This window comes from Bubalus kerabau, chromosome 13, assembly GCF_029407905.1.
Source record: "Bubalus kerabau isolate K-KA32 ecotype Philippines breed swamp buffalo chromosome 13, PCC_UOA_SB_1v2, whole genome shotgun sequence".
Lineage (NCBI taxonomy): Eukaryota > Metazoa > Chordata > Mammalia > Artiodactyla > Bovidae > Bubalus > Bubalus kerabau.
This window is the reverse complement of record NC_073636.1, coordinates 43,760,736-43,832,824: the sequence shown is the minus strand read 5'-3', so window position 1 is coordinate 43,832,824 and position 72,089 is coordinate 43,760,736. Positions and strand designations below refer to the sequence as shown.

The 72,089-nt window shown below is 40.0% G+C and overlaps 3 pseudogenes; all 3 read right to left on the bottom strand.

Moving 5' to 3' along the window:
- Positions 1–1,440: 1,440 nt before the first annotated feature.
- Positions 1,441–12,054, bottom strand: LOC129625176 (prostaglandin F synthase 1-like; annotated as a pseudogene).
- Positions 12,055–25,635: 13,581 nt separating this feature from the next.
- Positions 25,636–42,505, bottom strand: LOC129624953 (dihydrodiol dehydrogenase 3-like; annotated as a pseudogene).
- Positions 42,506–44,594: 2,089 nt separating this feature from the next.
- LOC129625174 (dihydrodiol dehydrogenase 3-like) lies at positions 44,595–67,515 on the bottom strand (annotated as a pseudogene).
- Positions 67,516–72,089: the final 4,574 nt, after the last annotated feature.

Sequence of the window (72,089 nt, the reverse complement as noted above, 5' to 3'; positions counted from 1 at the left end):
AGCAAAAGAGACACAGATGTATAGAACAGTCTTTTGGACTCTGTGGGAGAGGGAGAGTGTGGGATGATTAGGGAGAATGGCATTGAAACATGTATAATATCATATAAGAAACGAATCGCCAGTCCAGGTTTGATGCAGGATACAGGAAGCTTGGGACTGGTGCACTGGGATGACCCACAGGGATGGTATGGGGAGGGAGGTGGGAAGGGGGTTCAGGACTGGGAACACATGTACACCCGTGGCGGATTCATGTTGATGTATGGCAAAACCAATATAATATTGTAAAGTAAAAAAAAAAAAAAAAAAAAAAGAGTGTTGATTCCATAAAGAGTACAAACAATATAGAAAAATTAAAAAAAAATTTAATAAAAAAAATAAATAAAATTGTACTTTTCAACTCCAAAAAAAAAAAAAAGCATCAATTCTTCAGTGCTCAGCTTTCTTTATAGTTGAACTCTTACATCCATACATGACTACTGGAAAAACCATAACTTTGACTAGATGGACCTTTGTTAGTAATGTCAGCCAACTTGCTGTCCCTTCAATGTTACATAACACTTGTCCTTCTTGAACTTAGTATTTTCTGTTCCAGAGTAATGAATGGAGCCACTGCCTCTATGTTGCAAGGCTGTTTCTTGTACAAATGAAAAGTTGTGTGGGATGAAGGATAGTTGGTGTCTCTGCCTAACAGATGTACAGAAATGAGAAAGATTGTGCAGAATTATCTCCTACAGGCACTTACTCATTTCTAACAGCTAAGTCCTCTTGATTTCATTCACAGTCTTATCCTCTAGTGGGCTATTGACTCAAGAATTTCTCATTTTAATTGATATTTATTGATAATACCATGTGTTACTAAAGAATATTCAATAAAGTTTTGCTGAATTAATGAGTGAATGACAACCAATGAATCAATGGCAAAATATATAAAAATTCATCAAAATGCTAAGCATGGGCAAAAATTAAGAAATTAAATAAAAGAATAAGATATGCTGCTTTATAGTAAGCAAAATATAATACTGGATTTTTAAGTCATATTTTTTTTTTACCAAGATAATTATGCTAAGTTAAAAATAAGTAGAAAACTTGTAATTGAAGATCTTTTCCCTTTGTAAATGAAAACATGCACACATTTCTACAGGAAAATCATAAGGAAAAGGCACCAAATTTAAGTATTAAGAGTTAATCACAGCTTATCTTTATTCTCTATCATTTCTTTTCAACTTTGAAACTTTTTGTATTTTGCATTTTTTCACTATCACAAAATAAGTATTCTTACTTTGAAGTCTTTATTGTTTCATAAAGTGTTTATTTTTTTAAAGGAAAGGCAAACTTTCAAACATTCAGAAACTTCATTTAAACACCTCCACCAAGTACAAAAATCCTTTTCATAGTCCTAGAAGCAAGTAATTCTCAAAGAACCACAGTGAGAGCTGAGAGTCAATATTCTTCAGAAAATGGATAGCCGGGCTAACCAACACCACTGAAAGAGAGGAGGTGGATTAACTTATTAAATCTGTCATGTTGTCAAAAACTGCTGCTCGATAGATGCAGTCAGGATATATTTGTCTAAATATACAAACACGTCCCTCATTCTCCCCCAACAAGCACACATGCAGATGCCTGCTCCATGTGCACACAGCACCTGCATGTCCAGTCCCAACATTCACGTGTGATATCACTCCACAGTGACAGGTAGTTGGATTCAGGTTACAATTTATATGAGCACACAAGACTTAGGGCTAACTGTGGAGGTCATTTCAAACACAGGTAGAACTTCTTCAGTCCCTAGTTGATGAAAAGGTGAATAAATTAGCTGCCCTTTTCCACACATCCATGGATAAGCAAATACTGAGCACTCCAAAAATACAGAGCACCTCCAGTAAGGAACTTGTCATCTATAGGAGAGCTACCATGTGCACCTGAATAAGCATATAGTTCAAAGTGGGATTATTACGTTTTTAATTTAGTCAAACATTGGTTATGTAGTAATTACTATTACTGCTTTTTTCATTTTTCTATGTTTCTACTTTTCTTTCAGAATTTGCCTTTTTCAATTTGATTCATTAAAGAATGCATTCTAAGCGATTCCAAGTACCAGGAGCCTGGCTAATGACCCGAGCCCACAAAGATAAATGAGTCTAGGCACTCACAGCCTAATGAAGGAAAACATACAATTATACTTAAAAAGCCTTTAAGTGCAAAAAAGTAACTCTCCACCTTTATTTCAATTATAATGTCTTTTATCAGAAGCATGGTACAGCTATACAAACAATAGGGAGAGTTTTGAAATCTGTCATTGGAAACAAAATTTCATTTCTCCAATAACTGGTATTCTCTTCTCTCTAAACTCGCTTCCAAATTCTCCCTGTTTGATTAGCCCTCTGTCCCTTCAATCCTGACATCTTCCTGCAGTAATTAGGCAGCTGAAATTCAATGTTAGTCACTAAATAAAAGTCAAGAGGGTAGGAGCTCCCCAGGGGATGAACCCCTGATGGACAAATACAACACTGGTGTGAGTCTTGACTCAAGAAACCAGAGAGACCCAGACGATCTTACCTGAGTGTGTCCTGCTAAGCAGTCACTCACTGGAGGGTCAGTTAAGCTCAAGATCTACTTGTAATTCAGTTTTGTGAGATAACAAGGATGAGGACATGGGAGTTGTAATAGGGAAGAAAGGGCAGTGAAGTGATCGATTTGTAGGAAGCAGATGGTGTCTTGGTGAAGAAGTGTCCATTAGGGAGAATGTCCACCATACACTTAGGGGACAGGGTGGGGCAGGCCCATGTGACATCATAGCACTGATGAATGTTGGCCTTTCTAGGACCCTCCTCCATAAAAAAAACATCTACAGTACATTTTAGAGTTGTGTTGGGGTTAACATGATTGCGGGCTTCCTAGGTGTCTCAGTGGTAAAGGATCCACCTGCAAAGCAGGAGACATGGGTTTGATCCCTGAGTCAGCAAGATCCCCTGAAGAAGGAAATGGCAACTCACTTCAGTATTCTTGCCTGGGAAATCCCAGGGACAGAGAAGCCTGGCGGGCTACAGTCCATGGGATACCAAGGGTTGGAAATGACTGAGTGACTAAAAACAACAAAAAAACTTGAATGCAATTCATGATGGATTCATTATTATACAGTTATTATTAATATAATAATTTTCCACTGATGTAGAAAGAAATAGAGATTAAACATGTTCACAGGACCCTGAAAGAATACAGGTATGCAGGCACTGTGCCCTCTGTGTTTCCTGGGCCCCTCAGCCTTGAGAGGAGGTACACAAGACACAGGGATTAGGGGCACAAAGTAGTGAATTCACCACGATGTCAACTCAGGTGATTTTATCGATGGGCTGGCCTGGGCCCCATCACATTTCTCTTGGTCAGAGACAGAGCCCTGGAAGAAACCTCTGGTCTGAGGTCTGCAGGAAGCCCCTGGTTTACTCCTACTCTAGAAATCAGCACTTTTTCCTGGAATTAAGTTTTTAAAAAGCTAAGCTCTCCTGCTGACCTGCCTGCTACAGAAAACAGTATTTGTGGGAAACATCGGCAAGTCACTTACAGGTGAAATTCGTAATATCTTATATTTCTGTTGAGGCCATCGATTGTTTTCATGTCTTCTGGAGTCAGTTCAAAGTCAAACACCTGGAAGGAAAGAAGAATCACATTGACCTCTCCCCCAAGGAGCTGGCCTCCCCCTGGGGACTGGAGGACTTTCCAGCTGGATGGAGGCAAGAAGAGGGGACAGGGAAGGCATGTCTCTCCTCAGCTTCCAGGTGAACAAGCCAGGGACCTTCTGCTCAGTTCTCACCTCTCCCTTCCCACACCTTCTCCTTCTCTGTCCACCTCACAAACATTACAGCGCATCAGTTGCTTATCTTTCTAAGTGAATTACTTGAGACAAAAAAATCTAAAACCAATTTTTTCCAAACACTCCTGACTTGATACCTGAACCTGAGCTGACATTAGACTGATTGCCTCTCCCCAACATACCCTAAGGGTGACAGTGTTCAGCTGAAGCAGTATGGGAAGGAAGCTCCCCTGAGAAAGCCTGTTCAGGAATCTGATATCAAACTACTCATTATCTATGATTGGATCTAAAAAAAAAACTTTATGTATATACCTTCCTGGGGAGAGTTATGAAAAGTGTTTAAACATTAAGGAACAGCAAATTATTGAAAATTCATGTTATAACAATGAAATGGAAAGCTCAATTTTGTAAAGAAATTCATTTTCTCCAAAGAGTTCTCTTGTTTCAATGCAACATGAACCAAAGACTTAAACACATATTCTGTTGTGGAAGGTGGTATAGTAGTACTGAATTTTAAATAAGAGAAGAGCTAGTCAAAAACAGTCAAAACATCCTTAAAATAGAAGAACATACCATACTGAAAAGCAAAACTTATTTTTTACTTCAATAACACAGTACAGAAATCGTTAAATACAAAAGAGTGGGCAGAAATGCACTTATGGACCCTTGATATGTGACAGAGGTGACAATGAAAATCTGTGGAAAATATGGACAGTTGTTTTTGTTATTCAGTCACTTAGTATGTCCGACTCTTTGTGACCCCAAAGGAAGAGGTTTTTTTCCCCACTCACTGACTGAGAATCATATCACTGTGCTGAAAAGAAGACTAGGTTAGTTGCCTTATTCTAGCCAATAAAAACTATACAGAGAAGTCTTCAGGCTCCTCTAACAAGAGCCACATCCACCTGCTAAAGCAGAACTCCCGAGCTGCTCAGCACTGAACTCCAAATGCACAAAAGAGCCCAGCCTGGAGGACAACAGCTTAGCTGAGCGCAGGCTGATTTTCAAACCACAGATTCAGAGATACATACATGAACTCCGCATTAAATCCTGAAACTGGGGAGAGTTTCCTGTACAGCTAAGGGCACAATAATGGTCCCCTACAAATAAATCAAAAGAGAAACAACCTAGCTAAAGTGGACAAAGTCATTAAGAGGAACCTCACAAAGACAGAAACTCAAGAAGATTAAATGCATGAAGATGAAAACCTATTAGTATTCAGGGAAATATTAAATAAAACCACAATGATTTGGAAGCTAAAGATTGCTGCCATAATTTTTGTGCCCCCAAATTCACATGTTATGGTGTTAAAAATGGAGCCTTTGAGAGAGGAGTAGGTCATGATGGCAGAGCCCTCACAAATGAGATTTCAATAATATCATATTCATGTAAGAGACTTGGGAGAGCTCTGTTGCCCTTCCAACATGTAAAGATACAAGGAGAAGCCTGTGACCTGGAGGAGAGCCCTCACCCAACCACACGGACCCTGATCTCAGATCTACAGCTTCACAACTGTGAGAAACAAATTTAATTTTTTTCACAACCACTCAGCCTGTAGTGTTTTGATAGAGCAGTTCAAATAGTCTAAGAAAAATCACATAATGCAATTTTGTCTATTGAGAACAGAGAAACTACGATATTTTCCTTAGGAAACCTCTGCCCACAGCCCTGCTCATCACCTGCATGTTCTCTTTGATCCACTTCTTGTTGTTATCCTTGGCCAGAACCACAACCCCACGTTGTATCTGGTAGCAAAAGGCAACCAGAGCTGCCATTTTCTTGTGTTTTGGGGCAATGGCAGAGAAAACCGGGTCCTCCAGGAGAACGGGGTGGTTTAGGTTCACCCTAGAAAGAATTTCAGAAATGCTGAGGAGCTAAGACTAAGTACGCAGTTTCCTAGGAGGCTTTTCAAAAAGACCAAGTAGGTCCAATCTAGACCAGTACTTCCCAAAGTGTGGCCCAGGGACCAGCAGCATCAGCATCACTTGGGATCTTATCAGAAATTCAAATTCCATGGCTGAGCTGAGGACAAACTGAATCAGACCCTCAACTGTGTCACTTCCCATTCTGTGTTTTCAGAGCTCTGCAGGTGATTCGGATGTATTATTAAGTTGAGACCAGAATGCCAAATTGTGGATTATTTTCTTTAATTCTCAGGGGTTGTTTTTCTTCTACAATCAAGGGCATGAATAGAGAAACAGTAAGAGGGGCCCAGGAATTCTTTTTAAATTTCACTTTTTAAGGTATTGATAAAAATTGAGTAGTCTCAAAAATAAGAGACATTGAATCAGTTCTAATGAGGTGGATGAAACTGGAGCTTATTATACAGAGTGAAGTAAGCCAGAAAGAAAAACACCAACACAGTATACTAACGCATATATATGGAATTTAGAAAGATGGTAACAATAACCCTGTGTACGAGACAGCGAAAGAGACACTGATGTATAGATCAGTCTTATGGACTTTGTGGGAGAGGGAGAGGGTGGGGAGATTTGGGAGAATGGCATTGAAACATGTAAAATATCATGTATGAAATGAGTCGCCAGTCCAGGTTCGATGCACGATACTAGATGCTTGGGACTGGTGCACTGGGATGACCCAGAGGGAGGGTCTGGGGAGGGAGGAGGGAGGAAGGTTCAGGATGGGGAACACAGGTATACCTGTGGCGGATTCATTTCGATATTTGGCAAAACTAATACAATTATGTAAAGTTTAAAAATAAAATAAAATTAAAAAAAATAAGAGACATTTATTTCATCATTATTTTTCTATAGATGTTCACAGAAATGCTTCAAATTGAATTTTTCTATCATGATAAACCAAGCAGTTACATATTATTATCCCAATTTTAGATATAAGCTAAGTGAGGCTTGTAACATCTATTTTTACAAATGTGTTCATTAGTTAATAAGTAAATCATGACATCAGCCTGTGTCTCTGGTCTCAACTGGGGGATTATATATAGATTTCAATACAGACATTTGTTATTGATGAGTCTACAAGCTAACACAATGTAGAAAAATTGTCTGGGTGATGGGAAGATAAAAGAGAAGGATTCATTTCATCCCATCCTTCTATCCCCTCTGTCTATGAGAGTTATCTGAGTACTGTGTTATTCAAATTATTTCATTAAAAATTGAATTTCAGGGAAACTCCCAGTTGTCTTCATTAGGATTCAATACCATTCTTTTACTCATTGGGATCCCAGAGTAGCATAGGCAACAAGAACAATTTCATGTGACTTGCAGAAATCCAACAGTTTGCTCTGGTTGAGATAAGGGTGACATTCCACCTGTAGAATGCCCAAAGAGAAGAGTGTCAGATTATATGCAAAGGCAATATTAATATGGCAGAGAAAGACTAAAAGTTTTCAAAGGTTAAAGGAAAGACTAGAACATTAAATGAAAACTGGAAATGTCAACATCAACAGAAAAACAGAGAAAAGTGTATTTATACAGTTAATTTTATAATAGACATGGATGGGAGAACCAGTCCAAGACTGAGTAATCAAAAGCTATGCTATACATTTGATTAGTAGTTCCTGAGTAAATATTTCATAAATTACTAGTATCACCTTGAGCCTTTAACTTCATCCTCTAACCTGGATGATTTTCATCACCCCCAACACATTTTTCTGAACTATGCTCCCTGTTTAAGACTCATAAATGCTGAGACAACAAGAACAAGAATTCAGACATCAGAACCCCACACAAACCCTTAAAATCCATCTCAGCTGTTTTGACTCTTTATTAATTTGCTTCTGATTCCATGTTTTCATCATCTTCCTTCTGGATGCAGTTCTCTTCAGGGCACTTTCCCCTCCATCTGCTTATCCTTTCATCTCAGGGAAATGCCTCCTTCCTCTAGTTCTGAGTTCTACCCACAGTTTAGAAGGAAGACATCCTGCCTTTTCCACCCAGACTGTCAAGCAGAGATACTGCTACAGATTCTATTCACACCATCCAGAGAGGCTCTGCTCTCTAGAATCCTCTGACCCACAAAGGTCAGATGAACAGGAGGGGAGGACAGACAGACATCTGGCTCCAAGGCAAGAAAGAGGTTCTGAAGAGCAGGAGGGAGAGGAGCCGAGCTACTCACCTGCTTGTGGTTGAAGTTGGACACCCCGATGGACTTGGTCAGCCCTGCATCCTTACACTTCTCCAGGGCCTGGGAAGGAGGGGTGGTGAACAATTAAATGGAATGTTAGAGCAAAAATAAATGCTTCAAACCATCAGTAATCACACTCACCCATCAAAAATTACCCTTGACTATAAAGAAGAAAAATCAGGAAGAAGGTCATGATATAAAAAGAATTATGGTTCCCTCCTTAGAAAAACCCCCCAAAAGACATATCACATGAAAGGAAAGAGATGTCTGTCTGCACTGTCCCATATTCTCCTCCTCCATTCTTTTCTATGAACATTTCAGCAATGGTTTCCTCCCCACAAACCCAGCATCCCAGCCCTTAGATTCATGAACTGCTGAGTCTGATGGTCCATGGCCCATTCTCACAGGTGGAAGAAATGAAGGAGGTTCCCCCTCTTCTGACTCCTCCCTTGGTTCTCTCCTCCCTGGACTCACCTCCCACGTGTGACAGAGATCCACTGAGTCAAATATCAGTTTTCCATTTTCATCTTTTGGAAGTAATTCCTTCCCTGGCTGGAATGGAAGCAGTCATTTTACAGATGTCACAGAATAATTTATCTGCATTTAGCCAGGCTGCCAGATACCAGGGATTAAACCTCCATTAGGTAGGTTTACAACTTTATAGATACTAATAGTTGCAATATGATTTGCATATATAGAGTTGTCAGCAATGTCTTTAATAGGAAGACTTATTCTAATCTCTTATATTCAATATATGTTTTAATAAATACAATCTTTCTAGGTCCTAAAAGGGACACACAGTGACTTCTCTGAATTTTCTCTGTTCCTTGTACTTACCTATTTTGAAATTCCTTTCTGTGCTGGGAATGGCAGTAAGTTACATGACATAATTTCAAGAATAAAAATTTCAATCTTGACCTGGGCTAGATTTCAGATTTACTTTTCCCTCTGAGCATCACATGCCCTAGGGCAGGCATGTGAACCAGCAAGACTGTTTTTAGGTTGATATGGAATATGGATGATCCATACATGCTCTCAAATGTTCATGGCCATGATGAGGCAGCCCCAAGGCCATATTTGCCACTAATGAAAAATGTACAATAAAAATAAAACAAACCATGGTAAAGGATAGAAAAAAGAAGACATTTCTGAAGAGTACTATAACCCTTAATTCTGCCTGTGGCTGGGATTTGCCATCCACATAGTCCATGAAACTCTTCTTCATCGGATGGCTTGAGTTTATTTCTGTGACTTGAAATCAAGAGTTCGAAGTAACAATATTCTTAATGGCTAAGTGCAGTCCACAAGCATCAACCTGAAGACCCGGAGAGTGTAGGCAAGGTCTCCCAAGTCCCTATAAAGGTATGAAGTTCAGACGCACCCAGAGGGAGTGCCACCAAATCTCACCTATAAAGAGTAAAAGACAAGATAAACTCATCATATTCAATGTAAGGCAGTGTCGTGCTCATCACGGCTGCACCAAACTCTTGGTTCATGAAATCTCCAGACACCCAGGAGTCATAACCAGGACTGTGTGCAGAACTGGCTTATTTTATTTCCTTTAATTTTTCAGGCAGAGCCTCAGATTATTAACTCCTTTCTCTGGGAGACATGTAAGGGAGTCAAAGAAACTCAGTAAAAAAATGATCACAAATGATTACTTGGGGGATTCTACTCTAGCGTAATCATCACTTCAACCTATTAAGACAAATCTTAATTCAACCATCCATGCAAGTTGATGAACATTCTAACACAAGATATAACATTTATGTGATCACACAAATTTCCAACCTTCAGAGCCAGAGGAAAATGAATAATACAGAGATCAACATAATCCAGTTGAAGATTTTTCAGTGACTTTTCCAAGGCTGGTCAGACCAACTCTGGTCAAAAGGATGTGCACCAAAGCTTTAGAGGTTAAAGAATAAAAATTGTATTAATAATACTTTAGGTAAAATTTTTTGGCCATACCATGTGATTTGTGGGATATTACTTCCCCAACCAAGGATCAAATCCTGGCTTATGGAAGTAAAGCACCAAGTTTTAACCACTGAATCACCAGGAAACTCTAATACTTTAGTAATGTACAATAAACATAATTCACTAAACAATTCTTCACCAAATGATCCTGTTTTATAATTGTCACCTGGGCACAATCACTTGCACACATGTGCACACACTCACAACACACATGGTACCTTTGAAGTGCAGAATATGTCTTCTCTCTTCACAGTGCCATCTGCAATCTTGCTTTGAATGGCCTGTCCAACCTGCTCTTCATTTTGGTACAAATGAGCACAGTCAATATGGTGGAACCCAACCTCTATAGAGAATGGGGTGAATTCCAGAGCTTTTTTCTTAGCAACCTACATAAGCAACAAAGGTAGAAGTTGAATATCCACATAAGAAATTGCTAGGAACAAGCTTTGATCTTCCCCAAAATCAACATTTTTCTGTGTCTTTGGTTAGTTCTGTATGTTTAGTGATGAACCCATGACAGCTTCCCTTAACATTCCTAATGAGTAATTAAGTGGTCACCACCCAGAAACCCATCAACATCTGGTGATCAGTGGTTGATTGCTGGCATCAGAGGATGGCAAGACCACCTCTAGGTTCAATGATTTGCTGGAAGAACCCAAGGAACTCAACAAAATGTTGTAGTCATGAATATGATTTATAATGTGGGGTGTTTGAAGCAAAATGAACAAAGTTACAATGTGCCTGGTAAAAGTACCAGGACCAAGGTGAAAGCTTCTGAGACTTCTGTCCACCAGTGAAGCCACACAGACAGAATACAATGAAAAAAAATTGTATCTCTTCAAGGTATACAATGTGATGTTCTCTTAAGTATTACTCTTGTTATTCACTCACTCAGTCGCATCAGATTCTTTGCAACTCCATGGACAGCAGCACGCCAGGCTTCCCTGTTCTTCACTAACTCCCAGAGTTTGCTCAAACTCGTGTCCACTGGGCCAATGATGCCATCAAACCATCTCATCCTCTGTCACCTCCTTCTTCTCCTGCCTTCAATCTTTCCCAGAATCAGGGTCTTTTCCAATGAGTCAGCATTAGCATCAGGTAGCCAAAGTACTGGAGCTTCAGCTGTAGCATCAGTCATTCCAAGGAATATTCAGGGTTGATTTCCTTTAGGATTGATTTGTTTGATCTGATTGCGGTCCAAGGTACTCTCAAGAGTCTTCTCCAGCATCACATTTCGGATGCATCAGTTCTTCAGCACACAGCCCTCTTTATGGTCCAACTCTCACATCCATACATGACTACTGGAAAAACCATAGCCTTGACCGTATGGACCTTTGTTGGCAAAGTAATATCTCTGATTTTTAATGTCCAGGTTTGTCACAGCTTTTCTTCCAAGGAGCAAGTGTCTTTTAATTTCTTGGCTACTGCCACCTTCACAGTGATTTTGAAGCCCCAAAAAATAAAGTCTGTCAGTGTTACAATTTTCCCCATCCATTTGCCATAAAGTTATGGAAATAGATGTCATGAGCTCAGTTTTTTGAATGTGGAGTTTTAAGCCAACTTTTTCACTCTCCATCTTTACCTTCATCAAGAGGCTGTTTCACTCCTCTTCACTTTCTGCCATTATTATGGTGTCATCTACATATCTGACATTATTGATATTTCTCCCGGAAATCTTGATTCCAGTTTGAGCTTCATCCATTTATTTATTTATTATTTTACATAATAAAATGCACAGAGAAATTTTGCAATTGCAGTCACCCTCAAAGGAAAGCAGCTGACAGTCAGTGTTCTTGACAGCCGAGTATCACCATTTCTGCCAAGCTGGGAAAGAGATGAAAACTGGAGTGGAACCCAGAATAATCTGCAGGTGAGCACAGCCACAGACTCTGATGCAGAGTGAATGCTGAATGCTTTCTTCCCTTTCATAGGGATTGGTTCTAGCCTGGTTAGTGGAACAATGTGACGCTCCCAGAGTCACACTGGACAAAATGATGTGATAATCCAAGTCCCCTTACACTCATGTTACATCTGCCTACTATTTATATCTCAACCCTAACCACTACTGTTATCTCCTCAGGTGCATAGGTTCCAAATCCCAAGACAGGAATGAAGTGACCATCATTAAGTTTCACTTTCTATCATTTGGGATTCATTGTTGTTTCTTCTCTGAGTAAGTAGGCTCTGATTTTTTTTCTTCTTCCTTCACAGGTTAGGAAAAACAGGAAGGTAACACCCCAGCAGCACCATCCAATGTTAGCAGATATATTGTAAGAGGAGCATGATTAAACCAATTCCCATTGTGTAAGAACAGGATTGAAATCAGTTAACTTATTTGCTTTTTCTTATCAATAAAACATTATTACATAATGATGATATGTGCTAAACAATTATTGACCATATGTTAGACTAGAAATTTCCACAAGAGCAATATTTTTCACTTTTCTATTTCAAAGCCAATTTCGATCAAATATCAATTGAAGCAACTGTCTTACAATGAAAACATATACACATACACAAACCACACAATCTAAAAGTATTTTTAAAAATTTTTTCAAAATGTTACCCCTTAATAAAGAATCAAAACTTCAAATGAAAATAGATTTGCCCTTTTACATTTCCCTCCAGCAAAATTATCCTGAACAGGATACGGAAACCAGACCTTTTGGCAAAGTACTTATTGGAGGTTAATTATTAACAGCCTTAGGATACCATGTGCACTCTGCAAAGAGACTGTGAATGTTTATACCTTGTACCTAGTTATATAACTTTTAGAGTACTCTCATAATGGAAACAGTGTCAGACTTTATTTTTGGGGGGCTCCAAAATCACTGCAGATGGTGACTGCAGCTATGAAATTAAAGACGCTTACTCCTTGGAAGGAAAGTTATGACCAATCTAGATAGCATATTCAAAAGCAGAGACATTGCTTTGCCAACAAAGATCCGTCTAGTCAAGGCTATGGTTTTTCCAGTGGTCATGTACGGATGTGAGAGTTGGACTGTGAAGAAAGCTGAGCACGGAAGAATTGATGCTTTTGAACTGTGGTGTTGGAGAAGACTCTTGAGAGTCCCTTGGACTGCAAGGAGATCCAACCAGTTCATTCTAAAGGAGATCACTCCTGGGTGTTCATTGGAAGGACTGATGCTAAAGCTGAAACTCCAATACTTTGGCCACCTCATGCTAAGAGTTGACTCATTGGAAAAGACTCTGATGCTGGGAGGGATTGGGGGCAGGAGGGGAAGGGGAGAACAGAGGATGAGATGGCTGGATGGCATCACCGACTCAATGGACATGAGTTTGAGTAAACTCCGAGAGTTGGTAATGGACAGGGAGGCCTGGCGTGCTGCGATTCATGGGGTCTCAAAGAGTCGGACACGAATGAGTGTCTGAACTGAACATAATGTAACTGATACATATTTTACATTATTTACTAAATGTTGCACATTATTCATAAAAGAAAATTTTATTTTAAAAAACTTAAAATACAACAAATTTGCAAAGAGTAATGCAAAGAGCAACACGGATGCACGGGGATGTTGTGAAGACAAATAAAATTTAATATATGTTGTGATGTCAGCAAAATGGTGAGCTAGGAGGACTGAGTTCTCCCATGGAAAGACAAGAAAAGAAGGAGAAGGCAGCTGAAAAACCTCATAGGAGTTCTGGGAAACAGTCACAGATCTATAGCAACAAAGTGAACATGCAACTAGGAAAAATCCAGAACAGAGTGACAGGGAATTTCATTAGGTATTTACTCACCTGTCTCCTCCTCCACAGTCAGTCTCTCCCATCAGGAAGCTTCCATAAGCCTCTTAGCCTTATCTGTCAGAGGGCAGACAGAATGAAAACCACAATATCAGAAACCTAATCAAACTGATCACATGGAACATAGACTTGTCTAATTCAAGAACTATGAGCCATGTCATCTAGGGCCACCCAAGATGGACGGGTCATGGAGGAGACTTCTGACAAAACGTGATCCACTGGAGAAGGGAATGGCAAACCACTTCAGTACTCTTGCCTTGAGAACCTCATGAGCAGTATGAAAAAGCAAGAAGATATGACACTTAAAGATGTACTCCCCAGGTCAGTAGGTGCCCAATATGCTGTTGGAGAAGAGTGGAGAAATAATTCTAGAAAGAATGAAGAGATGGAGCCAAAGCAAAAACAACACCTAGTTGTGGATGTGACTGGCGATGGAAGTAAAGTCCGATGCTGTAAAAAGCAATATTGCATAGGAACTTGGAATGTTATGTCCATGAATCAAGGTAAATTGGAAGTGGTCAAACAGGAAATGGCAATAGTGAACATAGACATTTTAGGAATCAGTTAACTAAAATGGACTGGAAAGGGTAAATCTAACTCAGATGACCATTATATCTACTACTGTGGCCAAGAATCCCTTCAAAGAAATGGAGTAACCATCATAGTCAACAAGAGTCTGAAATGCAGTACTTGGTCCCAATCTCATAAACGACAGAATGATCTCTGTTCATTTCCAAGACAAACCATTCATTATCACAGTAATCCAAGTCTATGCCCTGAACAGTAATGCTGAAGAAGCTGAAGCAGAACAGTTCTATGAAGACCTGCAAGACCTTCTAGAACTAATACCAAAAAAAAAAAAAAAAAGTTGTCCTTTTCATCATAGGGGACTGGAATGCAAAAGTAGGAAGTCAAGAGATACCTGGAGTAACAGGCAAATTTGGCCTTGGAGTACAGAATGAAACAGGGCAAAGGCTAACAGAGTTTTCTCAAGAGAATGCACCAGTCATAGCAAACACCCTCTTCCAACAACACAAAAGAAGACTCTACACATGGACATCACCAATGCTCAATACCAAAATCAAATTGATTATATTCTTTGCAGCCAAAGATGGAGAAGCTCTATACAGTCAACACAAACAAGACTGGGAGCTGACTATGGCTCAGATCATGATCTCCTTATTGCCAAATTCAGACTTATATTGACCAAAGTAGGGTAAACCACTAGACCATTCAGATTTGACCTTAATCAAATCCCTTACGATTATATAGTGGAAGGGACAAATAGAAGGGATTATATCTGACAGACAGAGTGCCTGAAGAACTGTGGACAGAGGTTTGTGACATCATACAAGAGGCAGTGATCAACCATCCCCAAGAAAAAGAAATGCAGAGAGGCAAAACTGTTGTCTGTTAGTTCAGTCACTCAGTTGTGTCCAACTCTTTGTGATGCCATGGACTGAAGCATGCCAGCCATCCCTGTCCATCACTAACTCTTGGAGCTTTATCAAACTCATGTTCATTGAGTCGGTGATGTCATCCAACCATCTCATCCTCTGTCATCCACTTCTTCTCCCACCTTCAATCTTTCCCAGCATCAGGGTCTTTTCAAATGAGTCAGTACTCCACATCAGGTGGCCAAAGCATTGGAGTTTCAGCTTCAGAATCAGTCTTTCCAATGAATATTCAGGATTGATTTCCTTTAGGATGGACTGGTTGGATCTCCTTGCTGTCCAAGGGACTCTCAAGAGTCTTCTCCAACACCACAGTTCAAAAACTTCAATTCTTCAGTGCTCAGATTTCTTTATACCTCAACTTTCAAATTCATACATGACTACTGGAAAAACCATAGCCTTGATGAGATGGACTTTTGTTGGCAAAGTAACGTCTCTGCTTTTTAATATGCTGTCTAGGTTGGTCATAACTTTCCTTACAAGGAGTAAGCATCTTTTAATTTCATGGCTGCAGTCAACATCTACAGTGATTTTGGAGCCCAAAAATATAGTCTGTCACTGTTTTCACTGTTTCCCCATCTATTTGCCATGAAGTGATGGGACCAGATGCCATGATCTTAGTTTTCTGAATGCTGAGTTTTAAGTCAACATTTTCAGTCTTCTCTTTCACTCTCATCAAGAGGCTCTTTAGTTTTTCTTCCATTTCTGCCATAAGGGTAGTGTCATCTATGTATCTGAGGTTATTGATATTTCTCCCAGCAATCTTGGTTCCTGCTTGTGCTTCATCCAGCCTGGCATTTTGCATGATGTACTCTGCATAGAAGTTAAATAAATAGGGTGACAATATACAGCCTTGATGTACTGCTTTCCCGATTTGGAACGAGTTTATTGGTTGTCTGAGGAGGCCTTAAAAATAGCTGAGAAAATAAGAGAAGCGAAAGGCAAAGGAGAAAAGGAAAGATATACCCATTTGAATGGAGTTTCAAAGAATAGCAAGGAGAGATAAGAAAGCCTTCCTCAGTGATCAATGCAAAGAAATAGAGGAAAACAATTGAATAGGAAAGACTAGAGATCTCTTCAAGAAAATTAGAGAAACCAAGGGAACATTTCATGCAAATATGGGCACAATAAAGGACAGAAATGGTATGGACCTAACAGAAGCAGAGGATATTAAGAAGAGGTAGCAAGAATACACAGAAGAATTATACAAAAAAGATCTTCACAACCCAGATAATCACGAAGGTGTGACCACTCACCTAGAGCCATATATCCTGGAATGGGAAATCAAGTGGGCCTTAGGAAGCATCACTACAAACAAAGCTAGTGGAAGTGATGAAATTCCAGTTGAGCTATTCCAAATCCTGAAAGATGATGCTGTGAAAGTGCTGCACTCAATATGCCAGCAAATTTGGAAAACTCAGCAGTAGCCACAGGACTGGAAAAGGTCAGTTTTCATTCCAATCCCAACGAAAGGCAATGCCAAAGAATGTTCAACCTACTGCACAAGTGCACTCATCTCACACGCTATCATAGTGGTACTCAAAATTCTCCAAACCAGGCTTCAAAAGTACATGAACTGTGAACTTCCAGATGTTCAGGCTGGATTTAGAAAAGGCACATGAACCAGAGAGCAAATTGCCAACATCCATTGGATCATAGAAAAAGTAGGAGAGTTTCAGAAAAACATCTGCTTCATTGACTATGCCAAAGACTTTGACTGTGTAGATCACAACAAAGTGTGGAAAATCCTTAAAGAGATGGGAATGCAAGATCACCTTACCTGCCTCCTGAGAAATCTGTATGCAGGTCAAGAAGCAACAGTTACAACTGGACTTGGAACAGCAGACTAGTTCCAAACCGGGAAAGCAGTACATCAAGGCTGTATATTGTCACCCTATTTATTTAACTTCTATGCAGAGTACATCATGCAAAATGCCAGGCTGGATGAAGCACAAGCAGGAACCAAGATTGCTGGGAGAAATATCAATAACCTCAGATACATAGATGACACTACCCTTATGGCAGAAATGGAAGAAAAACTAAAGAGCCTCTTGATGAGAGTGAAAGAGAAGACTGAAAATGTTGACTTAAAACTCAGCATTCAGAAAACTAAGATCATGGCATCTGGTCCCATCACTTCATGGCAAATAGATGGGGAAACAATGGAAACAGTAAAAGACTTCATTTTGGGGGGCTCCAACGTCACTGCAGATGTTGACTGCAGCCATGCAATTAAAAGATGCTTACTTCTTGGAAAAAAAGGTATAACCATCATAGGCAGCATTTTAAAAAGCAGAGACATTACTTTGCCTACAAAGGTCCATCTAGTCAAAGCTATGGTTTTTCCAGTAGTCATATATGGATGTGAGAGTTGGAGTATAAATAAAGCTGAGTGCTGAAGAATTGATGCTTTTGAACTGTGGTGTTGGAGAAGACTCTTGAGAGTCCCTTGGACTGCAAGGATTTCCAACCAGTCCATCCTAAAGGAAATCTGATGGTACTCTGGCCACCTGATGCAAAGAACTGACTTGTTTGAAAAGATCCTGATGCTGGGAAAGATTGAAGGTGCGAGGAGACGGGGAGACAAAGGATGAGATGGTTGGATGGCATCACTGACTCAATGGACATGAGTTTGATTAAACTCCAAGAGTTGGTGATAGACAGGAAAGTCTGGTGTGCTGCAGTCCATTTGGTCATACATGACTGAGCGACTGAACTGAACTGATCCTCCTCCTTCCTGGAGCAGTACAGTTTTGATCAGTTCCCAGTTGCCTCACTCAAATCAGACTGGTCACAGAACACCTTGTGTATGATGTTCCAACTAACTTGGGGGATACCTGGAGACTGGAGTCTGTTCCAGTTACCTCTAAATTCGAATGGAAGAACACCTGGAGTGGCTATTGCAGCTTCAGGGTGACGATACATATATAGTCCCTGGCCCCATATATATATGGGACTATATATATATATATATATATATATATATATATATATATATATGGGTCAGGGACAAAGGAATAAGGGTGGAGATATAGACTAGACCTTGTATTAATAAAACCCTGAGTAGAACTGGTATGTGTCTTTGGGGGACATAGGGCATTAAGAAACAGTCAAAAATTCACTGGAATCAGAAAGACATTCTCAGTCCAGGCAAGATGCTGACTCAGAATTGAATTGAAACCCCTTAGCTTTCCTGTTGCACTGATCCCCAGGACAAGGAGCATGATGAAAAAACTAATGAAGGAAAGTCGTGGTAAGGAACAAATCTACCAATAGTGTGTTTTTATCTGTTCTTTCAGGTACCCGAATGTGAACACACACACACACAGAGGAACACACACACATCTGAATGGGGCAGGGCAGCCATTAGAGAGTTGCCAGAGAAGCAAGGTCTGGAGCCCTGACCAGTGTGCCAGGGTTGTAGCACATGCATGGCCACCTGCCCCAGGGGCTGCTCCAGCACACCTTCCTCCAGCTCTGCTCCCCTGTAGGGTAAAAGTGCCAGTGTAGGGGGGCATGGGTAAGGAGGGGCAGTGTACATTTATAAGGGGTGGAATGAGTTTGGACCCAACCATCAGAGTTCTGCTCCAGCACCTTGGGACCCACAAGGCCCAGTAGGGTCGGGACAACCAGTGAGCACAGAAACTGCTGTTCACACTTGGCTCTGGTGTAGCCTTTCTCTCCCTTTCCCACCAAGCTGCCAGCTGCCAGCATGCTCCGGGGAAGGGATGACCCTGCCAACATCAGCTCTAGCTCTGCCCCAGATCCTCTGGGTACAGAGACTGCACAGGGACCCATCCACACATGGACATCCCTGCAGACGAAGACAGATAATTTTCACCTAATCTCATAGGGATGCTTGTAAAGAATCTGATGGCTCAGCTAGTAAAGAATCTGCCTGCAATGTGGGAGACTTGGATTGATCCCTGGGTTGGGAAGATCCCCTGGAGAATGGAACAGCAACCCACTCCAGTATTCTGGCCTGGAGAATTCCATGGACTATACGGAGTCAGACACAACTGAGCGACTTTCACTTCATAGGGAGAGAGGAAGTTAAGCAAAATGAGAAGAGAGAGGAAATTGTGTCAAATGAAACAATAAGAATAAACACCTGAAAAAAATCAGCTATGAGATAGATACCGATAGTTTACCAATATAATTTACCAGAATTTAGAAACATAAAAAGAATGCTACCTTAATTAAGGAATAGAACATACTAACATTCACAGTGTCGGAGAAGGCAATGGCACCCCACTCCAGTACTCTTGCCTGGAAAATCCCATGGACAGAGGGCCTGGTGGGCTGTAGTCCATGGAGTCGCTAAGAGTCAGACACGACTGAGCGACTTCACTTTCACTTTTCACTTTCATGCATTGGAGAAGGAAATGGCAACCCACTCCAGTGTTCTTGCATGGAGAATCCCAGGACGGGGGAGCCTCGTGGGCTTCCGTCTATGGAGTCGCACAGAGTCAGACATGACTGAAGCGACTTAGCAGCAGCAACATTCACAGTATAGGGATTCCAGAATCAGAAGAGAGGAGGAAAGGGCAGAAAATGTATCTAATGAAAGTATGGCTAAAATTTTCTGAACCTGGGACTTCCCTGGTGGTCCAGTGCTTCCACTGCAGGGGGCACAGGTTTCGAACCTGGCCAGGGAACTATTTACCAAAGGTCATTAAAATCATGAGATGGGGAATGTTCCTGGATTACCTGGATCACTCTGCTGTAATCAGAGTCCTTATACATGGGACCTGGGAGGGTTGTAGTGGCAGAGAAGGTAGGAATATAGGAGGATTAGATAAGAGAATCCAAGACACTATGCACTGTCTCTGAAGATGGCAGAAGAGTCTCCAAGACAAAAAATGAAGTGTTTTCTTGTTGTACAGTGACATAGTCGAATCTGACTCCGCACTCCATGGACTACAGCACACAAGGACTCCCTGTCCTTCACTATCTCCCAGGGTTTGCTCAAACTCATGTCCACTGAGTCAGCGATGCCATCAAACCAGCTCATCCTCTGTCATGCCCTTCTCCTCCTGCTCTGTCTTTCCCAGCATCAGGGTCTTTTTCCAATGAGTCAGCTGTTTGCATCAGGGGGCAAAATATTGGAGCTTCAGCATCAGTCCTTCCAATGAATAATCAGGGTTGTTTTCTTTTAGGATTGACTGGTTTGTTCTCCTTGCTGTTGAAGGGACTAAGAGTCTTCTCCTGCACCACAGTTCAAAAGCATCAATTCTGTGGCACTCAGCCTTCTTTATGGTTCAACTCTCACATCCATACATGACTACTGAAAAAAACATAATTTTGACTATATGGACCTTGGTGGGCAAAGTGATGTCTCTACTTCTTAATACATTGTATAGGTTTGTCATAGATTTTTTTTCAAGGAACAAGTGTCTTAATTTCCTAGATGCAGTCATGGTTCACAGTGACTTTGGAGCCCAGGAAAATAAAGTCTGTCACTGTTTCCATTTTTCTCCCATCTATTTGCCATAAAATAATGGGACTGGACAGGCTTCCTGGTGGCACTAGTGGTAAAGAACCTGCCTGCCAATGCATGAGATATAAGTGGCATGAGCTCTACACCTGGGTCAGAAAGATTCCCTGAAGGAAGGCATGGTAATCCACTCCAGTATCCTTGCTCGGAGAATCCCATGGACAATGGAGCCTGGCTGGCTACAGTCCATAGGGTTGCAAAGAGTCAGACATGACTAAAGTGACTTAGCATGCACTCATGCATGACGTGACTGATTGCAATGATCTTATTTTCTTGAATGTTGAAATTTAAGCCAGGCTTTTCACTCTCCTCTGCCACCTTCATCAAGAGGCTGTTAATTCCTCTTTGCTTTCTGCCAGAAAGGTGGAGTCATCTGCATAACTGAGATTATTGATACTTCTCCCAGTGATCTTGATTCCAGCTTGTGATTCATCCAACCCTGCACTTAGCTTGATGTACTCCACATATAAGTCAAATATGCAGGGTGATGATATACAGCCTTGGCATACTCCTTTTCCAATTGAACCAGTTCATTGTTCTATGTCTGGTTCTAATTGTTGCTTCCTGACTTGCATACAGGTTTCTCAGGAGGCAGGTAAGGTTTTCTGTTATTACCATCTCTTTAAGAATTTTCCACAGTTTGTTGTGATCCACACAAAGACTTTTGAGTAGTCATAGAAGCAGAGGTAGATGTTTTTATGGAATTCCCTTGCTTTCTCTATGACCCAAAAGATATTGGCAATTTGATCTTTGCTTTCTCCACATTTTCTAAATGCAGCTTGTAAAAGTTATTGGTTCACATATTGCTAAAGTCTAGCTTAAAGGATTTTGAGCATTACGTTGCTAGCATGTGAAATGAGTGCAATTTGCAGTAATATGAACAAACTTTGGCATTGCCCTTTTTTTGTGATTGGAATAAAAACTGACTTTTTCCAGTCCTATGGCCACTGCTTTGCTTTCCAAATTTGCTGGCATATTAAGTGCAGCACTTTAATAGCATCATCTTTTAGGATTTGAAATAGCTCAGCTGGAATTCCATCATGTCCACTAATTTTGTTCAGAGTGATGCTTCCTAAGGCTGACTAGACTTCACACTCCAGGATTCTGGCTAGAGGTAAGTGACCACACTATTGTGGTTATCCAGGTCATAAAGACATTTTTTGTACAGTTCTTTGGTGTATTCTTGCACCTCTTTTTAATCTCCTCTGCTTTTTTAAGGTCCTTACCATTTATTTCCTTTATTTTCCTCATCTTTACATGAAAAATTTCCTTGGTATCTCTAATTTTCTTGAAGAAACATTTAGTCTTTCACATTCTATTGTTTTAGTCTATTTCTTTGCATTGTTCACTTAAGAATGCTTTCTTATCACTCCTCGCTATTCCTTGGAACTCTACGCTCAGTTGGGTATATCTTTCCCTTACTCCTTTGCCTTTCCCTTCTCCTCTTTCTTCAGCTATTTGCAAGGTCTCCTCAGACAGCCATTTTGCCTTCTTGCATTTCTTTTTCTTTGGGATGGTTTGGTCACCACCTCCTGTACTGTGTCACAAGCCTCATCCATAGTGTTCAGGCACTCTGTATCAATTTAATCCCTTGAATCTATTAAACACTTCCATTATATCATCATAAGGGATTTGATTTAGGTCATATGTGAATGGCCTAGTGACTTTCCTACTACAAGGAAGGAATACAGCCCCACCTATCAGCAGAAAATTGGATAAAAGATTTACTGAGCATGACCCTGCCTACCAGAGTAAGACTCAGTTTTCCCCACAGTCAGTCCCTCCCATCAAGAAGCTTGAAAATCCATCACATGACAGACAGAGGAGCAAGAATTTTAATCCTATGGCCCTCAGAATGAAAACCACAATCACAGAAAACTAACCAAAATGATCACATGGGATCACAGTCTTCTGTAATTGATGAAACTATGAGTCATGCCATACAGGGCCACCCAAGATGGGCGAGTCATTGTGAAGAGTTCCGACAAAATGTGATTCACTAGAGAAGGCAATGGAAAACCATTTTAGCATTCTTGCTGTGAGAACCCCATGAACAGAATGAAAAGGCCAGAAAGATATGACACTGAAAGATGAACTCCCCAGGTCAGTAGGTGTCCAATATGCTACTAGGGAAGAGGGGGAAATAGCACCAGAAAGAATGAAGAGGCTGCGCCAAAGCAGAATTAACACCCAGTTGTAGAGGTATCTGTTGGTGAAAGTAAAGTCTGATGCTGTAAAGAATGATATTGCATAGGAACCTGGAATGTTAGGTCTCTAATCCAGATAAACTGGATGCGGACAAACAGGAGATTGCAAGAGGAAACACAGACATTTTAGGAATCAGTGAACTCAAATGGACAGAAATGGGCAAATTTAATTCAGATGACCATTATATCTACTACTGTGGGCAAGAAGCCCTTAGAATAAAAGAAGAAGCCCTCATAGTCAATTAAACATTTCAAAATGCAGTACTTGGGTACAATCTCAAAAATGGCAGAATGATCTTGGTTCACTTCCAAGGGACATCATTCAACATCACAGTAATCGAATTCTATACCCCAACCACAAATGCTAAAGAAGCTAAAGTTGAAAAGTTCTATGAAGACCTACAAGACCTTCTAGAACTATCACCAAAAAAAGATGTCCTTTTCATCATAGGGAGCTGAAATCCAAAAATAGGAAGTCAAGAGATACCTGGAGTAACAGGCAAGTTTGGCCTTGGAGTACAAACAATGCAGGGCAAAGGCTAACAGAGTTTTATCAAGAGAACACTCTAGTCATAGCAAAAACCCTCTTCCAACAACCCAAGACCTGTTCTCCAGGAGCTGGAAATGGCAATAAAATAGATTTCTCCCTACAACTTCTATAAAAGAATGCAGGCCTGCTGGCCTTTGATTTTAGCCCATTGATTTTGAATTTCTGACCTCCACAATGTAAAATAACAAATTGATGTGTAAAGCCACAAAATTTTTGGTCATTTGTTGGAGCAGCAGAATTAACTAATACAGATGTGGTTCAAGTCAACCCATGTCTGTCTGCTGCATCATAGGTTTTCCTCTCTGCTGGATTGTTCCTGTGATCACAGAGCCAGGTGGTCATCTCCCCCAACTGGGAGCCTTGTCCAGTTTCTTCAGCAATTGCCCAATACCGTGGTCCTCATTACAGCAAAGTCTTTGAAAACTGTGCATACTCTGTCTATCATTGGTCTCTTTCCACCATTTCTTGACCCACTCTTCTTGGGGTTTGCCTTCACCACTCTATCAAAGTTTCCATTGACTTTGTCAAGGTTAACTGCAAAATTTAATGGTCAGTTTTCACCCTTTTCTTACTTGTCCCCTTTGAAGCATTAGACCCTTTTCTCCTCCAATCATTTACTTCATGTGCTGTCTAAGAACTGTCCCTCCCATCTCACTAGCCTCTCCTTCTCAGCCTCTTTTACTGGTTCTTTCACTTTAGAAACAAAAAGAAAAAAAAAAAAAAACTTCTTAATGCTGGATCCTCGTGAAGCTTGACTTCCCTGTCTACACTCACTGTATAATATAATATCTCTGATTTTCTACTTTCATGGCTTTAGGTAGCAACCAAATTTGACAAATCATGAATATAAATATTTTATCTGAACCTTTTCTCAAGTAGACTTCTATGTCCAACTGTATTCATATATCTTCACTTGAGTACCTAAAGGCACCTCAAAGATACATGCCTAAAACTGAACTCCTAATCTTTCCATAAAAATGTGCTCCCCCACATTGTCTCCTTCTGAGAAAATGGCATCTCCATCTCCTGTCCCTTAACTACAAACACCTGGAGTCAACTTTTATTCCCTTTGACTTTCACTGTATGTCCAATATGTTAGAAAGTCTAGTGAATGCTGCCCTTAAAATATATCCCTCTTCTAACAACTCTGACCACTTTTACTGTTCATTCTGTGGTCCGAGCCAACATCACGTCTCATCTAAATTCCTGTAGAGTCCTAAAAGAGGGCTCTTTTCCCTCTTTTTCTTCTCAACATAACAACTAAAGTGACTTTTAAAAAAACATGTCAGCTCATGTAACTACTGTGCTCAAAACCCAAAATATCATTCTCCATTTCTCTCAGAGAAAAGTCCTTTCAAAAACCTACATGATACAGACCCAAGGTCCCAGTGGCTCTCTGGGCCCTCTCTTCAGCTCCTGTCTCCCCACCTCACTAAACCCCACCCACATCAGCCAACTTGCTGGCCCTTAAATGTTACATGAACTCTCTTCCTTCCTGGACTTATAATTTACTGTTCCAGAGAAATGTATGGAGCACTATTACCATGTTGCAAGACTGTTTCTTGCACAAATGAAAAGTTGTGTGGGATGAAGGCTAGTTGGTGTCTCTGCCTAAGAGATGTGCAAAAATAGGAGAGACTATGTAGAATTATCTCCAACAGGAATTTACCCATTTTTAACAGCTTAATAATCCTAATTTTGTTCACAGTCTCAGCCTCCACTAGACTATTGACTCATTTTAATTTATATTTATTGATAAAACAATTTCTAGGCAAATGAATGAGAAATTAAATAAATGAATAAGATTTTCTGCTTTACAGTAAGCAAATATAATGCTGGATTTTTTAAATCATATTCTTAGCATGCCAAGGTAATTATGCTCAGTTAAAAAATAAGTATACAACCTGTAGTTTGAAGATTCCTTCTCTTTGTAAATAAACATGCACACACATTTGTATAGGATAGTGCACCAAAGTATTACTAAAACGGTTAATCACAGCTTATTTTTATTTTCAATCCTTTACCTTCTATTTCCTAACTTTCTGTAGATTGTATGTTTATTTTAATTATCAGAAAAAGAAGTATTCTTACTTTGAAGTCTTTGTTTCAAAACATGTTAAATGTTTTAAAATGAAAAACAAGCTTTCAAAATTTCAGAAACTTCATTTAAGCACCTCCACCAAGTATGAAACTCTTCTTCACCATCCTAGAAGCAAGACATTCTCAAAGAACCATGAGAGCTGAGAGGTGAGAGCTGAGAGTCAATATTCCTCAGACAATGGAAACTCAGGGTGACCAACATCACTGAAAGAGAAGGAGGAGGATTCATTTATTAAATCAGCCATGTTGTCATAGAGCATTACTCTATGATGCAGTCAGGGTGGGCTAAAACTCTAAATTTACAAACACGTCCCTCCTTCTCCCCTGACAAGCACACAACAGGAGTCTGCTCCATGTGCACATGGCACCTGCACATCCAATACCAACATTCATATGTAATATTCACTCCACGGTGACAGGTAGTTTGACTCAGGTTACAATTTATAAGAAGGCACATTCATAGGAATAAGTATGGACGTCATTTCAGACACAGATGGAACTTCTGTCCCTAGATGATGAGAAGGGTCACAGTGAACAAATTAACTACTCTTTTTCACACATCCATGGATAAGCAGATACTGATTACCAAAAAAAAAAAAAAAAATACAAGGTGTCTCCATTAAGGAATTTCTCATCTGTTGAAGAGATACCATGTACACCTCAATAATCATACAGCTCAAAGTGGGATCATTATTTTCTTACTTTATAATATATTAAAATACTGGCTATTCAGCAATTAATTTTAATGCTGTTTTCCTTTTTTCCATGTTTGTACTTTTCATTCTAATGTGTCCTTTTCAATTCAATCCATTATAAAGTGCACTTTTTGTGATTCCATGTTCCAGGAGCTATGCTATTGAGTTGAGCCCACAAAAATATGTAAGTCTAGGCATTCACAGCCTAATGAAGGAGAACATAGAATTAAAAAGCCTTTGAAAACTTAAAAGCCATTGAGTACAGAAGAGGAACTTTCCGTGTTTTTTCCATGTAACATATCTTTTCTTAGAATCAAGATACAGCTTTGCGACAATTGGGAGAGTTTTGAGATTTTCCACTGAAACTACATCTTCGTTTTACAAATAATTTGTATTCTTTCCTCTTAAAACTCCCTTCCAAATTTCTATTTTGTCTCTTCAGTCCTGATCTCCTTCTTCAGTAATTAGGCAACTGGAGTCACATGTTAGTGACTAAGTCAAAGTCCAGGTGATAGGGGCTTCCAAGGGGATGTACTCCTGATTGACAGAAGCTACAGTGGGGTTAGTGTTGACTCATGAAACCAGACACCCGGCCGATCTTACCTGGGCATGTGCTGCTAACAACACAGAAGTCACTCACTGGAGGGTCAGATAAGTTAATGACCTATTTGTAATTCAGTTTTGTGAAATTATAAGGATGAGGAAATGGGAATTGGAATAGGGAAAAGAGACCAAAGAAGAGATCAATTGGAAATAAATGGGTAATGTCTTGGAGAAGAAATGCCCATTAGGGAGAAAACCCACCAGACACTTCGGGAAAGGGGTGGAAGTAGGTCCCTTGTGACTTCTGAGCACTGATGCACATTGGCTTGCCTGGATCCCCTCCAGAAAAACATTAGCATGACATTTTACGACTGTACATGGGCAAACATCACCGTGGGCTTCCCAGGTTGTTCAGTGGTAAAGGACCCCACTGCCCATGCAGGAGACATGGGTTCAACCCCTGGGTTGGGAAGATGCCTTGGAGAGGGAAATGCTTGGGAAATCCCATGGACAGAAGAGCCTGGTAGGCTACAGTCCATGGGATTGCAAAAGAGACTTCACAACTGAACAACAAAAAAGCATGAATGTAATGCATGATGGATTCATTATTACATAGTTATTATTAACATAATCATTTTCCCTGATGCAAAAAGAATTAAAGATGAAACATGTTCACAGGTACCTGAAGGAATGGTGGGCTACAGGCACCATGCCCTTTGTGTTTTCTGGGTCCCTCCACCCTGAGAGGAGGTGCAGCAAGCCCAAGGATTAGGGGCACAAAATACTGAATTCGCCATAATGTCCACTCTGGCCAGCCTAGACAATGGCCACTCTTTCCTGGGCTTTCCTGGGACCCAGTCACATTTCTCTTAGTCAGAGATTGAGCCCTGGAGGAAACCTCTGGTCTGAGGTCTATAGGAAGCCCCTGGTTTACTTCTACACTGGAAATCAGGACTGTCTTCCCAAAATTAAGCTTTTGAAAAGCATAACTCCCCTACTGACCTGCCTGCTACAGAAAACAGTGTATGTGTGAAATATCTGCAAGTCACTTACAATACTATCTCATTATATCTTATATTTCTATTGAGGCCATCGATTGTTTTCATGTCTTCTGGAGTCAGCTCAAAGTGAAACACCTGGAATGAAGGAAGAATCACATTAACCTATCCCTCAAGAAGCTGGCCTCCCACTGGGGACTGGAGGATTTTCCAGCTGGATGGAGATAAGAGGAGGGGACAGGGAAGCCGTGTCTGTCCTCAGCTTCCAGGTGAACAGAACTCCCTCTGCTGAGTTCTCACCTTTCCTTCCCACACCTTCTCCTTCTCTGTCCACCTCACAAACTTTACAGTGCATCAGTCCCTTATCTTTCTAAGTGAATCACTTGTGACAGAAAACAAACTAAAATCTTCTTTTTCCAAATTCATTGCCTTTGGACACTCCTGACTCGATACTGAACCTGAGCTGACATTAGACTGATTGCCTCTCCCCAACACGCCCTAAGGGTGACAGCGTTCAGCTGAAGCAGTGTGGGAAGGAGGCTCCCCCATGATAGCCTGTTCAGGAATCTGATATCAAACTACTCATTATCTATGATTGAACCTAACTAAAAATTTATGTAAATGCTTTTGTGCAGAAAGTAATGAAATTGTTAAAACATTAAAGAACACCTCAATAATTAAAAGTTCACATCATAATCATGAAATTGCAAGGTCAATTTTGTAAAGAAATTCGTTTTCTCCAAAGTGATCTAGTGTTTCAATGCAACATGAACCAAAGACTTGAGCATGTATTCTTTCCTGGAAGTTGGTAAAGTGATACTAAATTTTAAATAAAAGAGAGCTAATCAAAAGCAATGAGGACATTCTTAAAAAATAAAAAATTACCATTCTGAAAAGCAAGACTGATTTTTTACTTTAAGAACACAGTGTAGAAAACTGAATATTTAAATAGAAGAGAGACACCAAAAAATGTATTTATGGAAACTTGATATGTGACTGGGCTGACAATGAAAATCTGTGAGGAAATATGGAACCTTAGATTTACATTTAAATATACATAAACATCGGAGAAGGCAATGGCAACCCACTCCAGTACTCTTGCCTGGAAAATCCCATGGATGGAGGAGCTTGGTAGGCTGCAGTCCATGGGGTCTCTAAGAGTAGGGCACGACTGAGTAACTTCGCTTTCACTTTTCACTTTTATGCACTGGAGAAGGAAATGGCAACACACTCCAGTGTTTTTGCCTGGAGAATCCCAGGGACGGGGGAGCCTGGTGGGCTGCCGTCTATGGGGTTGCACAGAGTCGGACACGACTGAAGTGACTTAGCATTAGCATATACATAAACATGTATGTATCCATTTTCGTATTATCTTAGATAATCAGTTCCAGCTAGATTACAGAACCAAATTTAAATGGAAACATGGAAATAATTGAGCAGGGGACAATTTCCCTTCCCTTTGACTTGGCCTGACCTGTAATCTGCATTGAATAGTGATATTTCCTAGAAGTGGTAAGCCAGATCTGAGTCCAGACAGGAAGAGGACTTTTTCCCTAATCACTGACTTGGGGTCATAGCCCTGTGTTGAAATGAAGAGTAGGTTAGTTGGCACAGTCAAGTCAAATATTCATGAAAAACTATACAGAGAAATATGAAGGCCCATATCACAAGAGCCATATCCACCTGCTAAAGCAGAACTGCCAAGCTGCTCTGAGCCAAACTTCAAATTCATAAAAGAACCCAGCCAAGAGGACAACAGCTTAGCTGAGTAAAGGCTGATTGTAAACCACAGAAGCAAGAGACACATAAATGATCTCTGAATTAAATCCTGAAACTGAGGAGTTTCCTGTACAGCTATGGCTAAAGGTACAATAATGGTCTCCTACACTGAAAACAAAATACAACCTAGCAAAAATGGACAAACTATTGAAGAACTTCACAAAACAGAATCTCATGAAGATTAAATATATGAAAATGAAACCTTATTAGAATTCAGTGAAATGCAAAATAAAAACACAATGGTTTGGAGGTTAAAGATCACTGCCATAATATTTCTGCCCTCATATTCACATGTTGATGGTGTTAGAAGTGAAATTTTTGAGAGACGATTAGGTAATGATGGTGGAGCCCTCATGCATGAGATTTCAGTTCAGTTCAGTCACTCAGTCGTGTCCAACTCTTTGCAACCCCATGAATCATAGCACACCAGGCCTCTCTGTCCATCACCATCTCCCGGAGTTCACTCAAACTTATGTCCATCGAGTCAGTGATGCCATCCAGCCATCTCATCCTCTGTCATCCCCTTTTCCTCCTGCCCCCAATCCTTCCCAGAATCAGAGTCTTTTCCAATGATTCAACTCTTCACATGACGTGCCAAAGTACTGGAGTTTCAGCTTTAGTATCATTCCTTCCAAAGAACACCCAGGGCTGATCTTTAGAATGGACTGGTTGGATCTCCTTGCAGTCCAAGGGACTCTCAAGAGTCTTCTCCAACACCACAATTCAAAAGCATCACGTTATCATATTCATAGAAGATATTTGGGAGAGCTCTATTGCCCCCTCCACCATGTTAAGATACAAAAAGAAGCCTGTGACTTGCAGAAGCACCCTCACCTGACCACACAGGCAACCTGAACTGAAATCTCCAGCTTCAGAATTGTGAGAAACAAATTTAAATATTTTTCTCAGGCGCTCAATATATGGTATTTTGTTAGAGTGGTTCAAACGTTCTAAAAATATCAAATAATTCAATTGCATCAATTGAGAACAAAGAAAACATCATTTGCATGAAGTGACAGAATACATTGAAAATGTAATGCTCAAACTAAAACCTCCATTATCTGTCCATCTGTGACCCTCTCCAGACATGATGCCTCTCCTGTTGCCACAGCAGGAGAAAACCACCAGGAATACACAGAAGGCATTCATGCTCGGAGAAAGAACAGGTAACTCACCTTGGCCCAAAGACAGTCTGAGAATCAGAAAAAGAATGACCCTCTTGAAGGATATTCCTTGGAAACCCTCTCCCCACAGTCCCACTCATCACCTGTATATTCTCCTTGATCCACTTCTTATTGTTACCCTTGGCCAAAACCACAATCCCATACTGTATCTGGTAGCGAAGGGCAACTAGAGCTGGGGTTTTTTATGCTTTTGGGCAATGGCAGAGAGAACCAGGTCCTCCAAGAGAACGGAGTGGTTCAGGTTCACCCTGGAAGGAAATTCAGAAATGCTGAGGAGCTGAGACTAGGTACTCAATTTGTGAGTAGGTTTCCCAAACAGACCAAGAGGTTCACTCTAGACCACTGCTTCTCAAAGTGTGGTCCATGGACCAACATCATCAATATCACCTGAGATCTTGTTAGAAATACAAATTCCATGGCTAAGCTGAAGACAAACTGAATCAGAACCTCAACTGTGTCACTTCCCATTCTGTGTGTACAAAGCTCTACAGGTAATTCAGAGGCATTATTGAGTTGAGACAAGGACTGCCAAACTCATGGATTTTTTTCCTTAATTTTCAGGGGGTGTTTTTTCTTCTACAGTCAAGGGCATGAAAAGAGAAACTGAATGAAAAGACCAAGAACAGTTTGTAAATTTCACTTTTTCTAAGGTATTGATAAAAATTGAGAGGTCTCAAAATAAGAGACATTTATTTCATCATTATTCTACTATAGATGCTTACAAAAATGGTTCAAGTTGAATTTCTTTTCTATCATGATAGAACTAGGAGTTATATATTATTATCTCAACTTTAAACATAAGGTAAGTGAGTCTTGAAACACATATTTTTTAAGATGCTTTGTGAATTTATTTTTTAATTAATTTATTTTATTCTATTTTTAATATAAATTTATTTATTTTAATTGGAGGCTAATTACTTTACAATATTGTATTGGTTTTGCCATACATCAAGATGAATCCGCCACGGGTGTACACGTGTTCCGGGTCCTGAAAGCCCCTCCCACCTCCCTCCTCATCCCATCCCTCTGGGTCATCCCAGTGCACCAGTCCCGAGCATCCTGTATCATGCATCGAGCCTGATTGGTAATTCGTTTCACATATGTTATTATACATGTTTCAAAGCCATTTTCCCAAATCATCCCACCCTCGCCCTCTCCTACAGAGTCCAAAAGACTGTTCAATACATCTGTGTCTCTTTTGCTGTCTCTCATACAGGGTTATCATTACCATCTTTCTAAATTCCATATATATGTGAAGCTGTGAAAAGAAGAGAAGCGAAAAGCAAAGGAGAAAAGGAAAGATATAAACATCTGAATGCATGGTTCCAAAGAATAGCAAGAAGAGATAAGAAAGCCTTCTTCAGCGATCAATGCAAAGAAATAGAGGAAAACAACAGAATGGGAAAGACTAGAGATCTCTTCAAGAAAATCAGAGATACCAAAGGAACATTTCATACAAAGATAGGCTCAATAAAGGACAGAAATGGTATGGACCTAACAGAAGCAGAAGATATTAAGAAGAGATGGCAAGAATACACAGAAGAACTGTACAAAAAAGATCTTCACGACCCAGATAATCACGATGGTGTGATCACTGACCTAGAGCCAGACATCCTGGAATGTGAAGTCAAGTGGGCCTTAGAAACCATCACTACGAACAAAGCTAGTGGAGGTGATGGAATTCCAGTTGAGCTATTTCAAATCCTGAAAGATGATGCTGTGAAAGTGCTGCACTCAATATGCCAGCAAATTTGGAAAACTCAGCAGTGGCCACAGGACTGGAAAAGGGCAGTTTTCATTCCAATCCCAAAGAAAGGCAATGCCAAAGAATTTTAAACTACCGCACAATTGCACTCATCTCACACACTAGTAAAGTAATGCTCAAAATTTTCCAAGCCAGGCTTCAGCAATATGTGAACCGTGAACTTCCTGATGTTCAAGCTGGTTTTAGAAAAGGCAGAGGAACCAGAGATCAAATTGCCAACATCTGCTGGATCATGGAAAAAGCAAGAGAGTTCCAGAAAAACATCTATTTCTGCTTTATTGACTATGCCAAAGACTTTGACTGTGTGGATCACAATAAACTGTGGAGAATTCTGAAAGAGATGGGAATACCAGACCACCTGACCTGCCTCTTGAGAAATTTGTATGCAGGTCAGGAAGCAACAGTTAGAACTGGACATGGAACAACAGACTGGTTCCAAATAGGAAAAGGAGTATGTCAAGGCTGTATATTGTCACCCTGTCTATTTAACTTATATGCAGAGTACATCATGAGAAATGCTGGACTGGAAGAAACACAAGCTGGAATCAAGATTGCCAGGAGAAATATCAATAACCTCAGATATGCAGATGACACCACCCTTATGGCAGAAAGTGAAGAGGAACTCAAAAGCTTCTTGATGAAGGTGAAAGTGGAGAGTGAAAACATTGGCTTAAAGCTCAACATTCAGAAAACGAAGATCATGGCATCTGGTCCCATCACTTCATGGGAAATAGATGGGGAAACAGTGGAAACAGTGTCAGACTTTATTTTTTTGGGCTCCAAAATCACTGCAGATGGTGACTGCAGCCATGAAATTAAAAGACACTTACTCCTTGGAAGGAAAGTTATGACCAACCTAGATAGCATATTCAAAAGCAGAGACATTACTTTGCCAACAAAGGTTCGTCTAGTAAAGGCTATGGTTTTTCCAGTGGTCATGTACGGATGTGAGAGTTGGACTGTGAAGAAGGCTGAGCGCCCAAGAATTGATGCTTTTGAACTGTGGTGTTGGAGAAGACTCTTGAGAGTCCCTTGGACTGCAAGGAGATCCAACCAGTCCATTCTGAAGGAGATCAGCCCTGAGATTTCTTTGGAAGGAATGATGCTAAAGCTGAAACTCCAGTACTTCGGCCACCTCATGCGAAGAGTTGACTCATTGGAAAAGACTCTGATGCTGGGAGGGATTGGGGGCAAGAGGAGAAGGGGACGACAGAGGATGAGATGGCTGGATGGCATCACTGACTCGATGGACGTGAGTCTGAGTGAACTCCAGGAGTTGGTGATGGACAGGGAGGCCTGGAGTGCTGCAATTCACAGGGCCCAAAGAGTCGGACACGACTGAGCGACTGATCTGATCTGATCTGATGATACTGTATTGATGTTTTTCTTTCTGGCTTACTTCACTCTGTATAATAGGCTCCAGTTTCATCCACCTCATGAGAACTGATTCAAATGTATTCTTTTTAGTGGCTGAATAATACTCCATTGTGTATATGTACCACAGCTTTCTTATCCATTCGTCTGCTGATGGACATCTAGGTTGCTTCCATGTCCTGGATATTATAAACAGTGCTGTGATGAACATCGGGGCACACGTGTCTTTCAATTCTGGTTTCCTCAGTGTGTATGCCCAGCAGTGGGATTGCTGGATCATAAGGCAGTTCTATTTCCAGTTTTTTAAGGCATCTCCACACTGTTGTCCATAGTGGCTGTACTAGTTTGCATTCCCACCAACAGTGTAAGAGTGTTCCCTTTTCCTCACACCGTTCCCAGCATTTATTACTTGTAGACTTTTGGATAGCAGCCATTTTGACTGGCATGAAATGGTACCTCATTGTGGTTTTGATTTGCATTTCTCTGATAATGAGTGATGTTGAGCATCTTTTCATGTGCTTGTGAGCCATCTGTATGTCTTCTTTGGAGAAATGTCTATTTAGTTCTTTGGCCCATGTTTTGATTGGGTCATTTATTTTTCTGGAATTGAGCTGCAGGAGTTGCTTGTATATTTTTGAGATTAGATGTTTGTCTGTTGCTTCATTTGCTATTATTTTCTCCCATTCTGAAGGCTGTCTTTTCACCTTGCTTATAGTTTCCTTTGTTGTGCAAAACTTTTTAAGTTTAATTAGGTCCCATTTGTTTATTTTTGCTTTTATATCCAATATTCTGGGAGGTGGGTCATAGAGGATCCTGCTGTGATTTATGTCAGAGAGTGTTTTGCCTATGTTCTCCTCTAAGAGTTTTATAGTTTCTGGTCTTCCATTTAGATCTTTAATCCATTTTGAGTTTATTTTTGTGTATGGTGTTAGAAAGTGTTCTAGTTTCATTCTTTTACAAGTGGTTGACCAGTTTTCCCAGCACCACTTGATAAAGAGATTGTCTTTTCTCCAGTGTATATTCTTGCCTCCTTTGTCAAAGATAAGGTGTCCATAGGTATGTGGATTTATCTCTGGGCTTTCTATTTTGTTCCATTGATCTATATTTCTGTCTTTGTGCCAGTACCAAACTGTCTTGATGACTGTGGCTTTGTAGTAGAGCCTGAAGTCAGGCAGGTTGATTCTTCCAGTTCCATTCTTCTTTTTCAAGATTGTTTTGGCTATTCGAGGTTTTTGTATTTTCATACAAATTGTGAAATTTTTTGTTCTAGCTCTGTGAAAAATACCATTGGTAGCTTGATAGGGATTGCATTGAATCTACAGATTTTTGGGGGCGGTATACTCATTTTCACTATATTGATTCTTCTGATCCATGAACACAGTATATTTCTCCATCTATTTGTTTCCTCTTTGATTTCTTTCACCAGTGTTTTATAGTTTTCTATATATAGGTCTTTTGTTTCCTTACGTAGATATATTCTTAAGTATTTTATTCTTTTTGTTGCAATGGTGAATGGAATTGTTTCCTTAATTTCTCTTTCTATTTTCTCATTATTATTGTATAGGAAAAGTACAACTTTCCAAAACTGAACCAGGAAGAAATAGAAAATCTTAACAGACCCATCACAAGCACAGAAACTGAAACTGTAATAATAAATCTTCCAGCAAACAAGAGCCCAGGTCCAGATGGCTTCACAGCTGAATTCTCCCAAAAATTTAGAGAAGGGCTAACACCTATCCTGCTCAAACTTTCCCAGAAAATTGGAGAGGAAGGTAAACTTCCTCATTCTATGATGCCACCATCACCCTAATACCAAAACCTGCTAAAGATGCCACAAAAAAGAAAACTACAGGCCAATATCACTGAGGAACATAGGTGCAAAAATTCTTAACAAAATTCTAACAATCAGAATCCAACAACACATTAAAAAGATCATACATCACGACCAAGTGGGCTTTATCTCAGGGATGCAAGGATTTTTCAATATCTGCAAATCAATCAATGTAATACACCACATTAACAAATTGAAAAATAAAAGCCATATGATTATCTCAATAGATGCAGAGAAAGACTTTGACAAAATTCAACATCCATTTATGATAAAAACCCTCCAGAAAGCAGGAATAGAAGGAACATACCTCAACATAATAAAAGCTATATATGACAAACCCACAGCAAACATAATCCTCAATGGTGAAAAATTCAAAGCATTTCTCCTAAAGTCAGGAACAAGACAAGGGTGCCCACTTTCAGCACTACTATTCAACATAGTTTTGGAAGTTTTGGCCACAGCAATCAGAGCAGAAAAAGAAATAAAAGGAATCCAAATTGGAAAAGAAGAAGTAAAACTCTCACTGTTTGCAGATAACATGATCCTCTACATAGAAAACACTAAAGACTCCACCAGAAAATTACTAGAGCTAATCAATGAATATAGTAAAGTTGCAGGATATACAATCAACACAAAGAAATGAAACACATATTTTTTTTAAATGTGTTCATTAGTTAATAGGTAAATCATGACATAAGCTGTGTCTCTGGTCTCAACTGGGGGATCATATATAGATTTTAATGCAGACATTTGTTATTCATGAGTCAACAAGCTAATACAATCTAGAAAAATTGGCTCGGTTATGGGAAGATAAAAGAGAATTCATTCTACTACTCCACTCTCTCCCTTCTGCCTATGAGAGTTATCTGAGTATTGTATGATTTAAATTATCTCATCAAAAATTGAATTTTACATAAACTCCCTGTTTTTTTCATTATAGTTCAGTACCATCCTTTTACCCTTTGGGATCCCAGAACACTATAGGCAGCAACAACAATATCATGTGACTTGCAGAAATCCAACAGTTTCCTCTGATTGAGATACAGATGACATTCCACCTGTAGAAAACCAATAGAGAAGAGTGTCAGATATTATGGAAACATAATACTAATATGACAAAGGGAGACAAAATGTTTAAAAAATGATAAAGGAAAAACTATATCATTAAATGTAAACTGGAAATATTAACATCAACAGAGAAACAAAGAAAAGTGGGTTTATACAGTTAATTTATGATGGACATAGATGGGAGAACCAGTCCGAGATTGACTAATCAAAAGATGGACTGTACATTTGAGTAGACATTCATGAATAAATATTTCATAGACTGTTAGCATCACCATGAGCCTTTAACTTCACCCTCTAACCTGGATGATTTTCATAATGTCCAGTACAAATTTCTTAACTGTGTTCACTGCTAAAAGACTTATATATGCTGCGACACCAAGATTTAGGATTCAGCCATCAGAACCCCACACAAACCCTTAATACCCATTGCAACTGATTTAACTTTTTATTAATTTACCTCTGATTCCATGTTTTCATGGTTTTCCTTCCTGTACAAAGCTTGCTCCAGGACACTTTCAACCTCCGAACTGGTCATGCTGTCATCTCAGGGAAATGCTTCCTTCCTCTACCTCTGGGTTCTATTCACGATTTACCAGGAAGTCCTCTGCACTTTTTCCATCCAAATTTATCAGACAGAGATACCATTATGGGTTCTATTCACACCATCCAGACAGGGGCTCTACTCTCTAGAACCTTCTGTCCACAAATGTAGGATAAACAGGAGGGGAGGACAGACAAACATCTGGCTTCAGGGCAAGAAGGATGTTCTGAAGAGCAGGAGGGAGAGGAGCCAAGCTGCTCACCTGGTTGCAGACGGACTTGTACTTGAGCCCCGGCTTGTTCAGGATCTTCTCCAGCTGCTTGTGGTTGAAGTTGGACACCCCGATGGACTTGGTCAACTCTGCATCCTTACACTTCTCCAGGGCCTGGGAGGGAGGGGTGGTGAACAGTCACTTGGAATGGGCAATAGAACAAGAATTAAAGCTGGGAAAAAAATCTGTAAAAAGTGTCATCCATCAAGAATTAACATTGATATCAAGAAGAAAAGAGGGGAAGAAGACATTATGCAAAAAAATGATCATCTCCTCTTTGCACCCTGGAGAAGACATATCACATGAAAGGAAAGAGATTCCTATCTGCACTGTCCCATACATCTCCTCCTCCTTTCCTCTCTAGAACATTTCAGCAATGGTTTCATCCCCACAACCCAGCATCACAGCCCATAGACTTTATGAACTGCTGGGTCTAATGGTCCACAGCCCATTCTCACAGGTGGAAGAAATTAAAGAGGTCCCCACTCTCCTGGCTCCTCCTCTGGCTTCTCTCTTCCCCATACTCACCTCCCATGTGTGACAGAAATCCACTGAGTCAAATACTAGTTTTCCATTTTCATCTGTTGGCAAAATGTCCTCCCCTGGCTGGGATGGAAGCAGTCATTTTAGAGATAGCACAAAATAATTTCTCCATATTTAGCCAAGCTCCCAAGAATTAAACCTCCATGAGGTATATTTACAACTTCCTAGATACTAATATTTGCAAAGTGATTTTGTCTATGTAAGCGATGTCTTCAGGAGGGAGGGTTACTCTACTCTTTTATACTAAATATATGTTGTAATAAGTACAAATTTTCTACTTCCTAAAACGGACTTCCAGTGACTTCTGTGAATTTTGTCCCTTCTTGTACTTGCCTCTTTAGAAGTGCTTTTGTGAGCTGGGAATGACAATAAGTTACATGGCTTTATTTTTAGAATAAAAATTGCAATCTTGACCTGGGCTAGATAATCAGACTTCCTTTTATCTCTGAGCATCAGGTGCCCTAGGGAAGGCATATGAACCAGCAAGTCTCTCCTTAGGTTGATATGGAATGTGGAAGATCCAGCCATGCTCTCAAATATTCATAACCATGAGCCTCGAGCTGCCCCAAGGCCATATTTGCCACTAATGGAAAATATTCAGTAAAAATAAAGCAAACCGTGAGTAGTACCCTGATAAGGAATAGAAAAAAGGAGACATTTCTGGAGAGTACTGCAACCCTCAATTCTGTCTGTGGCTGAAACTTGCCATCTACATAGTCCATGAAGCTGTTTTGCGTCAGATGGCTTGAGTTCTGTGACATGAAATCAGTTGTTCCAAGTAAACCTTTCTTAAAGGCTAAGTGCAGACTACAGACCTCATCTAAAGACAGGAGAGAGTGTAGGCAAGGTCTCCCAAGTCCCTAAAAAGGTATGAGGCTTAGACCCACACAGAGGGAGAACCACCAAATCTGCTCACCTAGAAAGGGTGAAAGGCAAGATAGACTCATCATGTTCAATGTAAGGCAGTGTCATGCTCACCACAGCTGCACCAAACTCTTGGTTCACGATATTCCCAGAGACTCAGGAGTTATAACCAGGATTGGGTGCAGAACTGGCTTATTTCTATTTCTGAAAGTTTTCAAGCATAGACTCTCAGATTATTTAACTCCTTTTTCTGGGAGGCATGTAAGGAATTCAAAGAATCTCAGTAAAAAGATGATCACAAATGATTGCTTGGGGGATTCTACTCTAGTGTAATCATCCCTTCAACCTACTAGACAAATCTTACTTCAACCATCCATGCAAGTTGATGAACATTCTAACACAAGATATAACATTGATGTGATCACACAAATTTCCAACCTTCAGAGCCAGTGGATAATGCATAATATAGAGATCGACATAGTCCAGTTGAAGATTTTTCAGTGACTTTTCCAAGGCTGGTCGGACCAACTCTGGTCGAAAGGATGTGCACCAAAGCTTCAGAGGTTAAGAAAAAAAAATTGTAATAATAAAACTTTAGTTAATTTTTTTTGGGGGGGGGGGGGCATATCATGTGGCTTGTGGGATATTACTTCCCCTACCAAGGATGGAATCCCAGCTTATGACAGTAAAGCACCATGTCTTAAGCACTGAACCACCAGGAAATGCTAATACTTTAGGAATATACCAATAAGCATAGTTCACCAAACAACTCTTCACTGAACAAATGATCCTATTATATAATTTTCACCTGGGCACAATCACTTGCACACATATGCACACACATAACACACACAGTACCTTTGAAGTGCAGAATATGTCTTCTCTCTTCACAGTGCCATCTGCAACTTTACTTTGAATGGCCTGGCCTATCTGCTCTTCATTTTGGTACACATGATCACAGTCAATATGGTGGAACCCAATCTCTATAGCAAATGGTGTGAATTCCAGAGCTTCCCTCTTAGCAACCTACATAAGCAACAAAGATAGAAGCTGAATATCACATAAAAGATTGCTAGACATAAGCTTTCACCTTCCCAACATAAATGTTTCTTTGTGCCTTTGGTTAGTCCTGTATGTGTGGTGATGAATGCTTGACAATTTCCCTGAACATTCCTGGTCAGTGGTTAAGTGGACACCCAGGAACCCTTCAACATGAGGCAATCAGTGGTTGACTGTTGGCATCAGAGACCTCAAGACCACATGCAGGTTCATTGATTTTCTGGAAGAACCCAAAGAATTCAGCATAACGTTGTAGTCTTGGATATTATTTATATAGTCAGATGTTTGAAGATAAATCAACAAAGGTGTAAGGTGCCTGGTAAAAGCATCAAGAAACAAAGTAAAAGCTTCTAAGACCTCTGTCTACCAGTGAGGCCACAAAGAATACACCACATAAAAACTGTATGCGATCAAGGTGTACAAAGTGATGTTCTCATATAAGTTGTTGTTTCTGTTCAGTTGTTCAGTCCTGTTCAACTCTTTCTGACCCCATGGACTGCAGCACTCCAGGTTTCCCTGTTTTTCATTATCTCCTGCAGTTTGCTCAAACTCATGTCCATTGTGTCAATAATGCCATCCAACCATCTCATCCTCTATCGTCTCCTTCTCCTCCTGCCCTCAATCTTTCCCAGAATCAGGGTCTTTTCCAATGGGTTGGCTCTTTGCATCATGTGACCAAAGTATTGGAGTTTCAACTTCAGCATCAGTCCTTCCAAGGAATACTCAGGGTTGATTTCCTTTAGGATTGACAGGTTTTGTCTGTCTCCTTGCTGTCCAAGGTACTCTCAAAAGTCCTCTCCAACACCACAGTTCAAAAGCATCAATTCTTTGCACTCAGACTTCTTTATGGTCCAATTCTCACATCTGTTCATAACTACTGGAAAACCACAGCTTTGACTATATGGCCCTTTGTCATCAAAGTAATGTCTCTTCTTTTTAATACACTGTCTAGGCTTCTCATAGCTTTTCTTCCAAGGAGCAAGCATCTTTTAAATTCCTGGCTATAGTCACCAACCACAATGATTTTGGAGTCCAAGAAAATAAAGTGTGCCACTGATTCCATTTTTCCTCATGTATTTGCCATGATGTGATGGGACTGCATGCCATCATCTTAGTATTTTTAATGCTGAGTTTTATGCCAGCTTCTTCACTCCCTCTTTGACCTTCATCAAGAGGCTTTCTAGTTCCTCTTCCCTTTCTGAAATTAGGATGGTGTCATCTCCATTCTTGCCTGGAGAATCCCATGGACAGAGCAGCCTGGCAGGCTACAATCCATGGGATCACAAAAATCACAACAACTGAGTGACTAAACCACTACCACCACCAAGGAATGAGCCAGTGAGCTTCAGTAACATCCTGGCCCCTTCATTCCCCTCACCCCACTTTGCTCTACAAAGTATATAAATCCTGTCTTCTATCTACAAAACGTCTCTGAATATGTTTTTCCATTTTATGAATTAGAATAGTGAGACTCAAGGTTTAAGGACCAATCTATTTTCACGTCTACCCTAAAGACAAGATAGACAGCAAACTTTCTCGTTTCCAGACTAGAGACTTACCAGCCCATCTTATGCCCGAGCACTGCAAACGGTACTTTAAAAAAAAAAAAATTGAAAGTGAAATTCGCTCAATCGTGTCCAACTCTTTGTGACCCCATGGACTATAGCCCATCAGGCTCCTCTGTCTATGGGATTCTCCAGGCAAGAACATTGGAGTGGGTTGCCATTTCCTTCTCCAGGGGATCTTCCTGACCCAAGGATCAAATCCAGATCTCCCACACTGCAGGCAGATTCTTTACGATTTGAACTACCCAGGGAAGCCCAAGAAAACATTACAAAACCTGGCCTGTAAGATAGTACCTTTTCCCTTCAAATGAGATTATATTTTCCCTAAGAATAAGTTTCCAAGCTAAAACAGAAATATGAGGCAAAACACAGTTGGAATGTTTCTTGCCTGCCATCTAGCAGGCACACCACAGTAGAAAAACAATTCATTCCCATTATTTTTCATTCACCTCATCTATAGGACCTCCCACTTCAAATACTTCTCTGTGTCATGACTTTTTGGAAGGAGGAAAGAGTTCTGGAAATAATTAAATATACAGATAAACCTCACTGTTGCAATCACCTTCAAAGCAAAGCAGCTGACAATTTTCTTGACAGCCAAGTCTCCTCTTCTGCCAAGCCAGGAAAGAGATGGAAACTGGAGGGGAACCCAGAGTAATCTGCAGGTGAGCACAACCTCTGACCCTGATGCAGAATGCAGACAGGATGCTATCTTCCCTTTCACAGGGCATGGTTCTAGCCTGGTTGGTGGAACCACGTGACCCTCCCAGAGTCACCCAGGAACTCAGTGCTTGACAACCCAAGTCCCTTCCGCTCATGTTACATTCACTTACTATTTATATCTCAACCCACAACCACTACTGTTACCTCTGGAGGTGCATAGGTTCCAAATCCCAGGACAGGAATGAAGTGGCCATCATTAAGCTTCACCTTCTGGCCTTTGGGATCCATTGCCTGTTTCTCCTCTGAGTAAGCAGATTGATATTTTCTTCTTCCTTCACAGGTTATAAATAACAGGAAGTTCACACCCTAGCTGCACTGTCCAACATTAGCAGGTATATTGTAGGAGAAGTGTGATTAAAGTAGTGTCCACGGAATAAGGAGAGGCTTGAAGACAGTCAACTTGTTTGATTTTTTTTATTAGCATAACCTCAAGTATTATATACTGATGAAATTGGGTGGGCAATTATTGACCATTAGTTAGACTAGAAACTTCCAACAACAATCTTTTTTGTTTTCCTATTATGACCACAATGTCAATCAAACATCAGTTGAAAAAGCTATCTTACAGTACAAACAGACACACATACACAAATCACACAATCTGAAAGTGTTTAATAGCATTTTTAAAAATGTTACCCTTTAATAAAGAATCAAAACCTCAAATGAAAATAAATTTGTCTCTTTATATTTCCCACCAGGAAAATTATTATGCTTTATAGACCTGACTGGTGAAATCCAAAACAGTATACAGAAACAAGACATTTTGGCAAAATACTTATTGGAGATTATTAATAGCCTTAGGATACCATATGAACTGTGCAAAGAGACTCTTGAGTGTTTATACATTGTACTTAGTTATATAACTTTAAGAGTACTCTTGTAGATTAGCATTGAAACATGTATGTTACTGTACATGAAATAGATGACCAGTCCAAGTTCGATGTGTGAAATGGGGCACTCAAAGCTGGTGCACTGGGACAACCCAGAGGGATGGGATGGGGAAGGAGGTGGAACAGCAGTTCGGGACAAGGGGACACATACAACCATGGCTGATTCATGTCAATGTATGACAAAAGCCACCACAATATTATAAAGTAATTAACCTCCAATTAAAATAAGTAAATTAATTTTTTAAAAGAGTAGTCTCATAATATAATTGATACACATTTTACATAATTTACTGTTCCACATTATTCATAAAAGAAAAAACTATAAACAAATTAAAATACCACAAATTTGGAAAGAAAACAGAAGTTGTGATGCATTGATACACAAAAATGTAGTGAAGATAAATAAAATTTAACATGTTCAGTGATGTCAGCAAACTGGTGAGATGGGAGGACTGAATTCTCCCCTGGAAAGACAAGAAAAGAAAGAAAAATTAATTTTAAAACCTCATAGAAGTTCTGGAAAACAGTCAAACAAAGACTGACAGCAACAAAGTGAACAGGCAATTAGGGAAAATCCAGAACAGAGTAGAAGGAAATTTCATCATGTATTACTTGCCTGTACCCTCCTCCTGCCTGGAGCAGTGCAGTCTTGATCAGCTCCCAGTTGCCTCCCTCAAACCAGAGTGATCAGAGGAAACCTTATGTGCGAGGTTCCAACCAACTTGGGGGCTGCCTGGAGACTGGTATCTGTTCCACTTAATTCTAAGCTTGAACTGAAGAGTTCCTGGAATGCCTATTGCAGCTGCAGGGGAAATATATATATATATATATATACACACACACACACACACACACACACATATATATATGTGTGTGTGTGTGTGTGTGTGTGTGTGTGTGTGTATATGTATATATACATACATATGGAGCCAAGGACAAAGGAATAAGGGTGGAGACATAGACTAGACCATTTATTAAAAGGCCCTGAATAGAATGGGGGTGTGGCTTTGGGGGACATAGTGCATTCAAAAACAGTCATAAATTCACCAGAATCAGATAGCCAGTCTCGACCAGGTAAGCTGCTGACTCAAGAGTGAACTGAGCTTTCCTGTTGGGCTGATCCCAGGACTAGGAGCATGACGAGTTAACTAGTGAAAGTTATGACAAGGAACAACTCTACCAAGAGTGAGCATTTGCCTGTTTCAAGGATCCATCTGAATGCACACACATAGGAACACACACACATCTGGATGGGGCAGGGTGGCCTCAGAGAGAGGCCCTAGGAGCAGGGTCTGGGGCTCTGATGGTGTGCCAGTGCTGCACCACATGCACAACTGCCCACACCAGGGACTGCTCCTGCACAACTTCCTCCAGCTCTGCCACCCTCTGGGGCAAAGGTGCTAGTGTGGAGGATGGGGGGTGCACACTTACAAGGAGGAACCAATCTGGACCCAACTCTCAGAGTTCTGCTCCAGCATCTTAGGACTCGCCTGGCCCAGTAGTGTGGGGACAGCCACTGAGCACAGGAGAAGCCTTTGCTCACACTGGGCTCTGGCTCTAGCCTGCCCCTCCGAGGTGACAGTTGCCAGCATGCCCTGGGAAAGGATGGCCCTGCCCTCCTCAGCTGCAGCTCTGCCCCAAAGCCTCTGGGCACACAGACTGCACAGGGACAGGTCCACACAAGGACACCCCTATAAACCAGAACAGGTAACTTTTATTACCTAACTTCATAGAGAAGGAGGAAGCTAAGCAAAAAGAGGAGAGAGAGGAATGAAATTTTCATTGTGTCAAATGAAACAATAAGAAAAAAACAAAACATGAAAAGATCAGATATTGAGACAGAGATTAATAATTTACCAAAATAATTTACCAGAATACAGAATCATAAGAAAAATGCTACATTAACTAGGGAATAGAACATACTAACATTCACAGTGTAGGGGTTCCAGAAGCAGAAGAGATGGAGAAGAGAGTCGAAAATGTAGGTGTGATGAAATTGTGGCTAAAATTTTCCATTAACCTGGGACTTTCTTGGTGGTCCAGTGGTGAGGACTCTGTGCTTCCACTGCAGGGGGTATGATTCTGAACCTGGTTTGGGAACGATCTTGTAAAGGTGATTAAAATCTTGAGATGCAAGATATTCTTGGTTTCCCTGGTAACCCTAATATAATGACAAAGTCCTTACATGTGTGACCTGGGAGGGTTGTAGTCAAAGAGAAGGTGGGACGATAGGAGCATTAGATAAAAGATTCTAAGATGCTATAGTCTGTCTCTGAAGATCTCGGTAGAGTCTACAAGATGAAGATGGAAGAGTTCTCCTGTTCAGTTTCTCGGTTGTGTCCAACTCTTTGCCACCCCATGGACTGCAACACACCAGGCTTCTCTGTCCTTCACTATCTCCCAGAGTTTGCTCAGATTCATGTGCATTGAGTCGGTGATGCCATCCAACCATCTCACCATCTGGCATCCCCTTCTCCTCTTGCCCTCAGTCTTCCCCAGCATCAGGGTCTTTTCCAATGGGTTGGCACTTAGCATCAGGAGGCTAAATATTGAACTTCAGCTTCAGCATCAGTCCTTCCAATGAATATACAGGATTGATTTCCTTCAGGATTGACCAGTTTGATCTCCTGTTGTCCAAGGGACTATCAAGAGTCTTCTCTAGAACCAAGTTTGAAAACATCAATTCTTCAGGGCTCAGCCTTTTTTATAGTCCAACTCTCACATTCATACATGACTACTGGAAATGCCATAGCTTTGACTCTACAGAACTTTGTCGACAAAGTAATGGCTCTGTTCTTAAACAGGTTATCTAGATTTATCATAGTTTTTCTTCCAAGGAGCAAGCATCTTAATTTAATGGCTGCAGTCACCATCCTCAGTGATTTTGGAGGCCAAGAAAATAAACTTTGTCACTGTTTCCAAGTTTTCCCCATCTATTTGCTGTGAAGGGATGGAACCAGATGCCATGAACTTAATTTTTCAAATATTGAGATTTAAGCCAGTTATTTCTCTCTCCTCTTTCACCTCCATCAAGAGACTCCTTAGTTCCTCTTTGCTTTCTGCCATTAAGGTGATGTCATCTGCATATCTGAGGTTACTGATATTTCTCCCAGCAATCTTCAGCCCACATTGTGATTCATCGAGCCCAATGTTCCACATGATGTACTCTGCATATAAATCAAATAAGCAGGGTGACAATATATGGCTTTGATGGACTCCTTTCCCAATTTGGAACCAATCCATTGTTTCGTGTCCAGTTCTAACTGTTGCTTCTTGGCCTGCATACAGGTTTCTCAGGAGCCAGGTAAGGTGGTCTGGGATTTCCATCTCTTTAAGAATGTTCCACAGTTTGTTGTGATCCACAGAGTCAAAGGCTTTAGCGTAGTCAATGAAACAGAAGTAGATTTTTTTCTGGAATTCTCTTGCTTTTTCTATGATCCAATGGATGTTGGCAATTTGATCTCTGGTTCCTCTGCCTTTTCTAAATCCAGCTTGTACATCTGAAAGTTCTTGGTTCACATACCACTGAAGCCTAGCATCAAGGATTTTCAGCATTACCTTGCTACTCTGTGAAATGAGTGCAATTGTGAAGCAGTTTGAACATTCTTTGGCATTGCCCTTCTTTGGGATTGGAATTAAAACTGATCTCTTCCAGTCCTGTGGCCACTGCTGAGTCTTCCAAATTTGCTGGACTATTGAGTGCAGCACTTTCACAGCATCATCTTTTAGAATTTGAATAGCTCAGCTGGAATTCCATCACCTCCCCTAGTTTTGTTCATGCAAAGCCCTCATAACTTTGCATTCCATGATGTCTGGCTCTATGTGAGTGATCACACCATAATGGTTATCCCTGTCACTAAGGTCTTTTTTTGTATAGTTCTTTGTATTCTTGCCACTTTTTCCTAATCTCTTCTGCTTATCTTAGGTCATACGTTTTCTGTCCTTTATTGTCCTCATCTTTGCATGAAATATTCCTTTGGTATCTCTAATTTTCTTGAAGTGATCTCTAGTGTTTCTCATTATATTGTTTTCTTCTGTTTCTTTGTACTGATCACCTAAGAAGACTTCCTTACCTCTCCCAGCATTCCTTGGAACTCTGCATTCAGATGGGTAAATCTTTCCCTTTCTCCTTTGCCTTTTGCTTTTCCTCTTCTCTCAGCTATTTTAAGGTCTCCTCAGATGACCATTTTGCCTTGTTGCATTTCTTTTCTTGGGATGGTCTTGATTACCCCCTCCTATATAATGTTACACACCTCCACCCTTAGTTCTTTTCTGTGGTACTCTATGGCACTCAATCTATCAGATCTAATCCCTTGAATCTTTTCATCATTTCCACTGTATAATCATAAAGAATTTCATTTAGGTCATTCCAGAATGGCCTAGTGGTTTTCCCTTCTACTGGAGGGAGCACTGTCCCACTGTTACCAAAACGGTGTGTGTGTCGGTGGGGTGCAGCTGCTTGTTGTTTCAAATCCAATAATCAGGTCAGGTTGGTGAAAAGGAAAGTTTGTTTGATTTCAGATTCCAGCAACTGAGGTGTTGGTGTGGCAGACATCGATCCAAAGCCTGACCCCCCTCCACTTCACCCAGTGGGGCAAGAGCCCTTATAGACAGAAGTGATAGTGGTGCTATGTGCAGAAACAGCACAGTCAGCTCTGACAGTCATCTTCAAATTGGTCATCAGTGGTCTGACCCGTGTCATCTTGATTGTTTTATGTACATTAGTCTTCAGTTCCAGGACCCATTTGTTTGCATTTCTTGAGGCCATTATTCAGAAGTGTAGCAGCTTATGTCATGGATATATTCTGGTCATCATGTGGTTAACTTCTCCACCTGTTGTTCTAGGATCTATATGGCAGCTCACAGGATATGGTTCACAATATTATCTGTAGCCCTTGAGAAAGAGCTGAAGGTCCTTGATTATGCTTAATGACCACATTGTTATTATTTAGTCTCTTTTTACCCTTTTACTTTGTGTCTACATTTCTCAATTCTCTGATTAAACTTATTCTTTGAAGTTTTCCACAAAGAGCAGGGAAAGGATATGGTACAGGGGCAAGGAACAAAGGATTCTGCTTCATTTCACCACCCATCAGCAGAAAATTGGGTTAAAGATTTACTGAGCATTGCCCCGCCAACCAGAGAAAAACTTTCCCCACAGACAGTCCCTCCCATCAGGAAACTTGCACAAGCTTCTTATCCTCCTCCATCAGAGGGCAATACAGAAGAAGCAAGAATTTCAATCCTATGGCCTCCAGAATGAAAACTACAATCACAGAAAACTAAACAATGTGGTCACATGGATCAAACCTTGTGTAACTCATGAAACTATCAGTCATGCCATGCAGGGCCACCCAAGATGGCCAAGTCATGATGGAGAGATCTGATGATGGAGAAGGAATGGTGAGCCACTTCAACATTCCTGCCTTGACACCCCATGAACAGTATGAAAAGGCAAAAGTATATCATACTGAAGGATGAGACCCCCAGGTTGGTAGGTGACCAATGTGCTACTAGAAAAGAGTGGAGAAATAGCTCTAAAAGGAATGAAGAGGCAGAGCCAAAGCAGAAACAACACCCAATTGTGGATGTGTCTAGTGGTGGAAGTAAAATCTGATGCTGTAAAGAATAATATTGCATAAGAACCTGGAATGTTAGAACTCTGAATCCAGGTAAATAGGATGTGGTCAAACAGGAGATGGCAGGAGTAAACATGGACATTTTAGAAATCAGTGAACTAAAATGGATGGGAAATAGGTGAAATTAATTCAACCGACCATTATATCTCCTACTGTGGGCAAGAATCCCTTAGAAGAAAGGGAGTAACCCTCATAGTCAACAAAAGAGTCCAAAATGCAGTGTACTTGGGTGCAATCTCAAAGATGACAGAATGATCTTGGTTCATTTTCAAGGGCAAACCATTCAACATGACAGAAATCCAAGTCTATGCCCCAACCACAAATGCCAGAGAAGCTGAAGTTGATGTGTTCTTAGAAGACCTAAGAGACCTTCTAAATCTAACACTGAAAAAAGATGTCCTTTTCATTTAAGGGGACTGGAATACAAAAGTAGAAAGTCAAGAGATACCTGGACTAACAGGCAAGTTTGGCCTTGGAATACAAATGAAGCAGGGCCAAAGCTAACAGAATTTTGTCAAGAGAATGCTCTGGTCTTAGCAAACACCCTCTTCCAACAACACAGGATCTGTTCTCTAGTATCTGTATAAGGCAAGGAAATGGATTTTCCCCTACAACCTCCAGAAAAGAATGCTGGCCTGCTGGCACTTTGACTTTGGCCCATTGAACCGCATTTTGAATTTCTGACCTCAGGATATGTAAACTAATACATTGCTGTTGTTTCAAAGCACAAATTTTTGGTCATTTGTTATACCAGTAGTATTAACTAAAACAAATGTGGTTCAAATCAGCCCCACCTCCATCTGCTGCATCATAGATTTTCCTCTCTCTGCTGGACTGTTCCTCTGACCTCAGAGGCAGGTGGTCATCTCCCATAACAGGGAACCTTGTCTTAAATTCCACTTTCTCTTTCAGCACCTGCCCAATTCCATGGTCCTCATTACAGCAACATCTTTGAAAACCGTGTATACTCTGTTTCTCATTGGTCTCTTCACACCATTTCTTGAACTTACTCTACTCAGGGTTTGCCTTCACCACCATCAAAGCGCCACTTGACCTTGCCAAGGTTAACTGCCCAATCCAATGGTCTGTTTCAGTCTTCTCTTACTTGTCCACTTGGAAGCACTGGACTCTTTTCGCCTCCAATCATACCCTTCACGTGCTTTCTAAGAACAGTCTCTCCCACCTCACTAGCCTCTCCTTCTCTGCATCTTTTGCTGGTTCCTCCACTTTTTCTTTTTTTAAGGAAAAACCAGCTCCTCAATGCTGAGTTGTCATGAAGCTTAACATCCATGTCTATACTCACTCACTGTATGACATATTATCTCCAATTTTCTAGTTTCTTGGCTTTAAGTGGCAACTAAATTTGAGAAACCACAAATACAAATATTTTAGCTGATCTTTTTCTCTGATAGACTTCTATGTCCAACTGTATGCATGCATCTTCACTTGGGTACCTAAAGGCATCTCAAAGATACCTATAATTGAATATATATAATTGAACTCCTAATCTTCCCACAAAAATGTGTTCTCCCCACATTGTCTCCATCTGAGAAAATGGCATCTCCTTTTCCTATCCCTTAAGCACAAATGTTGGGGTTCAGCTTTGATTCTCCTTTTCCTTTCACTTTATGCCCAATACATTAGACAGTCTGGTTGATGCAGCCCTTAAAATATATCCCTACTCTAACAACTTTGACCACACTTACTATTCCTTCTGTGGTCCACACAAGCATCATCTCTCACCTAGATTCCTGCAGAGTCCTAAAAGAGGGCTCTTTTTTCTCTCTTTCTTCTCAATATAGCAACCAGGGTAATTTTTTTAAAAAAGCATCTCTGTTCATGTAACTACTCTGTTCAGATCCCAAAATATCATTCTCCATTTCTCTCAGAGTAAAATCCTTTCAAAAACCTACATGATACAGACCCAAGGTCCCAGTGGCTCTCTGGGCCTTCTCTTCAGCTCCTGTCTCCCTACCTCACTAAGTAAGCTCCACCCATATCAGCTGACTTGCTGGACCTTAAATGTTACATAAACGCTCGTTTTTCCTGAACTTGGTGTTTTCTGTTCCAGAGTAATGAAGTGAGCCACTGTCTCTATGTTGCAAGGCTGTTTCTTGTACAAATGAAAAGTTGTGTGGGATGAAGAGTAGTTGGTGTCTCTGCCTAACAGATGTACAGAAGTAGGAGAGATTGTGCAGAATTATCTCCAACAGGCATTTTCCCATTTCTAACAGCTTAATTCTTCTGATGTCATTCACAGCTTTGGTCCACTAGACTATAAACTCAAGAATTTCTCATTTAAAATAGTATTTATTTTGATATTTGGCAAAACTAATACAATTTTGTAAAGTTTAAAAATAAAATAAAATTTAAAAAAATAAAATAGTATTTATTGATAAAACCATGTGTTTCTAAAGAATATTCAGTAAAGTTTTGCTGAATTAATGAATGAATTGCAACAAGTGAATCAATGGCAAAATATATAAAAACTCATCAAAACACTAAACATGGGCAAACAATTAAAAAATTAAATAAATTAATAAGATGTGCTGCTTTATAGTAAGCAAAATATAATACTGGATTTTTTAAGTCATATTTTTATTTTATCAAGATACTTATGTTAAAAACAAATAGACAAGTTGTAGATTAAAGATCTTTTCTCTTTGTAAATGAAAATACACACATATTTCTACAGGAAAATCATAAGGTTAAGGCACCAAATTTAAGTATTATTAAATGGGTTAATCACAGCTTATCTTTATACTCTATCACTTCCATTCTGTTCTCCAAATTTTCTGCAATGTGTACTTTTTAATTTTGAAAAAAGTAGTATTCTTACTTTGAAGTCTTTATTGTTTCATATACTTTTTATTTTTTTAAGGAAAGGCAAGCTCTGAAACATTCAAACACTTCATTTAAGCACCTTCACCAAGTACAAAAATCCTCTTTATAGTCCTAGAAGCATGTAATTCTCAAAGAATCAGAGTGAGAGCTGAGAGTCAATATTCTTCAGAAAATGGATACTCAGGATGGCCAACAGCACTGAAAGAGAAGAGGAAGGTTAATTTATCAAATCTGTCATGTTGTCAAAAGCTGCTACTCTATAGATGCAGTCAGGATATATTTGTCTAAATCTATAAACACATCCCTCCTTCTCCCTTGACAAGCACACAGGCAGGTGTCTGCTCCATGTGCACACGGCACCTGCACGTCCAGTCCCAACATTCACGTGTGATATTCACTCCATGGTGACAGGTAATTTACAATTTATATGGGAGCTCAAGACCTAGGGCTAACTGTGGAAGTCATTTCAGACACAGGTGGAACACCTGACTCTTTTTCACACATCTATCAATAAGCAGATACTGAGCAGCCCCCAAAATACAGAGTGCCTCCACTAAGGAACTTGTCATCTATCAGAGCACTACCATATGCACCTGAATAATCAATCAGATAGCTCAAAGTGGGATTATTAATTTTTTAATTTACAATGGAGGAAACCACTGGTGACTCACTAATTACTATCACTACTTTTTTCCTTTTCTCCATGTTTCTACTTTTCTTTCAGAATCTGTCTTTTTCAATTCAATTCATTAAAGAATGCATTCTAAGCGATTCCAGGCGCCAGGGGCCAGACTGTAGACCCGAGCCCGCAAAGATAAATACGTCTAGGAACTCACAGCCTAATGAAGGAAAACATACAACTATACGTAAAACTCTTTAAGTACAGAAAAGTAACTTTCCACCTTTTTTTCCAATTATCATGTCTTTTATCAGAAGCATGATATAGCTATACAAACAATAGGGAGAGTTTTGACATCTTTCATTTGAGACAAAATCTTCATTTCTCCAATAATTGGTATTCCCTTCTCTCTAAACTCCCTTCCAAATTCTCCCTGTTTGATTAGTCTTCTGTCTCTTCAATCCTGACATCCTCACACAGTAAATAGGCATCTGGAATCCCATGTTAGTGACTAAATCAAAGTTAAGAAGGTAGAGGCTCCCCAGGGGATGGACCCCTGATGGACAAATATAACAATGGTGTGAGTCTTGACTCAAGAAACCAGAGAGACCCAGACGATCTTACCTGAGTGTGTCCTGCTAAGCAGTCACTCACTGGAGGGTCAGTTAAGCTCATGATCTACTTGTAATTCAGTTTTGTGAGATAACAAAGATGAGGACATGGGAGTTGTAATAGGGAAGAAAGGGCAATGAAGAGATCAATTTGAAAGAAATGGATAGTGTCTTGGTGAATAAATTCCTATTAGGGAGAATGTCCACCAGACACTTAGGGGACAGTCTGGGGCAAGCCCATGTGACATCGTAGCACTGATGAATGTTGGCCTTTCTAGGACCCTCCTCCATAAAAACATCCACATACATTTTATAGTTGTGTTGGGGTTAACATGATTGCGGGCTTCCTAGGTGGCTCAGTGGTAAAGGATCCATCCACCTGCAAAGCAGGAGACATGGGTTTGATCCCTGTGTTGGCAAGATCCCCTGGAGAGGGAAATGGCAACTCACTTCAGTATTCTTGCCTGGGAAATCCCAGGGACAGAGGAGCCTGGTGGGCTATAGTCCATGAAGTACCAAGAGTTGGAAACAAGTGAGTGACTAAAAACAACAACAAAACTTGAATGCAATTCATGATGGATTCATTATTATACAGTTATTATTAATACAATAATCTTCCCCTGGTGTAAAAAGAAATGAAGATTAAACATGTTCAAAGAACACTGAAAGAATATTGAGCCGCAGGCACTGTGCCCTCTGTGTCTACTGGGTCCCTCAAACCTGAGAGGAGGTACACCAGGCACAGGGATTAGGATACAAAGTAGTGAATTCACCATGATGTCAACCAGGGGATTTTACTGATAGGCTGTCCTGAGCCCCTATCACATTTCTGTTGGTGAGAAATGGAGCCCTGGAGGAAACCTCTGGTCTGAAGTCTGTAGAAAACCCCTGGTAGATTCCTAAGCTGGAAATCAGAACTGGCTTCCTAGAATTAAGCTTTTAAAAAGCTTAGTTCCCCTGCTGACCTGCCTGCTACAGAAAACAGTGTATGTGTGAAACACCTGCAAGTCACTGAGGGTAGAAATTCATAATATCTCATATTTCTGTTGATGCCATCAATTGCCTTCATGTCTTCTGGAGTCAGTTCAAAGTCAAACACCTCCCCCAAAGAGCCGGCCTCCCCCTGGGGACTGGAGGACTTTCCAGCTGGATGGAGACAAGAAGAGGGGACAGGGAAGCCATGTCTGTCCTCAGCTTCCAGGTGAGCAAACTAGGACCCTCTGCTGAGTTCTCACCTCTCCTTCCCACACCTTCTCCTTCTCAGTCCACCTCAAAAAGATTACAGCGCATCAGTCGCTTATCTTTCTAAGTGAATTACTTGAAACAAAAAATGAAAAATCTAAAATCGTTTTTTTCCAAACACACTGCTTTAGACACTCCTGACTCGATACTGAACCTGAGCTGACATTAGACTGATTGCCTCTCCCCAACACACCCTAAGGGTGACAGCATTCAGCTGAAGCAGTGTGGGGAGGAGGCTCCCCTTGAAAGCCTGTTCAGGAATCTGATATCAAGCTACTCATTATCCATGAATAAATCCAACAAAAGCTGTATATAAATGCCTTTGTGGACAAAGTTATGAAAAGTACTTAAACATTAAGGAACAACAAATTATTAAAAATTCACATCATAATAATGAAATGAAAAGCTCAATTTTATAAAGAAATTAATTTTCTCCAAAGTGATCTCATGTTTCAATGCAACATGAACCAAAGACTTAAACACATATTCTCTTGTGGAAGTCAGTATAGTGATACTAATATTAAATGAGAGAAGAGCTAGTCAAAAGCAGTTAAGACATCCTTAAAATAGAAGAACATACCATACTGAAAAGCAAGACTTATTTTCGCTTTAGTAACACAGTACAGAAAACTGAGTAGTTAAATAGAAAGGAGTGGGCAGAAATGTACATATGGACACTTTATATATGACAGAATTGACAATGAAAATCTGTGGGAAATATGGGCACTTGGTGTTATTCAGTCGCTCAGTGTGTCCAACTCTTTGCGACCCCAAAGGAAGAGATATTCCCCCACTCACTGACTGGCAATCTTATGACAGTGCTGAGACGGAGACTTATTCTAGCCAATTGTATATGAAAAACTATACAGAGAGATGTTCAGCATCCTCTGACAAGAGCTACATCCACCTGCTAAAGCAGAACTGCCAAGCTGCTCTGCACTGAAAATGCACAAGAGATCCCAGCCAAGAGGGCTGAGTGCAGGCTGTTTGCCAAACCACAGAATCAAGAGATGCAGAAGTGATCTCTGCATTAAATCCTGAAACTGGGGAGAGTTTCCTCTACAGCTATGGCTAAAGTACAATAATAGTCTCCTACACAGAAGTCAAAAGAGAAACAGCATAGCTAAAGTGAACAAAGTCTTGAAGAGAAATTTCTCAAAGACAGCAACTCAAAAATATTAAATGTGTGAAGATTAAAATGTATTAGTATTCAGGGAAATACAAAATACAACCATAGGGATTGCATTGAATCTATAAATTGCTTTGGGTAGTATACTCATTTTCACTATATTGATTCTTCCAGTCCATGAACATGGTATATTTCTCCATCTGTTAGTGTCCTCTTTGATTTCTTTCACCAGGGTTTTATAGTTTTCTATATATAGGTCTTTAGTTTCTTTAGGTAGATATATTCCTAAGTATTTTATTCTTTCCGTTGCAATGGTGAATGGAATTGTTTCCTTAATTTCTCTTTCTGTTTTCTCATTATTAGTGTATAGGAATGCAAGGGATTTCTGTGTGTTGATTTTATATCCTGCCACTTTACTATAGTCATTGATTAGTTCTAGTAATTTTCTGGTGGAGTCTTTAGGGTTTTCTATGTAGAGGATCATGTCATCTGCAAACAGTGAGAGCTTTACTTCTTCTTTTCCAATTTGGATTCCTTTTATTTCTTTTTCTGCTCTGATTGCTGTGGCCAAAACTTCCAAAACTATGTTGAATAGTAATGGTGAAAGTGGGCACCCTTGTCTTGTTCCTGACTTTAGAGGAAATGCTTTCAATTTTTCACCATTGAAGATAATGTTTGCTGTGGGTTTGTCATATATAGCTTTTATTATGTTGAGGTATGTTCCTTCTATTCCTGCTTTCTGGAGAGTTTTTATCATAAATGGATGTTGAATTTTGTCAAAGGCTTTCTCTGCATCTATTGAGATAATCATATGGCTTTTATTTTTCATGGTTTTTATTTTTCAATTTGTTAATGTGGTGTAGTACACTGATTGATTTGCGGATATTGAAGAATCCTTGCATCCCTGGGATAAAGCCCACTTGGTCATGGTGTATGATCTTTTTAATGTGTTGTTGGATTCTGATTGCTAGAATTTTGTTAAGGATTTTTGCATCTATGTTCATCAGTGATATTGGCCTGTACTTTTCTTTTTTTGTGGGATCTTTGTCAGGTTTTGGTATTAGGGTGATGGTGGCCTCATAGAATGAGTTTGGAAGTTTACCATCTTCTGCAATTTTCTGGAAGACTTTGAGCAGGATAGGTGTTAGCTCTTCTCTAAATTTTTGGTAGAAATCAGCCGTGAAGCCGTCTGGACCTGGGCTTTTGTTTGCGGGAAGATTTTTGATTACAGTTTCAATCTCTGTGCTTGTGATGGGTCTGTTAAGATTTTCTATTTCTTCCTGGTCGAGTTTTGGAAAGTTGTACTTTTCTAAAAATTTGTCCATTTCTTCCACGTTGTCCATTTTATTGGCATATAATTGTTTATAGTACTCTCTTATGATCTTTTGTATTTCTGTGTTGTCTGTTGTGATCTCTCCATTTTCATTTCTAATTTTATTGATTTGATTTTTCTCCCTTTGTTTCTTGATGAGTCTGGCTAATGGTTTGTCAATTTTATTTATCCTTTCAAAAAACCAGCCTTTGGTTTTGCTGATTTTTGCTATGATCTCTTTTGTTTCTTTTGCATTTATTTCTGCTCTAAGTTTTAAGATTCCTTTCCTTCTACTAACCCTGGGGTTCTTCATTTCTTCCTTTTCTAGTTGCTTTAGGTGTAGAGTTAGGTTATTTATTTGACTTTTTTCTTGTTTCTTGAGGTGTGCCTGTATTGCTATGAACTTTCCCCTTAGGACTGCTTTTACCATGTCCCACAGGTTTTGGGTTGTTGTGTTTTCATTTTCATTCATTTCTATGCAAATTTTGATTTCTTTTTTGATTTCTTCTGTGATTTGTTGGTTATTCAGCAGCGTGTTGTTCAGCCTCCATATGTTGGAATTTTTAATAGTTCTTCTCCTGTAATTGAGATCTAATCTTACTGCATTGTGGTCAGAAAAGATGCTTGGAATGATTTCAATTTTTTTGAATTTACCAAGGCTAGCTTTATGGCCCAGGATGTAATCTATCCTGGAGAAGGTTCCATGTGCGCTTGAGAAAAAGGTGAAATTCATTGTTTTGGGATGAAATGTCCTATAGATATCAATTAGGTCTAACTGGTCTATTGAAGAATCAATATAGTGAAAATGAGTATACTACCCAAAGCAATTTATAGATTCAATGCAATCCCTATCAAGCTACCAACAGTATTCTTCACAGAGCTAGAACAAATAATTTCACAATTTGTATGGAAATACAAAAAACCTCAAATAGCCAAAGCGATCTTGAGAAAGAAGAATGGAACTGGAGGAATCAACCTACCTGACTTCAGGCTCTACTACAAAGCCACAGTTATCAGGACAGTATGGTACTGGCACAAAGACAGAAATATAGACCAATGGAACAAAATAGAAAGCCCAGAGATTAATCCATGCACATATGGACACCTTATTTTTGACAAAGGAGGCAAGAATATACAATGGAATAAAGACAATCTCTTTAACAAGTGGTGCTGGGAAAACTGGTCAACCACTTGTAAAAGAATGAAACTAGAACACTTTCTAACACCATACACAAAAATAAACTCAAAATGGATTAAAGATCTCAACGTAAGACCAGAAACTATAAAACTCCTAGAGGAGAACATAGGCAAAACACTCTCTGACATACATCACAGCAGGATCCTCTATGACCCACCTCCCAGAATATTGGATATAAAAGCAAAAATAAACAAATGGGACCTAATTAACCTTAAAAGCTTCTGCACATCAAAGGAAACTATTAGCAAGGTGAAAAGACAGCCTTCAGAATGGGAGAAGATAATAGCAAATGAAGCAACTGACAAACAACTAATCTCGAGAATATACAAGCAACTCCTACAGCTCAACTCCAGAAAAATAAAAGACCCAATCAAAAAATGGGCCAAAGAACTAAATAGACATTTCTCCAAAGAAGACATACAGATGGCTAACAAACACATGAAAAGATGCTCAACATCACTCATTATCAGAGAAATGCAAATCAAAACCACTACGAGGTACCATTTCACACCAGTCAGAATGGCTGCGATCCAAAAGTCTACAAGTAATAAATGCTGGAGAGGGTGTGGAGAAAAGGGAACCCTCTTCCACTGTTGGTGGGAATGCAAACTAGTACAGCCACTATGGAGAACAGTGTGGAGATGCCTTAAAAAACTGGAAATAGAACTGCCTTATGATCCAGCAATCCCACTGCTGGGCATACACACTGAGGAAACCAGAAGGGAAAGAGACACGTGTACCCCAATGTTCATCGCAGCACTGTTTGTGATAGCCAGGACATGGAAGCAACCTAGATGTCCATCAGCAGATGAATGGATAAGAAAGCTGTGGAACATATACACAATGGAGTATTACTCAGCCATTACAAAGAATACATTTGAATCAGTTCTAATGAGGTGGATGAAACTGGAGCCTATTATACAGAGTGAAGTAAGCCAGAAAGGAAAACACCAATACAGTATACTAACGCATATATATGGAATTTAGAAAGAAGGTAACAATAACCCTGTGTACGAGACAGCAAAAGAGACACTGATGTATAGAACAGTCTTGTGGACTCTGTGGGAGAGGGAAAGGGTGGGAAGATTTGGGAGAATGGCACTGAAACATGTAAAATATCATGTATGAAATGAGTTGCCAGTCCAGGTTCGATGCACGATACTGGATGCTTGGGGCTGGTGCACTGGGATGACCCAGAGGGATGGTATAGGGAGGGAGGAGGGAGGAGGGTTCAGGATGGGGAACACATGTATACCTGTGGTGGATTCATTTTGATATTTGGCAAAACTAATACAATTATGTAAAGTTTAAAAATAAAATAAAATTTAAAAAAAATAAAAAGATAAAACAGTAAAAAAAAATAAAATATTGGAAAAAATAAAATATATATATATATAACCATAATGATTAGGAGGTTAAAGAATGCTGCCACAATTTTTGTGTCCCCAAATTTACATGTTGATGGTGTTATAAATAGAGCCTTTGGGGTGATTAGATCATGATGGCAGAGCCCTCATGGATGAGATTTCAACAATATCATACACATAAAGGAGATTTTGGAGAGAGCTGTTGTCCACTCCACCATGTTAAGATACAAGGGAAGCCTGTGACCTAGAGGAGAACCCTCACCTGATCACACAGGCATCCTGACCTCAGACCTCCAGCTTCAGAACTGTGTGAAACAAATTTAGTATTTTTTCCCAGCCACTCAATCTGTAGTATTTTGTTACAGCAGTTCGAATAGTCTTAAAAAACCACATAATGAAATTTTATCAATTGAGAACAGAGAAAATAAGATATCATTTACATGAGGTAACAGAATAAATTGTTTATATAACTCTGAAACTAAGATCTCTATTTTCTGTCCAATCTTAACCCTATCTAGCCATACTATCTTTCCTGTTGCCAAATCTGGAGGAGAAAACCATCAGGAATATACACAAGGCATTCATGCACAGGGAAGAACAAGTAACTTGTCTTGACTCAAGTATAGTCTTGAGAGCTGGACAAAGAATGATCCTTAGGAAAGACCCAGAGCCCTGCTCATCACCTGTATGTTCTCATTGATCCACTTCTTATTGTTACCCTTGGCCAAAACCACAACCCCACGTTGTATCTGGTAGCAAAGGACAACCAGAGTGGCGTTTTCTTGTGCTTTTTGGTAATGGTACAAAGAACTGGTTCCTCCAAGAGAACGGGCAAGTCCAAGTTCACCCTGGAAGGAAATTCAGAAATGCCAAAGACCTGAGATTGAATACTCAGTTTGAAAGTAGGCTTCCCATGCAGACTAAATAGGTAGACTCTAAACCAGAGCTTCTTAAAGTGTGGTCCAAGGACCGGCACTATCACTATCAACTAGGATGTAGTAATAAATATAAATTCCATGGCTGAGCTGAAGACAAACTGAACAGAACTTCAACTGTGTCACCTCCCAGTCTGTGTTTACAAAGCTCTGCAGGTGACTCAGATGCATTATTGGGTTGAGACCAGATTGCCAAATTTTGTATATTCTCTTTAATTCTCAGGGATTTCTTTTCTTCTACAATCAAGGGCATGAATAGAAAAACAGATGGAAAAGACCAGGAATTGTTTTAAAATTTAACTTTTCAAGGTATTGATAAAAATTGAGTAGTCTCAAAATAAGAGACATTTATTTTATCATTATATTTCTACAGATGTCAAAGAAATGCTTCAAATTGAAATTTTTTCTAACATGATAGACATAGGAGTTACATATTATTATCCCAATTTTAGATATGAGATAAGTGAGGATTGCAATATCTATTTTTAGAAATATGTTCATTAGTCAATAAGTAAATCATGACATAAGCTTGTGTCTCTGGGGACTCTATAGATTTCAATGCAGACATTTGTTATTGATAAGTTGACAATCTAATACAACATAGAAAAAATGGCTGTGTAATGGGAAGATAAAAAAGAAGGATTCATTCCATCCCTCCCCTCTCTTGCCTCTGCCTATGAGAGTTATCTGAGTACTGTATAATTTAAAATATTTCATCAAAAATTGAATTTTATGGAAACTCCCAGGTGTCTTCAATAGGATTCAATACCATTCTTTTACTCGTTGGGATCTCAGAGCACCACAGGCAACAAGAACAATTCCATGTGACTTGCAGAAATCCAACAGTTTGCTCTAGTTGAGATAAGGGTGACATTCCACCTGTAGAACACCCACAGAGAAGAATGTCCGATTATATTCAAAGGCAATATTAATATAACAGAGAAAGACGAAAAGATTTCAAAGGCTAAAGGAAAGACTACATCATTAAATGTAATTTGGAAATGTCAACATCAACAGAGAAATAGAGAAAAGTGTATTTATACAGTTAATTTTATGATAGACATGTATGGCAGAACGAGTGCAAGATTGAATAATCAAAAGCTGGGCTCTACATTTGAGTAGATGTTCCTGAGTAAATATTCATAGATTGTTAGTATCACCTTGAGCTTTTAACTTCACCCTCTAAACTGGATGATTTTCATTACCTGCAACACATTTTTCTGAACTGTGCTCCCTGTTTAAGACTCCTAAATGCTGAGACACCAAGACCAAGAATTCAGACATCAGAACCCCACACAAACTCTTAACACATCTCAGCTGATTTGTTACTTTATTAATTTACTTCTGATTCCATGTTTTCATCATCTTCCTTCCTGTATGCAGATTGCTCCAGGGCACTTTCCCCTCCATCTGGTCATCCTTTCATCTCAAGGAAACACCTCCTTCCTCTAGTTCTGGGTTCTACCCACAGTTTAGAAGGAAAGCATCCCACTTTTCCACCCAGAATTTTGTAAACAGAGATACTGTTATAGATTCTATTCACACCACCCTAGAGGCCCTACTCTCTAGAACCATCTATCCACAAAGGTCGGATGAACAGGGGGGAGGATAGACAGACATCTGGCTCCAGGGCAAGAAGGAGGTTTTGAAAAGCATGAGGGAGAGGAGCCAAGCTGCTCACCTGGTTGCAGACAGACTTGTACTTGAGCCTCAGCTTGTTCAGGATCTTCTCCAGCTGCTTGTGGTTGCAGTTGGACACCCTGATGGACTTGGTCAGCCTGCATCCTTACACTTCTCAAGACCTGAGAGGGAGAGGTGGTGGACAGTCACATGGAATGGGCAATAGAACAAGAATTAATGCTGAAAAACATCAGTAATCACACTCATTCATCAAGAGTTACCCTTGACTATAAAGAAGAAAAATCGGGAAGAAGGTCATGATATAAAAAGAAAAACTACTGCCCCACCTTAGAAAAACTCCTGAGAAGTCATATCACATAGAAGGAAAAAGATGGCTGTCTACACTGTCCCAAATTCTCTTCCTCCATTCCTCTCTGTGAACATCTCAGCAATGGTTTCCTCCATACAACCCCAGCATCCATTCCCTTAGATTCATGAACTTCTGAATCTGATGGTCCACAGCCCATTCTCACAGGTGGAAGAAATGAAGGAGGTTCCCCCTCTACTGACTCCTCCCCTGGTTCTCACCTCCCTGGACTCACCTCCCACGTATGAGAGAGATCCACTGAGTCAAATATCAGTTTTCCATTTTCATCTTTGGGGGATAATTCCTCCCCTGGCTGGAATAGAAGCAGTCATTTATGTCACAAAATAATTTCTCTGCATTTAGCCAGGTTGCCAGGCACCAGGGATCAAACCTCCATCAGGTAGGTTTACAAATTTCTAAATACCAGTGTTTGCAAAGTGATATGCATATATGGAGTTGTCAGCAATACCTTTAGGAAGGAGGCTTATTCCAATCTCTTACACTCAATATACGTTGTAATAAATACAATTTTTCTAGGTCCTAAAAGGGACTCACAGTGACTTCTCTGTATTTTGTCTGCTTCTTGTACTTGCCTATTTTGAAATGCCTTTTTGGGCTGGAAATGGCAGTAAGTTACATGACATAATTCCCAGAATAAAAATTGCAGTCTTCATATGGCTAGATATCAGAAATTCTTTTCCCTCTGAGCATCAGGTGCCCTAGGGCAGACATGTGAACTGCAAGGCTATCTTTAGGTGGATATGGGATGTGGATGATCCACACATGCTCTCAAATATTCATGACCATGAGCCTTGAACTGCCCCAGGGTCATATTTGCCACCAATGGAAAATGTTCAGTAAAAAATAAAGTAAATCATGAGTAGTATCCTTATAAGGGATAGAAGAAAGGAGACATTTCTGAACACTGCTACAAATCCTCAAATCTTTCTGTGTCTGGTACTTGCCATCTACATAGTCCACTAAGCGATTTTGCATTAGATGGCTTGAGTTTATTTCTGTAACTTGAAATCAACAGTTCTAAGTAAACCATGCTTAATGGCTAAGTGCAGTCTACAAACCTCATTGTGAAGACAGGCAAAAGTGTAAGCAATGTCTCCCAACTTCCTATACAGTTAAGAGATTTGACTCACCCAGAGGAAGCACCACCAAATCTGCTCAACTTGAAAGAGTAAAAGACAAGATTAACTCTTCATGTTCAATGTAAGGCAGTGTCAAGCTCACCATGGCTGCACCAAACTCTTGGTTCATGAATTTCACAGACACTCAGGAGTCATATCCAGGACTTTGTTCAGAACTGGCTGATTTCTATTTCCTTTAATTTTTCAGGCAGAGCCTCAGATTTTTAATGCCTTTCTATGGGATCCATGTAATGGATTCAAAACTCAGCAAAAAGATGATCACAAATAATAATTTGGGGGATTCTACTCTAGTGTAATCGTCCCTTCAACTTACTAAGACAAATCTTTATTCAACCATCCCTGCAAGTTGATACACATTCTAACACAAGATATAATATTTATGTGATCACACAAATTTCTAACCTTCAGAGCCGCTGGAAAATGAATAATACAGAGATCGACATAGTCCAGCTGAAGATTTTTTGGTGACTTTTCCAAGGCTGGTTGGACCAACTCTGGTCGAAGGGAAGTTAACCAAAGCTGTAGAGGTTAAAGAATGAAAGTTGATTAATACTAAACTAGGTAATTTTTTTTTTTTTTTTTTTTTTGTCTTACTGCATGGTTTGTGAGATATTACTTCCCTGACCAAGGATGGAATCCTGGCTCATGGCAGTAAAGCACCAAGTCTTAAGCACTGAACCACCAGGGAACTCTAATACTTTAGGAATATACCAATAAGTATAGTTCAGCAAACAATTCCTAACCAAAGGACCCTATTATGTAATTGTCTGTAATTGTCAAAAGTGATTGGCACAATCACTTGTACACATGCACACACACAATACACACAGTACCTTTGAAGTGCAGAATATGTCTTCTCTCTTCACAGTGCCATCTGCAATCTTGCTTCGAATGACCTGGCCAATCTCCTCTTCATTTTGGTAGACATGAGCACAGTCAATATGGCGGAACCCAACCTCTATAGTGAATGGGGTGAATTCCACAGCATCCCTCTTAGAAACCTACATAAGCAACAAAGGTAGAAGTTGAATATCCACATAAGATATGGCTAGACACAAGCTTTGATCTTCCCAAGAATCGACTTTTTTCTGTGTCTTTGATTAGTTCTGTATGTGTAGTAATGAACCCATGACAGTTTCCCTTAACATTCCTAATAAGTAATTAAATGAACACTACCCAGGAACCCTTCAACTTCAGGTGATCAGTGGCTGATTGCTGGTATTAGAGGATGGCAAAATCACCTTTAGTTTCAGTGACTTGATGAAAGAACTCAAAGGACTCAACAAAATGTTGTAGTCATGAATATGATTTATAACATGAGGTGTTTGAAGCAAAATGATCAAAATTACAAGGTGCCTGGTAAAAGTATCAAGAACCAAGGTAAAAGGTTCTGAGACTTCCAACTACTAGTGAAGCCACATAGAATACACCCCCCAAAAAAACGACTGTATCTTTTCAAGGTGTACAATGTGATGTTCTCATATAAGTTATTCTTGTTATTCACTTGCTCAGTCATGTCTGACTCTTTGCAACCCCGTGGACAGCAGCACTCCGGTTTCCCTGTTCTTCACCATCTCCCAGAGTTTGCTCAAACTCATGTCCATTGAGAGAGTAATGCCATCAAACCTTCTCATCCTCTGTCCCCTCCTCCTCTTGCTCTAAATCTTTCCCAGAATCAGGGTGTTTTCCCTCGAGTTATCACTAGCATCAGGTAGCCAAAGTATTGGAGCTTCAGCTCTAGCATCAGTCATTCCAAGGAATATTCAGGGTTGATTTTCTCAAGGATTGACTAGTTTGATCTGCTGGCTGTCCAAGAGACTCTCAAGAGTCTTCTCCAACACCACAGTTCAAATGCATCAATTCTTTAGTGCACAGCCTTCTTTATGGTCCAGTACTTACATCCATACACAAACATGACTACTGGAAAAACCATAGCTTTGACAATATGTACCTCTGTGGGCAAAGTAATGTCTCTGCTTTTAAATACACTGTCCAAGTTTGTTATAGCTTTTCTTCCAAGGAGCAAGTGTCTTTTAATTTCCTGGCTACAACCATTCACAGTAATTTTGGAGACCAAAATAAAAAGAGTCTGTCACTGTTTCCATTGTTTCCCCATCTATTTGCCATAAAGTTATGGGACAGGATGCCATAATCATAGTTTTTCAATGTAAGCCAGGTTTTTCACTTTCCACTTTCATCTTCATCAAGAGGCTGTTTAATTTCTCTTCACTTCTGCCATTATGGTGGTGTCATCTGCACATCTGAGGTTATTGACATTTTTCACGGCAATCTTGATTCCAGCTTGAGCTTCATCCAGCCTGGCATTTCTCTGGATTGTACTTACTCATGTAAGTATCCACTCTTAATAATTACCACAAGCAAGCTAGTAAACAGAACCACTACCTCACATAGCTACCTTTTGGAGGTGCTTGTAAGAAGATTTATATCTAGTCTCTACAAAATCTGAAGATATAACCCATTATTTTTAACTATGGGCTTCCCTGGTGGCTCAGAGGTTAAAGCGTCTGCCTGGAATGCAGGAGACCCGGGTTCAGTCCCTGGGTTGGGAAGATGCCCTGGAGAAGGCAATGGCAACCCACTCCAGTACTCTTGCCTGGAGAATCCCATGGAGGGAGGAGCCTGGTAGGCTACAGTCCATGGGGTCGCAATGAGTTGGACACAACTGAGCGACTTCACTTTCACTTTCAAACTTGCTGTACATCAGGTCTCCAGAATTATGCATCTTATAACTGAAGGTCTGTACCCTTGATTAACATCTTTCCATTTTTCCCAGTCTTGTCATCAGCTTCTGCTTACCATACCGCTACTCTCTCTTCTACAAGTACCACTATTTAGGATTCCACCTACAAGGATATCATGCAGTATTAGTCTTTCTATTTCTGGCTTACTTAGCTTAATGTTCTCCCAGTTCTTCTGTGTGATTGCAAATGGGTTAACTTTGTCTTCAATGCTCAATAATATTCCATTTCTTTTTATGTGATTCAAAATCTTTCCCATTTCAAGGAGGTAGATAATTGGTATAACACAGTTCTGCTAGGTCTAGTTCTGGTTTTTCTTAAATGCACGGACATTTGGGGTGGGCTTTCCTGGTGACTCAGATGGTACAGAATCTGCCTGCAATGCAGGGGACCTGGGTTCAATTCCTGGGTTGGGAAGATGCCCTGGAGAAGGGGAAGGCTACCCACTCCAGTATTCTGGCCTGGAGAATTCCATGGACTGTACAGTCCATGGGGTTGCAAAGAGTCGGACATGACTGAGTGACATTCACTTTCGGGGATGTACCTGGGAATGAGCCCATGAGCTTCAGTAACAGCCCTTCACTTTCCTCCCCTCAACCCAGTGTGCTCTACGAAGTAAACAAATTCTGTCTTCTATCAGAAAAATGTCTCTTAATAATTTTTTCCATTTTAAAAATTAGAATAGTGAGCCTCAAAGTATAAGTCCAGTCCCTTGTCACATCTATTCTAAAGGCAAGATAGACAGAAAACTTTCTAGCTTCCAGTCTAGAGACTTGTCCACTAGCCCCTATTTGACCAAGCACTGCAGACCATACTTTAATAAAAACACATTACAAAACCCCAGGATACATCACAAAATCTGGCCTGTAAGATTGCATCTTATCCCCTCTAGTGATACTATGGTTCCCATCAGAAGAAGTTTCCAAGCAGAAACAGAAGCACAAGGCAAAAAGCAGCTGGAGTGTTTCTTGCCTGGCACCAAGCAGGTATCCCACAGTAGAAAAGCAATTCTCTTCCATTAATTGTCAGTCATCTCATCTTCAGGACCTTCCACCTCAAATACTTCTCTGGGTCCTGTATTATTGGAAGCAGGAAAGAGCTCTTGAGCTAATAAAATGTACAGAGAAAACTTGCAACTGCAGTCACCCACAAAGGAAAGCAGCTGACAGTCAGTGATCTTGACAGCCGAGTCTCACCTCTTCTGCCAAGCTGGGAAAGAGACAGAAACTGGAGGGGAACCCAGACCCAGAGTAATCTACAGGTGAGCACAGTTTCATACCCTGATGCAGAGTGAAGACTGAATGCTCTCTCCTCTTTCACAGGGCATGGTTCTGGCCCAGTAAGTGGAATGATGTGATCCACCCAGAGTTGCACAGGAGCTCAGTGCTTGACAACCCAAGTCCCTTTCACTCATGTTACATCCACTACTATGTATATCTTGACCCACAACCACCCAGGTTACTTCTGGAGGTGTATAGGTTCCAAATCCCAGGACAGGAATGAAGTGGCCGTCATTAAGTTTCACTCTCTGGCTTTTGGGATCCATTGCCTATTTCTCCTTGGAGTAAGCAGATTGATGTTTTCCTTCTTCCTTCACAGGTTAGGAATAACAGGAAGGTAACACCCCAGCTGCACCATCCAATGCCAGCAGATATATTGTAAGAGGAGCATGATTAAACCAGTTCCCATTGAGTAAGAACAGGATTGAAATCAGTTAGCTTGTTTGCTTTTTTTTGCAGTAGAACATTATTATATAATGATGATATGAGCTGAACAGTTATTGACCATATTTTAGACCAGAAACTTCCACAAGAGCAATATTTTTCATTTTTCTATTACAAAGCCAATCTCGATCAAACATCAGTTGAAACAACAGTCTACAGTACAAACATACACACATACACAAATCACACAATCTAAAAGCATTTAATAAGCATTTTTGAAAATGTAATCCCTTTATAAAGAATCAAAACTTCAAATGAAAATAAATTTGCCTTTTTACATTTTCCACTAGCAAAACTATTATGCTTTACAGACCTGACTGGTTAAATCCTGAATATGATATGGAAACCAGAAATTTTGGCAAAGAGCTTATTGGAAGTTAATTATTAATAGTTTTAGGATATCGTGTGCAGTGTGCAAAGAGACTCTAGTGTTTATACATTGTACTTAGTTATATAACTCTAATAGTACTCTCATAATCTAACTGACACATATTTTACATAATTTACTAACTGTTCACGTTGTTCATAAAAGAAAAACCTATAAACAAAATACAACAAATTTGGAAAGAGTAATGGAAATTGTGATGCACTTATAGACGGGGATATTGTGAAGACAAATAAAATTTAACATGTTCAGCAATGTCAGCAAAATGGTGAGATGGGAGGACTGAAGTCTGCCATGGAAAGACAAGAAAAGAAAGAGAAGGCAGCTGAAAAACCTTATAGGAGCTCTGTAAAACAGTCAAACAAAGATCTATAGCACAAAAAGTGAACAGGCAACTAGGAAAAATCCAGAACAGAATGACAAAAAAATTTCATTGTGTATTACTCAACTGTACCCTCCTCCTGCCTGGGCAGTGCAGTCTTGGTCAGTTCCAGTTGCCTCCCTCAAACCAGAATGATCAGAGAAAACCTTATGTGCAATGTTCCAACCTACCTGGGGACTGTCTGGAGACTGGTGTCTGTTCCACTTAACTCTAAACTTAAACTGAAGAGCAGCTGGAGTGGTTATTACAGCTACTGGAGGAATATACATATATATATATATATATATATATATATATACACACACACACATATACAGGGACTCAAAGACAAAGGAATAAAGGTGGAGATATAGACTAGATCATGTATTAATAAAACCCTGAATAGAACTGGGGTGTGGTTTTGGGGGACACAAGGCATTCAAAAAACAGTCAAATTTACGGGAATCAGAAAGCCATTCTTGGGCCAGGCACGATGATGACTCAGAAATGACTGAGACCCCTTGGCTTTCCTGTTGGGCTGATCCCAGGACTAGGAGCATGATGAGCAAACTAATGAAGAAAAGTCATGACAAAAAACAAATCTAGCAGAATTTTTACCTGTTGTTTCAGGTACCCAATTATGAACACAGACACACACAGGAACACACACAGCAACATACACAGCAACGTACACAGAGACATCTGGACAGGGCAACGGTGAGGAGGGGCAGTGCACACTTACAAGGGGTGGAATGAGTTTGGACCCCTCCATCAGAGTTCTGCTCCAGCACCTTGGGATCCACATGGCCCAGTAGGGTCGGGACACCCAGTGAGCACAGAAACCTCTGCTCATACTTGGCTTTGGGGTAACCTCTCTCTCCCCCTCCCACCAAGCTGAAAGCTGCCAGCTGCCAGCACACCCTGGAGAAGGGGTGACCCTGCCAACATCAGCTCCAGCTCTGCTCCAGATCCTCTGGGCAAAAAGACTGCTCAGGGACCCATCCACACATGGACACCCCTGCAAGACCAAGACACATAATTTTCACCTAATTTCATAGGGATGCTTCCCTGGTGGCTCAGCTGGTAAAGAATCACCCTGCAATGCAGGAGACCTGGATTGATCCCTGGGTTGGGAAGATCACCTGGAGAATGGAACAGCTACCCACTCCAGTAGTCTGGCCTGGAGAATTCCATGGACTATACCGTCCATGGGGTCGCAAAGTGTTGGACACGACAGCAACTTTCGCTTTCACTTTCACTTTCTCCCATTCTGATGGTTGACTTTTCACTTTGCTTATAATGTCCTTTGCTGTGCAAAAGCTTTTAAGTTTAATCAGGTCCCACTTGTTTACTTTTGTTTTTATTTCTATTACTCTAGGAAGTGGGTCATACAGGATCTTGCTTTGTTTTACGTCATCGAGTCTTCAACCTGTTTTCCTCTAAGAGTTTTACAGTTTCTAGCCTTACAGTTAGGTCTTTAATCCATCTGGAATTTATCTTTGTGTATCATGTTAGGAAGTGTTATAACTTCATTCTTTTATATGTGCCTGTCAAGTTTTCTCAGAACCATTTATTGAAGAGGCTGTCTTTGCCCCATTGTATGTTCTTGCCTCCTTTGTCAAAAATAAGGTACCCATAGGTGCACGAGTTTATTTCTGGGCTTTCTATCTTGTTCCCTTCGTCTATATTCCTGTTTTTATGCCAGTACCATACTGTCTTGATGACTGTAGCTTTGTAGTATAACCTGAAGTCAGGAAGGTTGATTCCTCCAGCTTCATTCTTCTTTCTCATGACTGCTTTTGCTATTTGGGGTCTTTTGTGTTTCCATATGAACTGTGAAATTTTTTCTTCTAGTTTTTCTAGGAAAATGCCATTGGTGATTTGATAGGGATTGCATTGAATCTGTAGATTGTGTTTAGTAGTATACTTATTTTCACAATATTGATTCTTTACATCCAGGAACGTGGAATGTCTCTCTATCTGATATGTCATCTTTGATTTCTTTCATCAGTGTCTTATAATTTTCTGTGTACAATTATTTTGTCTCCTTAGGTAAGTTTATTCCTAGATAATTTATTCTTTTTGTTGGAATAGTGAGTGGGATTGATTCCTTAATTTCTCCTTCTGATTTTTCATCGTTAGTATATAGAAATGCAAATGAGTTTTGTGTATTGATTTTGCTAAATTCACTGATTAGCTCTAGTAATTTCTGATAGTATCTTTAGGGTTTTCTATGTACAGTATCATGTCATCAGCAAACAGTGAGAGCTTTACTTCTTTTCTGATCGGATTCTTTTTATTTCTTTTTATTCTGAATGCTGTATCTAGGACTTTCAAAACTATGTTGAAAAATATTGGTGAAAGTGGACACCCTTGTTTTGTTCCTGATCTTAGGGGGAATGCTTTCAGTTTTTCACCATTGAGAATAATGTTTGCTGAAGGCTTTACATACATGGCCTTTACTATGTTGAGGTAGGCTCCTTCTATGCCCACTTTTTGAAGAGTTTTAATCATAGATGGGTGCTGAATTTTGTCAAAGGCTTTTTCTGCATCTATTGAGATTATCATATGGTTTTTATCTTTCAATTTGTTAATATGGTGTATCACGTTGATTGACTTGCATATATTGAAGAATGCTTGCATCCCTGGAATGAACCAAACTTGATCATGGTGTATGAGCTTTTTTTTGTTGTTGAAGTCTGTTTGCTAAAATTTGGTTGAGGATTTTTGCATCTATGATCAGCAGTGATATTGGCCTGTAGTTTTCTTTTTGTGTGTTGTCTTTGCCTGATTTTGGGATCAGGGTGATGGTGGCCTCATAGAATCAGTTTGAAAGTGTTCCTTCCTCTGCAATTTTTTGAAAGAGTTTTAGAAGGATAGGCATTAGCTCTTCCCTAAATATTTGATAGAATTCTCCTGTGAAGACATCAGGTCCTGGGCTTTTGTTATTTTGGAGATTTTTGATCACAGCTTCGATTTCAGTGCTTGTAATTGGGTTGTTCATAATTTCTATTTCTTCCTGGTTCAGTCTGGGAAGATTGAACTTTTCTAAGAATCTGTCCATTTCTTCCAGGTTATCCATTCTATTGCCATATAGTTGTTCATAATAGTCTCTTACAATCCTCTATATTTCTGCACTGTCTGTTGTAACCTTTCCTTTTTCATTTCTGATTTTGTTGATTTGATTTTTCTCTCTTTTTTTCTTGATGAGTCTGGCTAAGTTCAGTTCAGTTCAGTTCAGTTCAGTCACTCAGTCCTGTCCGACTCTTTGTGACCCCATGAACTGCAGCACGCCAGGCCTGCCTGTCCATCACCAACACCCAGAGTTCACCCAAACTCAAGTCCATCGAGTTGGTGATGCCATCCAGCCATCTCATCCTCTGTCGTCCCCTTCTCCTCCTGCCCTCGATCTTTCCCAGCATCAGGGTCTTTTCAAATGAGTCAGCTCTTCGCATCAGGTGGCTAAAGTATTGGCCAGCATCAGCTCCAGCATCAGTCCTTCCAATGAACACCCAGGACTAATCTCCTTTAGGATGGACTGGATGGATCTCCTTGCAGTCCAAGAGGCTCTCAAGAGTCTTCTCCAACACCACAGTTCAAAAGCATCAATTCTTCAGTGCTCAGCTTTCTTCAAAGTCCAACTCCCGCAT